Raw genomic sequence first — 71,343 nt, forward strand, 5'->3', positions numbered from 1 at the left:
GACAAGTCTTGGCAAGGCTAGAGACGAGAGAAAGAAGTGTGCTCCGCGAACATTAGACCCGAGACCTGCCAGGGCAGGAAGCACCGTATTCCCAAGGATGGCAGGAGTCCCAGGTAAGCAAACCACAGTTTCATCAGAACCCTGCCATTCTGGAGGGTGAGAGCAACTTCAGAGATTGGGGTGGGAAAAAAAACAATTGAATTAGGGACGCCTGGGTGGCTCAGTTGGTTGGACGACTGCCTTCGGCTCAGGTCATGATCCCGGAGTCCCGGGATCGAGTCCCACATTGGGCTCCCAGCTACATGGGGAGTCTGCTTCGTTCTCTGACCTTCTCCTGGCTCATGCTCTCTCTCACTGTCTCTCTCTCAAATAAATAAATAAAATCTTAAAAAAAAAAAAAATTAAATTAAACCCCACAAAGCCAAACCTGAACACTTGGGAACTGTAAGTTGCGAGAACAATCTCTCATTGGTGATCCCTAGCGCGGAGGAAGGCCAGCCCTCCTGCTGCTGACAGGTATGAACAGGTGCACTTCCGCTGATGCCAGGACCGCCCACTGCCTCCCACCTGTGTGGACGGATGCTTTGAGGAGGATGCTTCACATCTGCATGTGTACAATTCACACATTCGTGTGGCGGAATACAGTTGTGTGTATTATACTGACCTGAAGTTGCTACAGTGGACTTAAATGCTCGCATTCTTACCTTTAAAAAATAAAGACCAAAAATAAATAAATAAACAAATAAAATAAAATAAATTAAAAACCAATAGTTTTTTTAAAAAGATTTTATTTATTTGACAGAGAAAGATCACAAGTAGGCAGAGAGGCAGCCAGAGAGAGAGAGAAACGGGGTCTCCGCTGAGTAAAGAGCCTGATGTGGCTCCATCCCAGGACCCTGAGATCATGACTCCAGCCAAAGGCAGTGGCTTAACCCACTGAGCCATCCAGGTGCCCCAAAACAGGTAGTTATTTTTGACATAACAATAATAAAGCCTGTTTAGTCCAGAACATTATTGATTATAGTATATAGTCTTAAATTAGGTAGACTACATGGTCCCACCTTTTTTTTTAAATTCTGCTATAAACAAAATAGTGACTATTTTGTATGTGACCTGGACCATTTTATGGCACAGTAACTCCTTCCCATTCCTCGATGATTACTAATGTAGCAGTTCTTGGGCTTTATAAATTTAATTATGATCTTCATAAATAATAAAATCAAAATATTGCCTTAAGGGCCTGTTAACACCTGTATCCATTAAGGGCTTTGTAATAAGTTCCCACTTTATAGAGTTGATGTGGATAATGTGGTAAGGTCATTAGTAAGTTCCCTGACATTTATATAAAAGTCAGTGATGGCGGGGACAAAAATAATACATCAGGCTTAATTTAGAATGTTAGGAGGTACACTAAAGATGATGGGACCCACCAATCTGTCTCAGGTTAAAACAAAAAAAAAATTTTTTTAAGAATGGACTATTTGACTGAAGTAATAGAAATTGTTCAATCCAGGAGTATCTCACAGAACAGTCGCTTCTTTCCCAAGTTTGCCAGTTAATAAATTGAGGTGGATACCATGGAGTGTGTGGTGGTGACCAGAGAGACATCCCCTAAAGTTTTCAGTTCTCATTCTTGTGTCGAACACTAGGATTAGACTTCCATGCCCTCTCAAAAGCAGGCAAGCTGTATGACCCGCTTTGATCAATAAAATGTCAGCAGAAGTGACATGTGTCCCTCCAGGCAGAGCTGCTCTAAGAACCTCCGTGTCGCTGACCTTCCACGGCGACCAGGGTGTTCTTGGATAAAGGGTCCAACAGCCCGAGCGAGGAAAGCCTGGAGCAGTACCAGAGCCGGCAATCGGTGATTAGTGAAGAAGCTACTGGAAGCTGGGTAAGGGGCATCCCATGAAATGCTGTGCTGTGCTGTACAACACTGGTCCATGGTCCCCCCAGAGACAGAGTAGGGTGAGGCAGTACCTCAAATCCACCCCATCAAGTCAACCAGAAACCCAGGGCCATAGCAAATTCCCCCCACAAAACCAAGGAGCAGGCCCAGAGACTTCTATCCACATCCCAATGGCTCCCCACAAAGACCCAGGAGCAAGTGAAGAGCTCAGTATTATTAAGACAGTGTCCTCGTTCCCAAAAGAGCACAGTCTTGCCTTCACATTAAGTCCAATGACCCTGCTCACCTCTTTTCCTCAACCCAGCCCTTTTCCCCAAACACTGTTCAGGAGTTTATCCTAAAATTCTAGTCAGTTCCATGGAGTTTACTGGGTCTCAGAAGATCCTCTGTGCATGGCAAATCTTCCACATCAAGTGGGAATGAAGAGGTCAAGGCCTTGGTGGGCTTATCCCACCAAGGTCCATGTCCTCAAGTCCAACAGAATCTGTTCGTGCCACTGTTGTTAAGACCTATCAAGTGATCCTTCTTGAAATCATTGACATTGCAGCTGGGCCCACAGGCCACTTCTCCCAGCGAAATGAACTTACAGACACAAAACACTGGAGATCCTGGGGACGTGGCTAGAATAAGAACCTGCCTGTACCAGGCATCAAGCAAAGGGGCTCAATGCATAATTAGGTGTGGTGACTGCCTCTCTGACTTCTGGTATTGATTCTTTACCACAGTGTCCAGGTGACTCTGGGCAAATCATGTTCCCACCTTGTGCCTCAGTGCACACATCTGTAAATGAGACATTTGGGCTATAACCTAATGGCTCCTGAACTGACTATGACTAAAAATCACTCTGAGTATTTCACTAACAGGATTCTAGACCTCATCTCCAAAGATTCCAAGTCATTATATTGAAGTGGTGAAGACACATCTTATTAACACTTGTCCAGAGAATCCTGATACTACAGGCAGACCGGGGGACCGGAACATTGCATGGTCCCTGGGCCTTCTGGGCCCCTCTCTGCAGGTCTCTGCCTGCTCCTTGACTTCTAACTTTGAATTGCATAATGGCTGACATCCAGATGTGCTGTACTCACTGGTCTTGGCTTGTCATGTAGCTGTACGACCCATGACAAATCATTTCAGTTTTATAATCCTTTGTCTCATGGTAAGGACTCCATGTAACTGGACTACATTCGATGCAAATGTCTCTTCCAATGTATCCCGTAATTTTATGACCACTGGGGACACTTGGGACTGAGCTGGAAAAGGGAGGCAGCAATCCTGATTCCCAGGATGCTCTCTCATCCCATCGCGTCCCTTGAGAACTGCCCAAGAATTTAGATCTCTTTTCCATGGTGCTCATTTCCCCCCTGCTAGTCACAGGTAGAGGCTCCCCCTTCACAGACACCGAGCTGTAAGTGGGTTTCCAAAACTGCTTTAACACTATGTTTACCGGGAAAGCACGATGGGGAAAAGAAAGACTAGAGGCAGAATGACCACTTCCTCGAACCATACAGCCAAGCTGCTGAATAGAACTGTTGCTGAGCTTGCATGGTCTAAAGTTTCGTTTTAACTGTTTATGTTGGGATTTCTCGAATTCGGTTTTAAAAAAAGAAAGGGAAATTGCATAATCGACATGACTTACTGGCTAAGATCTCTAAATTCCCTGTAGAATTAAGACCTCGGGGCCCTTTGCCATATCAACCCTGGGATGTGACCCCCAGCTCCTCCAAGGCCTCCACAACATTCCTTTCTCCTGGTTCATGCTGGGACCCTAGAACCCCACTTCTTTTCTGTATCCAGGAGACTCCTTTATTTCTTCATCTATAGCACAGGCATTCCCGGAGGCCTGTCCCAACACATAGCTTTGTTCGGAAGCAATTTAAGGGAGAACTTGTGCAAGAGACCAAGAACCACACTCTGAGTCTCTTCTTAGCTTGTTCCAGATACAATACTCATCTTATTTGACTACTGCTAACAGCTTGTTTATTGAGCACTTACTATATATTAACTCTGCTGAGTAAGTTTTTGGTGTCGGATGATTCAAAATTCTCAGTAATCTCAATTTCCACACAAGAAAAACACAGCATAGGTGAGGAATTTAAACTATAAAGAAATTAGATTACTTGATTCTTCTCTGACACAGATATTAGCGATCCTAGTATCCAAATCCAGATTTTAACTACCAGGCTACTCTGCCTCTCCTAGGACTGAAAGTTGAAAACCCCGCCCTGCCAGTTCCTGTCATACTAGCCACCCTCGTCTCTGATTGGATCCTTTGCATATAATCACAGACAAAATAAGTTACTGAAAAGCTGAAGTATTATTTAACCCAGGAATAGAAATTGTGCTACATAGGAAGTACCACTTCCTACAGCTGACATCAGTAATCAATTATGGCATTATATTCAGTAACCCAAATTAAGGCCTCATGGTTGGTTGGTTGGTTGGTTGGTTTTTCCAGAAAACCTTTCTGATTATCCATCATAACTCTATCAAGATAATACATGATTGAAAACTATTTGCCATCCCTGATCTTGTCAAAACCCCATATTTTATAGATGAGGACAGTGACTCTCAGAGTCAGTTTGCCCATGGTCACATTGAACAAGTCATTGGCTAGTTATTGACTAATCAGGGGTAGACTGAGGATATGACACTGAATTCCCTTCATTTGATGGATCCTTTTTGATTTCCAAGAACTGTGACTTTGGGTTTGGTGAGGACTTCATAGATACAACATGAAAAGCCCGATCCATGAAATTAATAATTGATAAATTGGACTTTTGATGAAAAACTACCATGTGAAAGACAACATTAAAAGAGTGAGAGGACAGGCCACACACTGGAAGAGAATCTTTGTGAAACACATATCCATTAAAGCACTTGTGTCCAAAATATACAAAAAATCAAAATTCAATAAGAAACTCAAAAATGAGTAAACAAACAGCATGATTTAAAAATAGGTAAAAGACCTCATCAAGGCACCTCCCTAAAGAAGATATGCAAATGGAAGATTAACATATAAAAATATGTTCAACATCCTATGTCTTTAGAGAATTGCAAATTAAAACACTAAGATATGACTAACCCAGTAAAGTGGCTAAAATCCAAAATACTGACAAAAACAAATGCTGATGAAGATGTTGAACAACAGAAACTCTCATTCACTGCAGGTGGGAATGCACAAGGGTACAGGCACTTTGAAAGACCCTTTGGCGGCTTCTTATAAAGCTAGCCATAGTCTTATCATACAATCTAGCCATCACATTCCCAAATGAGTTGAAAATTTATGTCCACACAAAAGTCTACACAAAAACGTTTATAGCAGACTTTATTCAGAATTACCCCAAACTGGAAGCAACCAAGACGTCCCTCAATAGAGGAACAGATAAGCAAAATAATACATACATACAGTGGAATATTACTCAGCAATAAAAAGAAATGAGCTACCAAACCATGAAAAGACACCAAGAACCTTAAATGCATATTTCTAAGTGAAAGCAGCCAATTTGAAAGGGCTACATACTGTATGATTCCGGCTACTTGATACTCTGGAAAGCAAACGTATAGAGAGAGTAAAAAAAGATTTGAGGGAAGAGCACAGGGGAGCGCCAGGGCAGTGTAATTTCTGCAGGATACTTTAATGGCAGACACAGGAGGGGAAGAGAGAGAGCGCAGGAGGTCAGTGGTTTGCAAGTCTAGCTCCTTCCCTTCCCTCCCCACCCCTGCTCGCACTGTGTGTCAACAAAGGGAACTGAAGGCCTTTCTCAAACAGACTCATTCTACCTAAATCTGCATGAACTATCAGGCTTCTCCAAATGAATTCACCTGGAAAGAAACTTTAGCATCTAAAGAAAACATTTGGAAACCACCACCCTACAAGGTCAGTACATGCTGTCCAGTCCTCATGCTCTGTAATATAAGATTGCAAAGCATCAAGACGAAGATTTTTCTGGATTCCAACGTTCCACCAGGGTTCTATCAGGCTGTGTGGCATTCTAAATGAGCCTGACTAGTTTAGGATGCCTGAGCCCTGAGTCTGATACAAAGTTCAGACAAAGACTTAAGGCCCCATCCTAGGCCTCCTGTGCCCCAGAGAGGGCCAGGCCTTTGACTGTCTTCACTCCACTCTGACCTCAGCTGTCATTCTTCCTTTCCAAAGGATCATTTTCCATTTCACAGAACTCATAGCCCTTCTCCGTCCCATGAGGTCACTTCCTATGTTTTGCTAGACACAACACACTCCCTTTCTCCTCTGCTCCACAGAGTCTAAGCGAACAACTGAAACTGTTCAGCTTCCTTCTTCCAGCGTTCGGAAATCACCCCCAGGAGCTGGTGCCTAGTCAGCTCATTCCAAGTCCTATGTCAAGGCCCCGCCCATGCTCTCTGCTCTCAATAAAAGGCAGTCAGGGTGGCCCAAGGAACTAGAGGAGCAGACAGGCTGAGACCAATCCAGAAACCTCCAGCGCTCACAACGCAAGCTCCCTGCTCCCCACCGACATGAAGGTCTCCGCCACCCTTCTGTGCCTGTTGCTCACGGCCGCCGCCTTCAGCATCCAGGTGCTCGCCCAGCCAGGTAAGGCCCTCTCGTCCTCAGGCTTACCTTATAACTGTCATTACTCTCATCTCAGCATGAGTCATCCCGTGCTTGCTGCCTAGCCCACACTACAGAAATGGAGAAAGTGAGACCAACAAGGGGGAGGAGAAGAGCTGTCATGGCACAGTTAGTCAGAGCCAGAACCAGATGCCTGGGTCACTGAGGCCAGTCCCCATGGTCCTTCCTGACACCAGCCTGGAGAAGAAACACTCAACGCAACCGCTACCTCAATGACCCTTACATTGTTTGGGGATGTGGGGACCATTTCTGATTGAGGATGTGAAGGACATTTCAGGCAGTAGTGGAGGGAAAGGAAAAAAAAGATCTATAGTTCGGGGCTTCAAAATTTGGATTATAGCCCATGTACCAGTGGCTACGTAAGGAGGAAAAGGCCCCAGAGGCCTCTCAGCCTGTGACACTGGTTGGCTTTAGAGCCCGTGGGGACAGAACGCTGGGAAACAAGGTCTTAGAACTTATCTATTTGGCGTCAGAGGTTTGGGGTCAGTAGACCCTCCTAATGACACTAGAGGGTTATTGTCGTTTCTTCATCCCCAGTCAACAGTGAAGACCCAGCAGTTCCATAGCGAAAATGGACTCCTCGCTACCAATTTATCCATGCAATGTGGATTAAGGCACTGGACGTAGGACCATTCGGTCCTGGTTGGAAATTGTGTGTTTGCTTTGTCTTCTCCTACCTTCACCTGTACTTGCAAATGCATGTTTATGATGCCCTATAACTCTCATTCTTCGCAAAATGTTTTTCAGGTTCAGTTTCCATCCCGATTACCTGCTGCTTCAATGTGGTCAAAAGGAAGGTCCCCCTGCAGAAACTGGAGAGCTACACGAGGGTCACCAACAGCCAGTGTCCCCAGGAAGCTGTGATGTAAGTGGACCATGCTCTAGCACCCTCTGCCGAAAGTTCTGAGTTCTGTACAAGAGAAAGAGATCAGGATTCATGCCCAAACAAGTCAGATAAATATATCGTCTGATCCAAAGGGATTTTTACCCCAGGGAGAAACTGAGCCCACAGGAGGGATATTCATACTCCCTCCAGGCTCCCCTTCTAGGAGCTTGGTCAGATCATCCAAGTTCCTTCAGCCAGCAGCCTGAGGGTCTCCCCTGGGATAGCATGAGCAATTTTCTTTTGAGCCCTTCCTCCCATCCTTCTGCTCCCACCTGTCCCTATCTAGCCCCCTCACCCAAGAACTCCTCAAGTTTAGGAGCCAACAGGCACCTCAAGGGGCTCCATCTAACTGCCCTCTCTCCCCACAACAGCTTCAAGACCAAAGCTTCCAAGGAGATCTGTGCTGACCCCCAGCTGAAATGGGTCCAGGATAACATGAAGCACCTGGACCAAAAGTTCTCAACCCAGAAGCCTTGAACCTTTGCACCTGGACCAAGAGACAGAGCCTGAAGAAAATCTTATTTATTTTCCCCCAACCCTCCCCAAGGGCAGAGCGATCTTATTTTATTACAATGTACAACAAGAGGCATTTTGTATAATAATTTAAAGCACATTTCTCAAGTTATATTTAATGATATTTAAGTTATTAACATTTTGACTTTATCTGCCATAAATCCTGGCGAACATAAAGCACAGAATCTGTGGCATGTTTTCTTTTCTGTGAGCTCAGTCAAGTTCATGGCAGGATGTCGATGTTCTCCCTCCAATGTGTCCACAGTATTGTGAGGTGTCCTTTTGGGGATCATCAGAGTGAAACATTTCTGTATTTTTGTGAATCATCGCTCCTGTATGTCAAAGGTCTGCTGTGTAGTGTGGTTGAAGTTAATGTTATTTAATGACTATGGAATTTTCAAAAAAAAAGAAATATAGGACTCTAAGCTACTTGGTCTTATTTTTCATGGGGTCACATTTAGCCAGGCAGCAGAAAATGGCTGGCAATTTGGGGTCGAGGGGCCATCCTCTAAGAAGTGTTTCAGATACAACTGAGAATTCAGGTGCTCCTGCCCTTTGGCTCCAGTCCCCAATGTCACCTGCCCATTTCTTTTCTTGTCACACCTCCCTTTGTCCAGTCTTCCTCTTGTCTCAAATTTTCTCTAATGCCACAAGTGTTATCCATCTAATTAATCCTCAAATTCAGACTCTTAGCTTAAAACTAGAGGAACCTAGATGTCTACCACCTAGGAACTCTTTTAAGGATTTTCCCTGAAGCATCCTTAAAAGGACTGGTCTTGAAGGATGACATGCCATGGGAAATGACAAGGTTCTTCCTAGCTGGTCCAGGAGGGGAAGCAAGAGCTGGGACAGAGGGAGGAGTTCCCATCTAGCTGGACACTGGAAAAAATAAGATGCATTAAAAGTTTTGAAATAGGGGCGCCTGGGTGGCTCAGTGGGTTAAGCCGCTGCCTTCGGCTCAGGTCATGATCTCAGGGTCCTGGGATCGAGTCCCACGTCGGGTTCTCTGCTCAGCAGGGAGTCTGCTTCCTCCTCTCTCTCTCTGCCTGCCTCTCTGCCTACTTGTGATCTCTCTCTGTCAAATAAATAAATAAAATCTTTAAAAAAAAAAAAAGTTTTGAAATAGGAGAGAAGGAAAGTGTCATGCAAGGTGCACATGAGGAAAGATAACCTGGTTTCCAAGGACGGGGAGGAGTGTGGGAGGGAGAGCCTGAGGGCACGTCACTGTTAACGGTGCAGGGGAGGTGAAACAGGATGGTCATGGGGGTGATGTTGGGTTGAATGGGCAAGACGGAGTGCTGTGTCAAAGGTTGGAGAGGGAAAGCATTTGGCCCGGGACATAGGCCTTCTCTTACAATCTCACAAAGCAACTATTTAGAGGGCTGGTGTCCTTAAGACCCAGAATGAAGGTATCTCCTGCCCCAATCTCCCAAATCTGCAAGCATCTGTTTGAAGGCATGGGACCTCCTTTCCTTACTGGTCTCTTAAGGTCGAGATTCCCTTGGACTGCATGAACATAGCTGGCTCCATTTTCAGATATGAGGCCCACCATAGTAAAGCACCAACACCAGATCCCTCACAGAGGGAAAGAGGATAGTTTTCTCGATGGCGCAGCTCTGTAGAGCCTGGCATGGTTGATCATGTGGAGAGATGCCACAAGTTCAGTGCACCAGGAAGCATGACCCTTGGATTCTGGTCCCAGAACTGACCCTGACTCTGTGTCACTTAGGTCAAGTCAATGTTAATCTCTCTCTCTGGCATTAAGATGCCCCATATGAAAGGGAAGCCTATACTGTGTCACAGGCAGAAAGCGAGGGGACCTGGCAGGTGACCTCACAAGCTCTCTCCAGTTCTAGGAGCCACGTCTCTTGGAAACTTGGCTGTGCCTGTTGGCTATGGTAGAATGGGGAAGGAAGGGACCTGGATTAAAATCATCGCACCAGCCAGGAGCCCAGCCTACTGGCAAACACCAGTCAGATATATCACCTGTCTGAAGACAAGCTTTCCACTAAAGTCCAAGGTAGCACACCCATGCCGCAGTAGCAATAAGGCAGCTGGGAGTCAGCTGGCCACAAGGGCCACATCCAGTTCCAATCTCTCTTCCACAGCCTCAAGGACAAGCTGGCTAATGAGGCCTGGACCCCTGGTTTCATGAAAGAGCTGCACCACGAATCCCCAACTAAGGGATGGAGACCCACCCTAAACTGACCCCCCAGGCCACAGTCAAGACACAGCCCGCTTGTTCTCCCCAAGCTTTGCCCAGCTAACTGTACTCTGCGACTGTGTCATTATATTTAACTCACAACAAACTTTGTTCACAACATTGAACATAATTATCCTAAATCATGCGTCATCTCATTTAAGTTGCTGATGCTTTCCATGGCCTGACTTGGACAGCAGTGCTTTGAAAAATCCACTTCCTCATGTTGAGTGTTTCATTTCTGTGAACCCATTTATTCCCCTGTCAAATGGGGGTGAAGACCGGGGAAGTCGCGGGAAGCTGGCATGCCTCCTCTTGGGCACACCTCTGATCTCACCCTCAGCTCAGGTCATGATTCACTTTGCTCTCTCGGCATCCGCTGCCAGTGTCCTCCTCATGCCTTGCTTTCCACCCACAGGTTCCTCTTTGGGGTGTCTTCTCAGGTCAAGAGTTGGCTCAGCCTGCACATTTGCCTAAGGTTCAGAAGTGTGGGAGAGGAAACACTTTGGGTGACAACCTTCCACCAATGCAGGATGGAGGCAGATGTCCAAACACTTCTGCTACCCTTCTTCCCAGAGGTTGATTCTGGGAGCCATTCCATGGGCTTTTCAGGTAATCTCAGGAGAATCAGTCCCCATTGCCCTCTAAGCTGACCTGAATTATGCATACTTGGGTTGGCTTCTCCTCCTTCTTCATCTATGGTGCCTACTCAGTCCTGATGCCTGGGATCACTTCCAAAAGAACCATCGGCACACAGGTCCTTCTCTCAGGCTTTGCTTAATTAAGTCATGGTATCATAGAGTCAATATTTGTTCTCCTTCCCTTGGGTCGAAATTGGATCTCAACAGACAAGTTCACTGGGTCTGGGCCAGGAAATGAGCTAGGCATTTGGTTGGTGTGTTCACAAGGGCTGGGGCAAGACCATGGACTCAACTACATATTTTATAGGACTGGGTTCAAGAGGGTGACTCCCACATCAGGGCCAACAAGACTGGGACTAAGTTAGCTACATAATTACGAGAATGTTGACATAGGGATTTAGTAAATAAGTAAATGTATTGAAGATAATGGAAGTCAAGTCACTTACTACTGGAGAAGTTTCCATAGACTAAACATAAGAATGTCAGAAGGTTAGAGGAAAAAACCACAGAAAACACATGTTGTGTTGAACTTCAAATTGGAGGTACTGGTACAAACTCAAGAATTTACAGGTAGATGATAGAGAAATGATAGATCGATAGATAATAGATCAACAGAGAGTAAATGATAGATAGACGATAGGTGATTGGTAGAAATACACACACGGGTCATAGGATGTGTATCTTTTCAATCACCAAACCCGTTTTTCAAATACTACTAAATATTTTTCAAACCCATCACCTCAATTTACTTCCACACCCACCAGCAATGTTTGAGGGCTAGAGTTTTTTCACATTTGGCATTGCAACACTTCTTTCTATCAATTGTTTTTAAGTTAGCCATTCTGCATGAGCATAATTCCCCATAATCCACATAGCTGTGGTTTAAATTTTCGCTTTACTGGTGACTAAGGAGGCTGAGCATCTATTCAAGTGTCTGTCAGATATCTTCTATCATGAAGTTTCAGGCCATGTCTTTTGTCCATTCTTCAGATTTTTAAGTTTAGACTTTGTCCATTTGTAGATTTTCTGTCTTTTTATTATGAATTAGTGGAGGTATTTTCTGTATTCTGAATAGGAAGTGTCAGGTGTGCAAACTTAAATGCCTTTTCATAACCTGTGGTTCTCCTTTCCACTCCCTTAAAGATGCCTTTGCATGAAGAGCCTCCTGATTTTTAATATGGTCCATTTATCAGTATGTTCCTTTACAGTTTGTCCTTCGGTTTTCTGTTTAAGAAAACTTCTTTAAACCATCCATTTCAGAGCAATCTGAAATGTGAAGTCTGTGTGGGCTGGAAGCCTTCACAACCAGACACAGGTTTTTTTTTTAAGAGTTTATTTATTTAGTTATTTGTCAGAGAAAAAGAGAGAGAGTGAGCACAAATGGGGAAACAGTGGGCAGAGGGAGAAGCAGGATCCCCACCAAGCAGGAAGCCTAATGCAGGACTCGATCCCAGAACCCTGGGATCATGACCTGAACCAGCTGAAGGCAGCCGCTTAACTGACTGAGGCACTCAGGCATCCCACAACCAGACATAATTTAAGGCCTCCAGTGATTCCTGTTGAGGCCAGATGGGAAGAAGAACATCGTAGGTGGATGGGACGCTCTATTTGAATACAGAGATAAGAGAGCAGGTGGTGTGAAGGAAGGAGTAAAGAAGCAGTCTTGCACTGTTTCCAGGGGTGACAGAGGGACCTCCCTCCTTCAGTGCCAGGAAGGTGGTATTCTCTTCCTCTGCAGGCTTGCCTTTCTCTGGAGAGAGCCAGCCTGGTGGGCAGAAAATGCTAGTCACTCCCTTCTCCGCAGCCACTCCAGCAGTAGGAGCTCTGTTCTGTAAAGTGGCAAGGTTGTACTATCTGAAAATTCCTTAGAGCTTTAAAAGAATGAAATGAGACTGACAGGGAGAAAAGTAAGTCCAGGGTGCCCCAGCCCTGCTTTCCTGAGCAGTTTTAGTTTTAAGCTGTGGCAGAGGATGGTTTGCCAATAAGTAATTCCATGAGAATAGACCTCAGTGGGTAAACAAACCTCTGAAAACCACAACATTGCGTAGTGAAGGCAATTCCAGGATGTTCTGATCTAAGAGGGCAGGGCGCTAAGACTTCCCAGAGCTCCTGGAGGCAGCTTGTAGGATGCTTGGAGGCCAGGATGCTGCCGCAACAAAAATGATCCTAAAATCACAGATTCTATAGTTCTGGGAGACTTCTATTGTGTAAAGATCATTGAGCTGGAAAAGAGCTAGCTGCAGGTCCACTCTTAACATAACCGACTCGAGTCCGATCTCCACGAGGTCCCACTGTGAGCAGAGGATACCATCATCCACCTGGAGGCCTCATCACATAATCCCAGAAGGGCTCAGGATTCCTTTCCCCACTGTGGAGTGGCCCTGGTTATATGATGTCCAGCTCCTCTGGGGAAGACTTAGCGAAGCCTCTGAGCTTCCAGATTTAGCAAAAATATTGCCAAGGGCTAAGTTATGCTACAAAAATTACTCATTGTTTATCTGAAACTCAAATTTAACCAACTATCCTGTATTTCACCTGGCAACCTGGCATTGCGGGGCCCCTTCCTGGTCTTCCTGGTCAGGGGATTCCAAGTCTCGGCGCCAGTTTGGATCTGGTAACTAGGCAACAGGCCATGCATTGAATCTCTCCTATAAGAACTTATGCTAGGTTTCTGCCCATGAAATCTAGAATTTTCTGCCTGAAGTCAAGCAGCATCTTGTAAGCATCCCATCCATTTCATGCTTAGAGATCCCATAATCACTAAGGCGGATCCCTGCTGTTTACCCCTCCAGCCCTGTGGCTCTTTGGGGGTAATTGTACCCACCTTTTCTCTACTGCTCATTAAGCAGCACTGCCCTGCTTCTCCCACCCTGGATCCCACTCTTCCCACCGAGATCCAAACCTAGATGATGGCATGGCTTCCCTAGCATGGGCCCCTTCCTGGTTAGAAATGGAGATTATTGCCATTGTGCTGAGCACTTTCCCTGCATTACCTTCCACTCCGACATCACAACGAGGTAACAGTTAACCATCAGCTTCCTCCTAGAGGCTCAGAGAGGTAAGCAATGTGCCCCAAGTCACATATATCCACCAGTACCATGGTGGATATAGGATTTGAAGCCTTCCTGGCTGACTTCAGATCCCAGGCTCCTAAACAGTCTCCTAATGAGATATACCAGGTCCTTAAGCAGAGGGAAGGACAGACAGACGTCCTGATAGCCAGGAGGGTTTGGATGTCCCTTCACCCACTCAGTTTGGAGGAAAGTTCAGGGTGCATGTATAGGACTGGCTACAAGTGAGAATAACACTCAAGGCTAAGGTGGTCCCATTCATCAATCGAGGCGTCCTTGCTGAAAATTCGGGATTCGGTGCATTGGTACAAGTACCCATAAGCGAAGTTAACACTCGGTTAGATGGGCTGATCAGAGGCTAGGCATAAAAGGAAGACTGCAGCTAACAAGGGTCTAATGCTGAGACTTCCTAGGATGTTAGGAAGGAGTCCAAAGGCTCAAGCAGTTCAGCCATCCACTAACTGCACTGCCCAGGGAGTTCCGGCAGACACATCCCTTGTCAGGTTCTCTGGTGGCTTTGCTAGAGATCAGAGATGGCCATGGGTATGCTGTAACTCTGTGATTCTCAAACTTGGGTGCACAGCAGAATCACCAGCGGGCTTGTTAGAACATGGTCTGCCACACCCTTGATGATTTAAGTCACCACGCTGCCAACAGATGCTTTTATGATGCTTCCAAAATGTATGAGCAACCCAGTCCCAGAATCCCATGTGGAAGGACCATTTCCCTGAACCGGTTCTGGTCCTCGGTCCAAACCTATGCCAGTCAGGGTCCTAGTAAGGAACAGGTTACACTTAAATTTGTATGACCTGGGAATGGACTGATAAAGAGGTCATTTAGCAAGATGCAGGCTGAGTGTGGAGAAACCAAAGCGGTGTTTTAGTACCCTGAGGCTAGAAACAGCGGGGGCACTGCCCCTAGAACCAAGGACCAAAGTTCAGGCAATGCCCCCCAGGAGAGAAATGAAAGCCATTGGATGAAGGCTGCATCCAAGCTGATGGCCCAGGAGAGGCAGCAAAGAGATCGACTCCTCACCTTACTCTTCCCTCTCTCCCACACCCCGAGGGGCTCCCTAGTGCCCAAGCCCAAGCCGGACCCAAAAGACCTGCAGTCCCACTGGGATGTAATCCACACAGGTCGGCTTCCTGGGCCAGAGAAGAGGATGGACAAGAATGGAATGTATGTTCGGAGGGAAAGTCTTCCTTTCTCATGTCGCTCTTACCAAGTGTTTGTGTCAAAGTTACGTAAGACTCGTAACATGTGTTGGAGTGCACACTCTTTTGATTTTCTCGGGAACAAATTGTGTAAGACTGGAATTATTAGTTTTTGGAATGCTTGAAGGAACTAGCTATTAAAGCCTTTGGAGCTGGAGGATGTTTTATGAGAGGATTTTCAATGACTGATTCCATTTTTCAGTAGTTTTAGAATTACTCTTTTTATTTTTTTTTCCATTTTTCTTTGGCAGTCTGGTAAGTTATATTTTTTTAGGAAACCTTCCATTTCATCTAAATTAAATTTATTGGCCTAAGGGTCTGATTTTCCCTCTGGCGTGTAGGGGATCTGTGGTAACACCTTCTTCCTTTGTCCTGCTGTGGCGACCTGTGCTTTTTGCATTTTTCCAAGGTCAGTCTCTGGAGAGCATTGTCCTAGCTCTTTATTCCTGTGCTTTTACCCTCACTGGACTTGTTTTGTTAGAGGGGGAAAGGCCTCTAGACTAGAAAGCCAAGGGGAAAGTATTCCAGGCAGGTGCAGAATGTAAGCAGAGTCTGGGAGCCAGGAGGAAGCATGGGGAAAGGACACTCAGGCCAAGTGGCTTTCCAGGCAGTGTCCTGTAGTCCAAGGCCTTTCCCCCTCCCACTGGGGCCATGGGGGATCCCCTCACCAAGCTCCAGCTCAGCTACACGTTCCTTGCAGGGGGAGAGCAGGAGGCAGGCAGAGAAGCAAAGAGCCCGCTCTGCTCTACCCTGCGATTCCCTTCCCGGAAACAGCTCTAGAAACCCCATGGTCCTTCCAGAAAACAAGGAGCCTGGACACATCAGTGGGCTTCAAACCATAGCCCCCTGGGCCTGAGTGGCAGAAGGGGGACACTAAGCCCTTGTCCTCAGAAGTTGGCTTTGATTCACCTCAAGTATGAGACCTCCACATAAAACCCCTCGGACAAAGCCTTCTGCGCTCAAGACAGCAGGGGAGGCCATGGTGATCGTATGTGAACAGAGCAGCTTTCTCTTCTGGCACCATCACTCACTTCCCACAAAGCTCTGGGCTGGTGACTTCGGGTCCCCGCGCCTCAGCTTTTTTACTCGCGAATGGCCATGTGGGTAACGGGTTGCACCAGGTCCGGGTCGAACACATCACCTGTGTAAAACCCTCACGCCACACTTGCTCTCTGGTTGTGCAGAAAGCAAGGCCACAGAACGACTCCTCGGATCACACCCGCGGCGAGTGGTGGCCCATCTGTGCTCCTGCTTCCGCTCTGTGGCCGGGGCAGCTGGAAGGAAACAGGGCCTACACGGCTGCAGCCCACAGCTTCCTTCTTAAAATTCCTGGAAAACTCGGGTAGCCAACCTCCAGCTCAGCACATTCAGGAGCGCCCTGCATCTTAACTACACCATGACCCTGCCCAGGCAGACATCCCTCTGGGAGCTCCTACCCTCTCTGCTCCCTATAAAAGGCATGCAGAGCCTCCCGTGCTGCAAAGAGGCCGAGACCGGCCCAGACACTCCCAGCTCTCATTCCCTGCTTCCCGCCGACATGAAGGTCTCTGCTACGCTTCTGTGCCTGCTGCTCATGGCCGCCGCCTTCAGTCCCCAGGTGCCTGCCCAGCCAGGTAAGCCCCCTTTTTTTTTGTTTGTTTTCTTCTCCTTCTAGCAAGCCCAAAGCTGAAATGCCCTCCTTCTGAGCCTATCCGAGCAGTGGGAGTCGTCGGAACGTCACGTGAATGTCTAATTTTAAAAGATGGGAAGCCGAAGGCCAAGTTGAGGGCAGGAGAGACCCCACCCACCCACCTCCAGCCATTACAGAGCCAGAGGGAAACCTAAACTGCACACTCCAAACCCAGGGCCTTTTCTCTGAGCCTGGCTGAGCTGCCCAAACTCTGTACCTAGAGCACTAGAGCCTGGACCTGTCCCACCGGCCTGCCCCGGTCAGCAACGATGCGTTGCTACGATATTCCTGCTCTCCCCCTGTCTCAGCGCTCCGGGCAGGCACGATGGACCTGAGGTGGACCAGATCCATGTCGACCCCTTTCCCTTCCTTTCTTCCCTTCCCTTCCCTTCTCTCTCTCCTCCTTTCCTCTCCTCTCCTTTTCTTTCCTTTCCCTAGAGGCGCTTCCTGCTGCATTCAAGCTGATAAAAAACTAGCTTTTTCTCTGTGACCTTATTTCTAGATTCCCTCAGCTCCCTATTCACTTGCTGTTTCACATTTAACAATAAGAAGATCCCCCTGCGGAAGCTGGAGGGCTATCGAATCACCAGCAGCCACTGTCCCCGGGGGGCTGTCATGTAAGTAGAAAAACCCAGCTCACCCCCTCCCTGACCGCACCCCACCCCATGCCCATGCCCCCTGATCTGAAGTTCCACCCCAGAAGACAGTCCCATTTGGGATCCCATACTCAGGGGTTAAGATTTTACCAAACCATGATTGCGTCATGAATGAGCCCAGAGAGGATGGGCTCCCAGTCTCCACGTTGCTTTGGCCGAGGCCAGGCCAGCTTCTCCGGGGCCTCGGAGAAAAGGGATGACCTCCAGGATCCCCTTCTTTGCACACCGCGACTTCCTCCTGGCCCTGGGCGGATCCCTTTCCTGCAGTGGGTGGACCAGATGGGCTCAAGAGTCGAGTGAGGCATCTCTTGGGCAAAATCCTCATTTCCACCTAACTGTGAAGCCCTCCTTCGTCCACAGCTTCAGTACAAAACTGGCCAAGGCTATCTGTGCTGACCCAAAGGAGAAGTGGGTCCAGGATTATGTGAAACATCTCAATCAAAAATCTCATGCCCTGAGGACTTGAACTCTTCCAGTCACACTAAGACGCAGCCAAGTATGAGAAAACAGACGACTGTTTTTCCTCCTCCAGACTCCCCAGCTAGACCCTGGACTAATTTTACTATGGTTTCGAATAGGGTGCTTTCTGTTTTGTGATGCCAAGAAATGTACTATGCCTTAAGTAATATCTAATATTATTTGAATTGTTGCTGGTTGGGGGTTTATTTTGAATATTGGGGATTTTTTTTATATAAGCAAGGCCTTGAGCCATTTGCTTCCTGTCCTAAGGCCTGGTTTTGTCCCTCGTAAGCTGCAGGCAGTGTGGCTGACTCCCGCCCAACTCCCCAGCCATCGCGTGTACCTACAAATCACGGAGATGAAGGGCTACTGCCATCCGGGGCGGGGAGGGCCTTGGGAATGTGAGGTTCAGCTAAATATGTTAGTACAGAAAGGAGAATGCCATTCCAAGGATTGTTGACTTTTTGCAGAAAATACATGGTGTTTAAAATCTCTTGCAGTGGTGTTTTCTTGGGGGGGGGGGGTAGCTTCCAACCAGTAGGGGGCGCTCCAAGGCGGGGTAGCAGGTGGCTGGCAGAGGGCGCTGGAGGAACAGGCTGTGGGACGGACCTTTTTGGTGGTTGGTGGCTGACCTGGGCTCATTTGCCTGCTGCAGAGGACCCAACCCTGCCTCCCAGCATGTTCTAGAACAATGACTCCAGCCCCTAACATCAGCTTCTAACTGGTCTCTGCCACCGTGTCTCCCCGCTCCAAGAGGTCCTTGAAGTCATCCAGACACCACACGCACCTGACCTTCAGGGGGAAAGTGAGATGACCCGGTCCTAGTTAGCATCCACCCGGGAGGATGCCAGGGCACGGTCATAACAGAGATTCTTCTAGAAAAGGCCCAGGATGGAAAGGCAGGAAAGAGGGCCTGGAGTGAATATGCCCTATGGTCAGAGTTTGGCTTCCAGAGCAGAAAAGGTAGAGTCCTTTAGAGAGGAAACTGGAGGTGTGTTTGTAGAGGAATTGCAGCAGCAAGGTGCGGAGTTTGGAGTCAGTCCTGAGACCGTCGGAGGGTGGAGGGCAGCGGCAGGCCAGGCAGAGTGGTCTGGGGCCACGGGTCGGATGGAGTTAGCTAGGGGGAGCAGAGCACAGCTCACTGCTCTACAGTGGTCCCAGCGAGAGGGAAGAGGAGGAAGCAGGGCGGTCGTGGGGCGGCGCAGAAGGCAAGAGGCAGCTGAAAAACAGACCAGACCTGTGACACGTGCAATGTGGGGAAAGGAGAGACACCTCTCCCAGTACAGTACATGGCAACTTCTCCTGCCGAAGCCACCAAGCTGGTCTTTTAAAGGGGGCCAATCCTGAGATTCTAGGCAATCAGCAAATCACATCTCCCGCTAGCTGTTCTCCCTGGGGGCACGTCGGAGTTTTTGGTTACCCCTTCATGAGGGAGGGGCCTCTGCTTCCCAGATGTTGGCAAACGGTTCTCCAGGTCTCCCTCGGGCTGCCTCCCTCCTGCATGTGAGCTGGGCTGGCATTTCTGTAAGACCTAGGATCCACTCAGGCCTGGACAAGAAGAGGTCAGCTGAACAACTTTGCAGGATCTGCCTGGTGGACAGAGTGTCCCCACCCCAGCCCTTGCACCCCTGATGCTGTGTCAGGCCATCACTGGGCAACTTGGGACACAAGAGAGCTTTCCGGTCCCAGAGACAGGAGTCCTGGGCTCTAACACCAGATCTGACTAGCTCTGTATCCTCAGGCCCATCTTTGTCCCTCACCAACTGTCAGGCACCTCATCTATGAAATAGGGCCAGCAACATCTTACAGATGGTTGACCTCACAAGGTCCCCTCCAGCTACAGCAGCTGTGGCTTCTGGAACCCCAGCCCTGAGTTCCCACTTTCTGATTCACCGTGCCCTCTGCTGCTGTCAGGGGAAGCCGAGAATCTTTATCATGGCCCTGACCAAGCGTTCATTCCCACCCAGCCCGCAAAAGACAAAGCCAGTCAGCTGAGACATGTAAGCCATTTATTGGTTCTCGGGAACAAGAAGTCAGGGTTTTTTTTTTTTTTTTTGGCATCAGTACCAACATATCTCCCATCCCCCCCGGGGCCACCAGCCCCTTGGCCCCATCTTCTCACTGACAGTCAAGTTTATACCCTGAAATCCCTGTGGGATCCAAAAAGCCCAGGGAAACAGGGATTGAAGATTCTGGCATTTAAATATATAAAGTGCAACAACATAGCTTATCAGGACTGAGCAGACCCCCCGTGACCCGGCAAAGCTGGGCAGAAGAACCGGGGTGGGGTGTGGGGCTGGGGAGACAGGGGAAGTCATGCCATCTTCAGAGTCCAGGGTGGAAAGAAACCCTCTCACGTTCGCTTCACCCAGCACGATTTTGCAGTTTTTAAATAACGCTTAACCCATGCGGCTGAGTCTGAGACACACGTCTCTCGGCCGCCCTTCAGCTTGATTCTGTGGGCAAAGAACAGAGGGGGAGCCGGGTCACATGATTTGCCCCTGGGCTGCCACACACATTCCCAACCCCGCCCCCGCCCCCCCCCGCCCCCCCCCGGCCCTGAGGATGCCCCCAAGCTGCTTGTTCTGGGTCTGTAAAATGAAGGCACTGCAGGAGACTTGGGGGGCGCATGGGAGGGATAGGCTGGGAGGAACACCCAAGCTTCAGGGAGAGTTTATTAAATTGAATTTCTCCCTTTTCTGGAGAGTGTGATTCATTGTATTCGGGTAGGGTAAAGGCTGCAGACACTCAGGATTAGCTAGTATGGAAATTTCCCTCCTAGAATATCTCCGAAGGCCCTCCATCCATCTTTCCATGTGTCTGTGTCCATCTGGAACCCTCACTCGTTGCTTTAGATTCACTGTGAGTGTGCGTGCGCGCGTGTGTGTATTTATTTTCTGACCTGCCCACCCCTTTAACTTGGCGACTGTCCAACCAAACTATAGACCAATTCTAACTTTAATTATCTGGGTGACCGAAGACAAATCTATTTCCCTGAACTTCGGTGTTCATGATAATGTAAAAGGGTGCCCCCCGAGGGCTAACCAAGGTAATACACACGAATGCTTTATGGATACGGAACAGCAGGGGTAAGCCACCTCCCTCTAACTTTGTAATGACCCTGTGACCCAGCTTTCATCTTTACTCCACTTCACAGATAAGGAGTGTAGAGGAGTACCCAGATAATGAGGTGCTGAAGAATCACCTGCCCAAGGTCACCCAACACTCGGGGTTGGCAAATCCGGAAGCAGAAACTAATTGTGACCCCCTTCGTTTTCCCACTGCACAGTAATTCCTAGACCCTTTAAGCCATTTCTTCTTCTGGGCATGAAATATTAAGATATAATACTCAGCTCCCTGGGGTTCCGAGAAACTAAAGTTATTGCAGTAGCATGGGGCAGGGAAGACGGTAGGTATCTTTCCTGGCACCTGCTACGAGGCGCGGCGCCCCCGCTAGCGCCCATGCTCTGCACCCAGATTTTGGCGGCTTCTCTCCAGGTTTAGAAACCTGAACCTGGTGGAACAGCGCCATCTAGCGTCTGCCTTTCTAATTCCAGGAGGGTTTGCTCTCTGGAGGGGGGAGTCACGCTGACAAGGTAGGAGCACTCACATTAGACCCTTGTGGAAGCAGGAGGAGCTGGTGGGTTTGTAACACTGGATTATATGCTGGGGAATCCTTTTCTCCACAAAGACGAAGCAACAGGTGGAGGATGACACATGCACTGGAAGAGAAGCACAAAAATGGTTTGCGTCTGTTTCTTAATGTGGACTTCATCCTCTCATCCCAGTGATTTAAAAAAAAAAAAAAATCCCTTTCAGGGACAGACCCAGGCTTGGGGACCACGCACCACCCAGTGGCTGTGTTATCCATAACCTAGTTCTGTATGTAGGCAGAGGGTCAGAACACGGGTTCAGATCCTAGCTCCCCACAAACCAGTTGTGTGGTCTTCAACAGGATGAGCCCTCGCCCGGGCCCCAGACTTCCCGCCTGTCAAACAAGACTCTTTAAACTGATTTCTAAAGGTGCTTCCAGTTCTGATGTCCCACTATGAGTGCATGGTTCTAGTCCGATATTTGGGTTCGAGAGCTCTGGACTCCACACTCTGCGGGGCCCAGTGAGTGTGGTGCATGTGGGAGCAACTGTGGTTGGTGGCTTTGGGTCCAGATTAGGAACTGCTCAAGGAGTTCCAACTGATGGAGGGACAAGGAAAGAGCTTCCAGGAACTAACAGGCTTCCTGCCCTCTCTAGAATGGTCTCTACCCAGGCCTGTAGCTCTGTTCGGGTCTCCAACCCCCACTGTGCGGGTTTGCACTCTCTCCCCCACACCCCACCCCCAAGAGACTCGAATTTCAATCCTGATTCCTTCCTCCTAGTTTTATTGTTTGCACAATGTCTTACAGGTGCCTGGAATTAGGTCCGTCTTCTCTAGAGCGTCCTGAGGTCCAGCATTGTCAGTCCCATTTTACCAACAAGGAATGCCCAGTTGGAGAGGTAGTCACTGGCCCAACACTTGCCCGACAGTGATGAGCACACTGTTCCAGTCCCAGTCCTGACATGAGGCTCTCCTTGTTACATGCCACCAGGTAGAGGCAAGACCTAGTCCTTCCTGTGCACCTCTAGCCTCCCAAGTTGTCCTAAAGGGCCTCAGAGTTCCCTGGACGAGGCAGGACCTCCTTTTGCTCCTGAGCTGAGTCAGCAGCTGAGTCAGACGTTATGCTCACCAGACACCTGCTCCCACCGGCCTCTGTCTGCACCCCATCCACATTCTCCATTCACCCTCTTTAGGAGAAATTCTTCCCAGAGGAGGAGAGACAAAGGCACTGAGTTCAGGGCAACCCCTGCTCGCAAGCCCAGAGTGCCTGCCTGGGTGTCTGTCCCCACCCCCCACCCCCCTCACCCCCAGGAGGAGCAAAGTGACTCCATCCACACTCACTGCTCCTGCCGTCCGCATCCGGAAGCCACAGCCCAGCCAGCAGCAGGCACGCCAGGGCCATGGTGACCAGCTTCATCCTGCAGAGTGTGGGTCAGACCTCTTTGCAGTGGTCCCGATGTGTCTAGAGAAGCTAATACCGATCCCGTAGGGCCCGGAGCTTTTATTAGAAGACCTGAGTGGGGTTTCCCAGGCCCTGGTGCAGAGGTGGGGAAGTCACAGAGAGGAGAGATACTTACTCACGCCCAATGACCACATGGAACACTCCTTCCCCCACCTTTCCTGGGTGGTGTGAGAGAGATGGGGAAACTTCTCCGAGTGCGGGAGCAGATAAGGATCTTGAGAAAATGAGTAGGAGTTGTCCCAGCTGAGTGGGAAGCGGAGAGAGGTGAGGGACAGGAAGTCGCCTGTGGCTTCTCTGACCCCACGTGTTTCCCTCCTGGACTGGAGCTGCTGGCCCCGAGAGGAGAGGAAGGCAGGGCTGAGGCATACCTGTGTTGAATCCCAGGTCAGCCGATCGGCTGTTGTCCAAACTCACATATCCGCAGTCACACATACCCCGCAAGGTGGAAAGAGGGACACGTGTCCCAAGGAGATGCTGAAATGAGTTCACTGAGATTCGCGACGTCCAGGGCCCAGGCCAGATCATTGCTTTTTCTATTTGTTCAAGCAGTCAACGCCCCTGGGCACCGTGCCCCGGGAAAGACAGCCACCATTCAGAGGCAGCACCTGACCTTGGGCCGCTGCCTTTGGATTCACAGAGTCACAAGTAAAAGCCACCCCGTGTAAGGTGAGTGGCGGATACGCCATCTGGAGGGGCCGGGGGAGGAGAGGGAGCGGCCTAGGAGCACCAGAGAGGCCTCCCAGGGGAACACACCCCCTCCCCGAGCAGAGCCTCCTGTGTTGGTTGGGTCGGGTCGGCCGGAGGAAGGATAAACATGGTGGCGGGCCGTCATCTTCCAGGCCGCCCTCTTCCTTTGCCCATGACTCTCCCGCCGGAAGGACGTATGCGGAGGACACGTCGCCCTAAGTCAACCAATACCTGTGTAGGAAACCGGAACATCAGGTCTCCCCCTATCCTTCAATCACAAAAACCTCACCTTAGATGGCTGTGAACCTATGCCCTGTCTTAACCCAAATAAAAGACCCACTCGACCCCCTCCCAGGTACCACTTCCCCGACTCTCCTCTCTTGAGTCCGGGAACCTCGCCAGAGGGCACCTTTAATAAACCTTGCCTTGGGCCCATCTCGCCTGGTGTCCTGTGTATCTCGCCTGTAAAACCTTACATCCTGCAGGTGGGCTGAAGGGGAAAGGGGCCTGCCACCAGAGGAGGGGGCTTGTGTACAGGCGGGCAGGCACGGAGGGAGCCCACTCCCTCGGAGATGCCAGGCAGAGCCGGATCCTGGGGTCAGGAGAGTGAGTTGAGTGGGGAGATGGCAGGAAAGGCCTGTGCCTCTCTATAGCTGTGAAGTGGGCAGGTCACCGAGACACTGTGAGCTGGGCTTGGCATGAAGATACGTCAGCAGGTGCTTCAGAAGGGGTGGCTGGGGCGAACGCAAGTATGAAATCATGAGGCGGGATGTAAACAGAGGGTTGGCGAGGCTGATCTCCTCCGATCATGCACTCCCCAGCTCAAGGGTGTGCATGGCTCCCCATTGCCAACGGGAGGGCACCCAAGTCCCTCACCTGGACGTTGGTGGCTCCTCATGCTCTGTCTGTCTCCATGTTGGAGTATTTCCGTCGCGCCCAACAGGCCGCTGGTTTTCCTACTGCTGGGATGCAGGGGGATGTGACCTCCCCCTGCAAGGCCCTCCTCACTGTCTCCCTCCCAGGGCTCTCTTCTACCCTTTCCAAATGCCACGGTGTCCATAGAGAGCCTCCTGCTATCTCCAGCAGACGCACACTCAGCCTCCTCTGAAGCCCCCTGTGCCGAGACCTCCCACCGAAAGGTCTAATATCCCTGCCACCAGCCCACGCCGGCCCCAGAGTATTCTCCAAACTAACACCTGGGTGGGGTGAGGGGGCATCCCAACGTGTCAGAGCTGAACGGGTCCTCGGAGACCATAGGCAGCAGGGGCTTTTGAAGCTTCCTGGGAGAGCCTTTGAACAAACGCAAATGTCCTGGCCCCATTTCAGAATCAGAATCAAATCTTATGTGCCTATACATGTTCAGAGTTTAAAAAAAAGAAAAACACCTCCAGGAAATTCAAGCACAAGAAGAATCATGTATCCAGTATGGTCTCTCCATTTTACAGATGCAGAAAAAAGGAGACTTGGTAAGAAGCAACGCGCCTGCCCAAGGGCACACAGAGAATTTGTAGTGGAGAAGGGACAGCGGACGCTGAAGCCATCTGACCATGTGAGCGCCACACGTGGCCGCCTCTGAGAACACACGTCCAGCAAGGGCCACAGATATGGGTTGCTCCAGGCCAGGTCCCACGCATCCCGCCAGCTGCTGCCCACCCCCATAAGGTACCTCAGTTCCTAGAAATCACTGACCCGCTGTTGTGGCTCCGTGAGTCTGCTTGTTCTTGCAAATGGGCGCATTTGAATTCCTTTACCCTCGTTTTCTGCGGGTCTCCGGGGAGACGGGAGATACGCACCGACTGTGACTACATAAACCAAGGGTTTTCAGACTCACTTGGGACACCGAGAGAAGCAGCTAGTGCCCCAGGAAATTCCTCTCTCTTCCCTTCCTCGCAGGCATGCTGCCTGGTCCACTCACGAAGGGGACGGGGCTGCCCCTCCAGAAACTTACTTTTCTTCCTCTCCCTCACTGGGGCCACTGTGAGCCCAGGGGAACAGAGGAACAGACACAGTTAATCATTTCCTCCCCTTCCCCGCAGCCCTGGGAGGACAGGCTGGAGGCCCCAAAGGCATAGACACCTGGCACTCCACGGGGCCATCATCCATACCCCAGCTGGATATCTGCTGTAGGCCTGCACCAAGGCAAGCACCAAGGAATAACTCAATAAAGCATGCTTGTCCCTGCCTGGGATGGGGACCAGGGGTCAAGGGGGCTTTAATAGACAAGAAATACTGAGCACAAACACTGAACCAGTTACTCTAAGCCATGTGTAAACATTTTTAGAGAGAGGTTTGAAAACCATTGGAAGTGCCTGTAGGAAGGTTTTCTTATTAGTTATCATTTTTTTTAATTAATTACCTATTTATTTGACAGAGAGAGATCACAAGTAGGCAGAGAGAGAGGGGGAAGCAGGCTCCCCACTGAGCAGAGAGCCTGATGCAGGGCTCGATCCCAGGACCCTGGGATCATGACCTGAGCCAAAGGCAGAGGTTTTAACCCACTGAGCCACCCAAGCACCCCTCTTATTAGTTATCTTTTATGAATCAGCTGCCTGCTGACTGAGGACACTTAGAGACCAGACAGAGCTCAGCCGGTGTGGATCATTTCCGCCAGGCCGTCCAGGAGTGGCCTTGACCGGACTGGAGCCTGGCCCTGCCTGCTTGTACACTTCAGCCTCATCCCCACCGACCAGGACACAGAAGCCCACGAGGACAAGTCCTTTGTCCAGCCCCGCGGCTGCAGAGATCCTGGCTCAGCATTGTCCCTCTTTGGGGCCAAGTCTACTCCGTTTCCTCACTTAGGAAGAAGCACGTTATGGATTCTAAGATAACTGGGTCAGATCTCAGCCCTGCCTTTTATTAGCTGTGTGACCTTGGGCAAGGAACTTAATGCTCCTGAGCCTTATTTCCATGATTATGAAATGTGCTACCAGCTGGACGGGTACAAACCGCCCCCATTATTTTGAAGACGAGCTCCCAACACCTTAACCTAACTTTGAACTATTTGAAGGGTTACATGAGATTTCTCCCCTGGTCTTGGAACAGGGGAGGAAGAAAGGAAGGGAGGGAGAAAAAGAAGGAAAGGGGAAGGAAGAGAGAGGAAAAGAAACGGAATCTGAATCATTCGAAATCATTGCGAGACACCTGCTGTGCGCGAGCTCCTGGCGATACGCGGACACAAGGCAGAGGCCGGCTCTGCCCTCGTGGGGCTTCCAGCTCGCTTGGGGAGACAGACACTGGAATTATGGTAGGTTGTAAATCCTGCAAAGGAGACATAGTGTCTGAGGCTTCATCCCATGTCCCTGGTGCTACCAACACCTCCCTGCCCCAAGCAGCTTCCTGGTCCCTTTCCCTTCCATCTGGTGCTGCCCGACACCCAGCCAAACTTTCTGGGGTCACCCACCTGAGCAGAACACCCTCTCTGGCCCCCAGCCCTGCACCAGCCCTAACTTGTCCTGCAAGCAGGAGGCCAGCCCACAGCATGGCCCCACAGGACCCAAATGGAGTCCAAATGCTTTGTCCAAAGCATTGTCTGGTATTTTCTTTCCTTAAGATTTTATTTATTTAATTGACAGAAGAGAGAGAGCACAAGCAGGGAGAGCAGCAGGCAGAGGGAGAGAAGAGGAAGCAGTCACCCCACTGAGCAGGGAGCCCGATATGGAGCCTGATCCTGGGACCCTGAGATCATGACCTGAGCCGAAGGCAGACACCTAACTGACTGAGCCACCCAGGCGCCTTCTTGTCTGGTGTTTTCCAGGACTTCTCTCCCTCTGTCAAGGTTCCCTCAACCCCTATTTCTCTCCAACATTCAACACTTCTGTTCTTTTCAGGGGGCCGTCTTCTGGCTCTAGGGGACCACATGAAGGAGACATCAAACTTCTCTCACAGCTGCAGGCAAACCCAGGGTGCCCGAAGAATGTCACCACAGGGACCGTCACTGGCTTTTCAAGTGAGTCCACGTTGGCTGAGCTACAGAGCTGACAAGAGCTCGCCCTGCTGTGCCAGGGTGAGGTGCAGGTGTCTCGGCATGGCTTACAAAGTCTTGCCTGATGTGGCCCCCAGAGTTCTAGCCACGGGACATGGCTACGGTTCTGCACATGTACCGGGACTTCACTGCCCTGCTGCCTGGGCCCCCCTGTTCCAGCCCACGGCAGTCCCAACCAAGCTCCCAGGGCCAGCCGAGCTCATTCCTCGTGGGGGGCAGCTTGCACTCCCATCACTGCTTGTGGTCCCCACACTTGCCTGGTCTGGAAGCTCCCAGAGGGCAGGCGTCCCTCCGTTGTGGTCTCTGCATTTCATGCCCCAGTGCCCGAACCCAGGTTTGCTGAAGGAGGAAGGAGGGGTCTTATCACTGGGGTCATCCCCGTGCCACAGATGAGGCATGGAAGCCCTGGGCCTTACAAGGAGTCAGGCTGGTAGGGAGTGACATAGTGAGGATGGGGAGCTCTGACCCAAATCCTGTGCTCGTTGGTACAGCCCTGTGCTCGCTCTCCTGCCTCCTGCACGTGGACATCAGGCTGTGTGCAGTTTCTGAGTGTGGTCCTGGGCACCCCTCCTGGTACTGGGTCTGAGTTCCTTATGCATGCATTCATTCATTCACTCATTCACTTGGCAAGCATCTTCCGAGGGCCCGCGCTGTCAGTTCTCATGCAGACAGTCAGGTCTGAGAGATCTGACTGCAACAGCCAGAGTCCAGAGAGAGGGAAAGAGACACAAAACCCAGCAAGGGGCACAGACACACCAGGACCGTCACCACGTGCAGCCCAGAGGCTGTGCACACCCAGTCTGGGGAGCGGGGGTGCAGGATGGTATTTGGACTGACCGGAGAGGGGAGGGCGAAAGCGGTATTTGCTGGGCGGGGGTGGACAGGGTGGAGTGAGCTCTGGAGAGACGCCTGGCTTCCAGCCTCCCCAGCTCCACTCTGTGCGCTGCTGGAATGGCTGACGTCTCCTGGTGGCCCCACCTAGAACCGGAATAATAATGACACCTGTGAGAGGCTTGTGTGAAAAGAAACACGACATACTTCTTCAGGACAAAGGAACAGTTGCTTCACAGCACGCTGGTAGCCAGTGTGGGCTGCTGGCTCCGGAGCGTGGGGGCAAGCGTGTAGGCTGCAGGAAATGGCCGGAAGTGAAGGCGGAAGGATCACGGGCCAGGGTTTCCCAAGACCCTGTGTTTGGGGCTCTACTGGCAGGAGAGTATCACAGGCCATCTTACGCTCAGGACAGGGCTACAGTCAGATTCCTGGTTTGGCCAGAGGGCTTTTTTAGACACTGAAGGACAGAATGAGTGGGAAAAGGCAGGAGGACTAGGAGGTTCGACCAGGTCCGGAAGGGGTGACAGGTGAGGAGTGGGCTTCCGTGTGAGAATCAGGATACGAGGTCTCGGGGCTCTTCTGCTCATTTTCTGTGGGACCTTGGGCAGGTCACTTCCTCTCTCTGGACCTCAGTTTCCTCACCTAGCAAGTGAGAGGGTGGACCTACCTCAGGGACTCTTTCCTCAGAGATGGGCTTCGTAATGGATCATTTGGGAAGTTTTTATCAAAAGACGCATGCTAGAGGGGCGCCTGGGTGGCTCAGCGGGTTAAAGCCTCTGCCTTCAGCTCGGGTCATGATCTCAGGGTCCTGGGATCCAGCCCCATGTCAGGCTCTCTGCTCAGTGGGGAGCCTGCTTCCCCCCTCTCTCTGCCTGTCTCTCTGCCTACTTGTGATCATTCTCTCTGTCAAATAAATAAATAAAATCTTAAAAAAAAAAAAAAAGACACAGGCTAGAATCCCACTCTGGGGGTTGGTGGAGGCTACTCTGAACCCAGGGAAGTTGGAGGGTCTTCAGATAATCCGGGCCCACCACATCACTCCATCCAAAGCCCGTAGCCTGGATGCCCACTGAGACCCTCTCTGGCTTGACAGTTAATGACTCTGAGTCTCCAAGTTCAGTCAAAGTCCTGCCCATGCCCCAAGGAGCCCCCTCACCCATCCCCAGTGGAACTCGTCCTTGGATCAGATCTATTATGCTGAAGGGGAGGGCTGGGGGGCCATCCTTCCCCTTCTGGTGTGGATCAAGGACCACAGAGCCTCAAAGGGCCAATGCTAGCCCCTGAGCCATTCCAGCCCCTCCTCCCATACTAGGAGACATGGGCCACATTTAAAACTTAGAAAGCACCCAGAAGGCAGAAACTCAAAGAAGCCTTGAAGGCGAGACCTGGGCTCAGACTCAGAACGTGTTGTAGACTCGGTGTTGTGCTTCCTGAGCTGTTTGGCCCTGAATCAGAAATACTCACCTTGCAAAGTTCTGTTGAGCATTCAAGGAATTGGCAGGGGTCAGACATGCTCCACAGACAGCTAGCACCCAGCACAACACCAGCCCTTTCGTCCTCCTCCCTTTGGTCCCCAACCCCCACAGATCAGGAAGAGCCTCTAAGAAGAATTGGGGCGGGTCATCTCCCATTATGGACAAGGATCTGGAGGTCCCTAAAGGAAGAGTGAGTCGTCACATGGGGACCCCAGTGACAGAGCCCTGAAGACAGTCCCTCCTTTTAACTCCCAGGTCAGGCTCTTGCTCTGTGCTCTTCTGGCTTTGTGCTCATGTTCAGGGAGCTGTGCTGTGGCCAGAGAGAGAAGGTGGGCATGATTGGGGCCCCTCAGATGCTGGAAAGCCCACGGCTCACCTGGAGACCAGGGCATGGTGCCAACTTTGCAGGGAGTGGTGGAAAAAAAAAATGCCCCAACCTTTCCACCCTGAAGAGGAAGGATGCAGGGACAGGAAGTGGCAGCAATATGACCCTCCAGTATGCCCACCAAAATCATCAATGGCACTGTGATTCAAGTGACACGTCCACAGACTGCTGGGAAAGCCCCCTGGAGAGCCCTTCCCTTCCCTTGGTGGCCTGTGGACAGCCTGGGCCCCCGCCCAGCCCACAGCCCAATTCCCAGGGCATCCTGTTCCCGCAGCCCTGTGAGGCCAGGTCGTCCTAGGTAAAGATGCTCTTTTCTCTGTGTCCCTCCAGCCTGGCTCCAGATATCCACTTGGACCTGGTCCTCCCCCAGGGATGTTTCCATCACCGGGGTTGGCCCCCCGGGCTCCGGAGGACTCCGAACCCACTACATACTGTGCCCCGAGCTCAGACCCCTCATCCCGCAGAACAGAAACCCTGCCTCAGATACACTAGCCAACACAACTAGGACATCCAGGCCTCCCAGCCTCCAACTCAGTCCTCCAGTGTAGTGGAAGGAGCATAGGACACGGGGTCCAGACCTCTGCCTTTTGTTCAAGTTGCCATTTACTAACACCAGGTCAATTCTAATCCTCTTCCTGAAGCTCTCAGTCATCATCACTGAAACTGGTTTCGCGGTGCCTCTGTCTTAGGATGTTAATACAAACGCGTGTGCAAAGGCCCCCAGCTCAGAGCCCGACTCATCTCTCATGGTTTCTGAGAACGCACAGGGTTTCCTCCCTCCCCCACTTGCTTTGTCTTGGATGCCTTCACAGCTGCTCTGAAAAGTGCGTCTAAACTGGCCAAGTCCTATTTCTCAGCTCCCGCTGGCTCGCTAAGCTTTGTCAGGGGCCGGTGAATTTCAGGAGCCAAGTTCACATGGGGAGCATTTAAAGTCAGGGCTGCCGTCTGCCGGAGCCTGCCACAGTCTGCAGTCTCTGCGTGTCCCACCCACTGCCTATGCCCGTGGCCAGGATAGGTCACATCATTTGCAGGAACCAGTGCAAAATAAGGGATCCTTGTTCAAAAACTAAGCATGGCAAGATGGCCACAGCGAGAGGGCACAGGAAGGGTGCCATGAAGGCCGCCCTGCCCCTGCCCGCCCTCTGAGCGTGTTTCTGCTTCATGCTGGTTGGACATCTGTTGGTTTACTCCCTGGCATCTCCTCTAGCCCACTCTGGGTCTCCTCTACCCTGGCTTGCAAGGTGACTTTCCAAAACCACATTGTTATGGTTTTATTGTTCCAAAGTTCTCAACATAAAGACATTTCCTAAATGAGCCGGAAGCATCTACCTCAGTTTCCACCAGCATGCTCCAAGTGACATATCACCTTCAAGTCATGCCCCTCACCTCGCAGCAGGGCCAAAGACCAGAGCTGGGGCTGGCCTGCCTGATCTACCAGGGCAGAGAAGGGATTGTGGAGAAGGGGCCAATGGGAGAAATCGACCATGTTCCTTCTGCCCGTCTGAGGTCCACGCTGCCCGTCCTTTCCAGCTGGAACTGGAAATCTCAACAAAGACTTCTCCTACCCAGATAGGAAGTGATTCAGTCAGATGGAACACGTTGGGCGCCCAGCATATATTAGGTGCTCATTAAAGGAAACTGTCAGCACCGTCCTCTGCCCACCATCAGCAGATGGGCCCACTTGGAGCTCCAGGGTGAGAAAGCAGGTAGAGGACACTAAGTCGCCCCTGCCCTCTGGCCTGCTCTCTTGCATGCAATCTCACCAGCATCTCGAAAAGGAAGAGGAAAGGAGTAGCCTGGCTCTTGTCCCAGCTCTGCCGCTCTTGATCTCTGCCGACATAAGTGTCTTTATTTAGAAGCTGTGAGTCCTAATCTTCCCCCTGCTTCGCTGACCAGAGGTTCATGAGCCTCACAGCAGACAACAGTGGGGTAGAATGGGGGTTTGGCAAAACAGAGGGCTACCGACCCTCCCGTGCTTTCACCACTGCTGCCTGTCTTCTGCACCCCTCCCCAGCCAAAGGGTTGAAATGCTTCATCCACCCCCTCCCCCCAGCTCGGCTTCCTCCCCACCTACATTTTCTTACACTGCACATTGGGCTCTGACCGTATGACATCACCAAAACCAAAGTGGCCAGAGACACCAGTAACCCACTTGTTGCTAAGTCCAAGGCACCCTTGGCTTTGCCTTGCCTGACCCATCGATACCCTTGAACCTGTTGACCCTTCTGGAAACTTCCTCTTGCCCTGGCTTCTAAGGCAGATGGCCCTCCTGGCAATCCTCCAAACTCTGTGGCTCTTACTTCAGAGACTTGGTTAGAAGCTCCTTGCCCTCTGTTCCTGCCTTAATTCTGATGTCCCCTCGCCCTCCAAGGAATGACAGTAGTTGGTAGTTGTCTTCACTGTGTGCCAGGCACTACTCTAAGCACTCTGCTTATGTTAGCCTGTTTAATGTTCGTCAATGCCCTGGAAGTAGGGGGCAATGCCCCATTTCACAGATAAGGAAACTAAGGCATAGAGGAGCTGCCCAGGAATACTCAGCTAGTCATCAGGCAGGTGGGTCCAAACACAGGCAGTGGGGCTCCAATTCTGAACCAATACGTCGCACTGCCTCTTGGCAGAGACTCAGCCCTGCGTGCTACCCAAACAGCTTAGTTTACCCTGTGACATCCCTTCTAATCTGGCCACAACCTACACCGCCTATAGCCCCCTATAATCACTCTATGTCCCCAGCCTGGATTCCACATGCTGGTTTTTGCACCCGAGCCCCTCTCTCCCTGGTCAGTGTCCACTCTTATTCAAAAACACCTGTTCTGAGAGGCCTTCTCCTTTCCTCCCAGACCCCCCATTTCTTTGGATCTCAGGCCCCTTGTGTCCCTCCCTGTGCTTTCATGTACTGCCTGACAGAGTTACTTGTCAGTCCTGAAGCCTGCCTTCTTGTCTAGGCTCTGAGCTCCTGGCTCAACACAGGGCATGTGGTACTGCTGGAACAGTGGTGTAACACTGCTGCAGCAGTGGTACTGCTAGCAAACGTGGAGGTAACCCAGTGTGCTGACCCACGCGTCAACGGAGCCAGAGACTTGAGCCTTATGGAACCGAGCCGGAAACCTCAGTCTTGTCACTCAGGTCCACAGGGCTCTCATAGGCATACAAACATGTGCACACACGCACACTCACTCCCCAGCTCGGAGGCCCTCCCTGCAGCCCTAGTTCTCGTAGGCCGTGGTCCTGCTTCTTCAAGGACCTCCAGGCACCTGAAAACCTGCCTTTTCCACAATGCTTTACCCAGTCCCGAGACACCTGAGTTTTGCATTCTTCCATATTCCGGTCATTTCACGGGGCCAAACAGGGACGGCCTGACCGCTGAAACATGTCTCAGGTACATGGGACTGTCTCTAAGCAGGAAGAAGAGGCTACCAGTCACAAAGTCACAAGAGTCTTGATTTTTTTTCTTGAAGATTTTATTTATTTATTTGACAGAGAGAGACACGGTGAGAGAGGGAACACAAACAGGGAGAGTGTGAGAGGGGGAAGCAGGCTTCCAGCCAAGCAGGGAGCCTGATGCGGGGCTCTATCCCAGGACCCCGGGATCATGACCGGAGCCGAAGGCAGAGGCTTTAATGACTGAGTCACCCGGGTGCCCCCTCACGATAGTCTTTTTATGTTCACAGCAATTTGTGGCTTGCTTGGTGCCTTACACTATGTGTAACTTGGAGCCTCCCAACAAGGTATGGAATCATTACTATATATCTATTTTAAAATTTTTTTTAATTAACATATAACGTATTATTAGCCCCAGGGGTACAGGTCTATGAATCACCATAGCACATACCTTCCCCAATGTACTATATGCATCTATTTTACAAGCAAGGAAATCAAGGCACATAGAGATTAATGACACACATAGGCTTGCCTCCCCCTGAAAGCCTTCAGCCAATAGCGGGGCACTGCGAGGCCCATGTCAAAGCAGCTTCATGCCAAGTGAACATGGGATGGGCCAAGGTACATAAGAAGATGAGTTTTCTCCAAAGGATGGCACACAGAGCATTCTTTGTGGCCCGCCACCTCTGTATGTCCTGGGCCAACCCCTGCTAACATCTGACCTGTGTCGTGAAGCAAAGCAGGTAAGTGTGGGCAGGGCTTTGCCAATTCAGATGCATCCTGGGAGGCAAGTTGGATTTAAGACTTATTAAATAAATGTGGTTTCCTCCTTTGAGGCATACATAATTCCTTCTAACGGTATTATTGGGCTGGAGGTGCTTAGAAGATATGCTTTAATGGAGAGTTTATCGGGATTTGTAATTAGCAGAGCAATTGTGAGCACTTTAAAGTAGCTGGAAGCAGATTAAGCCCACAAAAGAGAACCAGCCACTCACAAACACAATCGCAATATCCATTTACATGCCAGCAAGTGCTGGGTCAATTATAAATGCATACACTCAAAGGGCTACTATAAATCTTATTCCTGAGACAGTAATTGGCATCCCTCCCAGCAAAAAACACTCATTAACCAAGTCAACAAATCTTTAAAGGAGGCCTACTATGTGCCAGATGCTCTCCTGTGTCCTGGGAACCAGGAGACACAACCAGGACACACAAGGCCCTTGTCCCTGTAGAGCCAAAATCCTGCGACAGAGACATCACGTTCGAGGCTCATTATAGAAACAAGATAACTTCAAAAAGGGTAAGTCACCAAAGAAACGTAGCAAAGGCACATCACTAGAGGGGGATTAAAGGATTGGCACTTGGGCTGAGACCTGAATGACAGGAAGAATTGAAGATGGATGGGGGGCATGTTCTAGGCAGGGAGCCTAGGGGGCTAAGACCCCATGCGGTGTCTTAGCCTACACGGGCCTCTGCATAAGACCCGAGACAAGGATTGAAGAGATGGTAATTTATTTGGGAAGTGCCGGAGAGATGAGTAAGGGAGTGGGGTTTAAAACAAGAATGGGGGAACACTAAATAAAGAATATCAGGACAGCTCCACTGTGGGTGATTGGAACTCAACCTCCCGGGGACACTGTGGGAGACAGTACAAAGCAAGCCATGGGTTATGAGTTCATGATGTGAGCAGGGATTGGCTCCATCTGCTCGGTGCAGAGACCAGCCTGGACTGTTCCAGAAAGAAATTCAGGGAGGGTGGCATATAAAACTTGTGGGGAGACAATGGTAGGAGATAAAGACAGAGGGAGGCAGAAAGCAGCCCATGTTTGGAGCCTGGTAGGCCGTGATGAGTCTGAATTGTATTCAAAGTACATTGGGAAGGCCGCTGAGAAATTTAGTCAGGGAGAAGAACTAACTTTAAGAAAAAATAATAAGATTTTTCTCTTAGTTATGTGGGAAACATTTTTCCAGAGAGCAAAAGAGAATGGAGGAGGACCAATAAAGAAACAATGGCTGAAGTCTGGGCAAGAGGTGCTGTTGGCTTCTGAGGATAGGGGTCAGTGCTAAGTGGATGAACCTCGGTGTGTCTCAGTGGATGGACCTCAGTGTGTCTCAGTGGATGGGCCCAGGTGTGTCTCAATGGATGGGCCCAGGTGTGTCTCAGTGGATGGACCTCATTGTGTCTAAGTGGATGGATACAGGTGTGTATAAATGGGTAGACCCAGGTGTGTCTCAGTGGATGGGCCCAGGTGTGTCTCAGTGGATGGACCTCATTGTGTCTAAGTGGATGGATACAGGTGTGTATAAATGGGTAGACCCAGGTGTGTCTCAATGCATGGACCCAGGTGTGTCTCAATGGATGGACCTAGGTGTGTCTCAGTGGATAGACCTCATTGTGTCTAAGTGGATGGAACAGGTGTGTGTCTCAGTGGATGGACCCAGGTGTGTCTCAGTGGATGGACCTCATTTTGTCTAAGTGGATGGATACAGGTGTGTATAAATGGGTAGACCCAGGTGTGTCTCAATGGATGGGCCCAGGTGTGTCTCAGTGGATGGACCTAGATGTGTCTCAGTGGATGGACACAGGTGTGTCTCAGTGGATGGACACCGGTATGTGTAGCAGAGTGGGACTGACGGAGAACTTACTATAGGGAAAGTCAAGAAGGAGGGAGGCTTGGCCAGGCGGTGTGAGACAGGAGGGCTACAGGACAAGTAGGCTGGGCCGAGACACTCAGGAACTGGATGACTTGGGTCATTCATTTTCCCATTCTGTCCTCTGTCTTCTCATCTGGAAAATAAAGGAGTAGAACAAGCCAACTTCTAAGGATGCTTTTAACTCTAATAGTCTATGAATTTAAGAAAGCAATCAGAACAATGTTTTTTTAAAGTTTCACTTCTTTTTTTTTTTCCTTCTGGGATACAAATTCTTCAAATATTTTCTTTTTTTTTTTTTTCATGTTTAGAACCTGATTAATGGATTTTATGAGCCCTGTGTGTTCCTCCTTGACCATGCCTCCCACCCAACCCCAGAATTAACCATTATTCTGGTTTTTAGTTATTCTCTTGTCCTGATTTTCCTTATTGGCTTTACAACTTAAGTATCTTCAAACTCTCTGTCTGTATATGTGTGTGTGTGTGTGTGTATTTATATTTATATATAAAAAGTAAATATATATATAAAGTAAATATATATATAAAGAAAATATATATGTATATATTTACTTTTTCAGTTCTGTACTTTATATAAATGGAATCACACAGTGCGTTCTCTTTTATGATTTGCTTGCCTTTTCTCAACAAGATGTTTTAGAAACTCGCACATCTTATAAATCCAGTAGTTCATTAACTTTCCTCGCAGCTTTAGTACTCTTCTTATGTTGACACAATCCGTGCATTCCACTGTTGATGGACTTTTGTCCGTTTCCAGTTTCACTCTTTTTAAAAATTTTATTTTAATTCCAATTATATACAGTTAATATATGGTGCTGTCTTAGTCTGAGGTGTACAATATAGTGATTCAACACTTCCCTACATTACTCAGTGCTCATCACGGTAAATGTACTCCTAATGCCCCCTACCTCCTTCCCTCACCCTCCCACCCACACCTCCCCTCTGGTCCCCATCAGTCTGTTCTCTGTAGTCAAGAGTCTGCTTTTAACACTTGTTTTTAATAACCCCATAAACCCACGTGAACTACCGCACTAGTAGTTCCAAAGCTGGCAGCTTGGCAATAACCTCCTTCCAACTGTGTCTTCCTTCTACTCTGCCTGAGTCCCTCCAACCCACAGTAACTTACACCCCGAATTTCCTCACTTTCTCTTTTCTACAGTTTCAGTCTAGATGGATTTCTTAGGTGTTTTTTTTTTTTTTAAGATTTTTATTTATTTACTTGACAGAGTGAAATCACAAGTAGGCAGAGGCAGGCAGAGAGAGAGGAGGAAGCAAGCCCCTGTTGAGCAGAAAGCCTGATACAGGGGTCCATCCCAGGACTCTGGGATCATGACCCAAGCCAAAGGCAGAGGCTTTAACCCACTGAGCCATGCAGGTGCCTCTTTTTTAAAGTTTTTTTTTTTTAAGGTTTTATTTATTTATTAGAGAGAGAGAGAGAGAGAGCACAAGCAGGGGAGTGGCAGGCAGAGGGAGAAGCAGGCTCCCTGCTGAGCAAGAAGTCAGATGTAGGACTCAATCCCAGGACCCTGGGATTGTAATCTGAGCCAAAGGCAGACACTTAACCAGTTGAACTACCCAGGTGCCCCTTAATCTAGACAGGTCTCTAAGATGCACAGAGTTTTACTTAGGTTAATTGTACTTTACTACAAAGGTATCATACTGCTTACAATTGTTGGGACTTACTCTTTGCTACGTCGTATTTTGCCAGGATACATTCCTGCTCCTGAGGGCCACTACGGTTCCTTCGTTTTAATCGCTATATGGTACGACATGGGTTAAGTACAGTCCTGTTTATTCACCACTGGGTCTTGATGGGCATTTGGGTTTTTCCAGATTTCTGCCACCGTAAACAACGCAGCTCTGAACATGTTTGTATATGCGAGACTTCTTCTTTTTTTTAAGATTTTATTTATCCACTTGACGGAGAGATCACAAGCAGGCAGAGAGGCAGGCAGAGAGAGAGGAAGGGAAGCAGCAGGCTCCCTGCTGAGCAGGGATCCCGATGCAGGGCTCAATCCCAGGACTCTGAGATCATGACCTGAGCCAAAGGCAGAGGCTCTAACCCACTGAGTCACCCAAGCGTCCCTGTATGTGCAAGACATCTATTAAGCCTATATTAAAAAAAAAAAAAAAAAAAAAAAAAAAGGAGAACTGCTGGTCTAGAATATTTACTGTTACAAGATTGTTCCGGTCATTTTCCAAAGCACCTGCATGAAAATACCAGCAGAATAGACTGTGTAGGTCCATTTTCTCTCTAACACCTGGAACCCAAGTTCTCGGATCTTTGCTAACCGATTCGTTCTCACAGAGATGGCTTTCTGTCTGGACTGGCATTTCTTTGACCAACAGTGAGGTTAAACGTCTATTTGTCTATCAGCCCTAGTGTTTCCTCTTCTGTGAAATGCCTGTTCCTGTTTTTTTGATGTTTTTCTTCTGAGTGTTTATATTTTTCATATCGATACCATCAGCTTGCTTCCTGACTGCAGAATGCTGGGGCTCGAGATCATTTTGTTGTTCTGAAAAGTCAGTGTTATTTTGCCTAGACCAGCAGCACGTTTGATAATATCACTCTCCCAAAACTTTTTTCGGAGCATCAGCAGCCAACCCCGTGGCCACCTTTGATACTTGCCTTTCTTTTTCTCTTTAGCTGTCATGTCAGCTACTTTGACACTATCAGGCTTTGTAAGATCCAGTGTCTTTTCTGCGAGTCATACCCTCAGTTTGGTCCTGACCTCAAGGCTGAGTGTTCATAACGATGTCTTGATTTTCATTGTTCCTCCCAAAGCTGCATCCTATTTGGAGAATATCTTGCAACTGAAGAGGTTGGAATGAGAGAGGATTACACCTCCCAACTCTGGAAGCCCCAGAATTTCTAGACGTTCTATGCTCCCTTTCAGTTCTGCTTGCAAAGAAGCCAGTTCTTCTCTCTCAGGAACCTTATAAGACACAGCTAATGACGCTAACTCATGCAAACAACATTCTGTCTAAACTTCTTCCAAAGCCGTACATTCAGTTGGTATGTTTTCTGCCTTCCAAATTATCATCTGTGATGCTTTACAAGATATTTTACTACCAGCTTACATAGCTGACCATTTTTCCGGTTCCCTATAATAATTTCTTCGCTGCTTGCCACTCAGCCCCGAACCCAAAACCATACGTTTTGTTTTCTGGTGAGTGCGGTACCCTCACTTCTAGGTACTAGTTTCTGTAATGGTCAGCTTTTGCTGCAGTAACAAACAACCCCAAAATATCAGTGACTTATAACAAGAAGCATTTTGTTTTTGCTTTCAAGTCCACAGGTCTGTTGAATGTCTGCTCTGAGCTATAGGTCAGGTGCAGTCCTTGTGCTCTGCCTTCACTGGTCCACACTGAAGGAACATCTCCTGCTTAGGACAAGTCATGCTCCCAGCAGAGTGTCCAGGAAAAAGCGGATTGGCAGAAACTTGCAATGCTTTTAAAGCTTCTGCTAGGATATGGCACACTTCACACTTGCTGACATTCTATTGGCTCAAGAAAGATACATAGTAGAGCCCAAACAAAGCCAATGGTGTAGTGAATATATTCCAAATCATTTTAAACAAGAATGGAGTCTCCCGCAGATAGAAAGGAGTTCTTGACACATTTGACACATTCTTGGACCAATCCTTCATTAGTGTGGGTATTGCAACATACTCTCCAATCTGTAGCTTACTTTCCAGCTATCTTTTTAAGAGAAGCTTCTTTTAAGAGAAGCTTCTTTTAAGAGAGGAAATTTGGGGAGCCTGGGTGGTATAGTCGGTTAAGTGGCCGACTTTTGGTTTCAGCTCAGGTTGTGATCTCAGGGTCATGAGATCAAGCCTCGAGCTGGGCTCTGTGCTGAAAGAGTCTGCTTAAGACTCCCTCTCCCTCTGTCCCTCCCCCTAGCTCCCCCTCAAATAAATAAATCCTTTAAAAAGTTATAGTTTTTTTAAAGGTTTTATGTATTTATTTGACAGACAGAGATCACAAGTAGGCAGAGAGGCAGGCAGAGAGAGAGGAAGGGAAGCAGGCTCCCCGCCGAGCAGAGAGCCCGACACAGGGCTCAATCCCAGGACCCTGGGATCATGACCTGAGCTGAATGCAGAGGCTTTAACCCACTGAGCTACCCAGGTGCCCCCAAAACTCATAGTTTTAATACAGAAACATTTGTCCATCTTTTCTTCTACAGTCAATGTTTTTGTGTCTTATTTAAGAAATCTTTTCCTTCCCCAAAGTTTAAAAAATATTTTTATTCAGTTTTCTATTAAGAATTTTTTAGGTGCGGGGCACCTGGGTGGCTCAGTGGGTTAAAGCCTTTGCCTTCGGCTCAGTTGATGATCCCAGGGTCCTGGGATCGGGACCCACTTGGGGCTCTCTGCTCCACGAGGAGCTTGCTTCCCCCTCCCTCTCTGTCTGCCTCTCTGCCTACTACTTGTGATCTCTGTCTCTCAAATAAATAAATAAAATCTTTTTTAAAAAGTTTTTTTAAAGATTAAAAAAAAATTTTTTTTTAAAGAATTTTTTAGGTGCACCTGGGTGGCTCAGTTGGTTCACTGTCTGCCACTGGCTCAGGTCATGATCTGAGGATCCTAGGATTGAGCCCCACATTGGGCTCTCTGCTTAGCAGGGAGCCTGCTTCCTCCTCTCCCTCTGTCTCTCCCCCTGCTTGTGTGCTTTCTCTCTGTCTGTCAAAAAATAAAATCTTTTTTAAAAAGAATTTTTAAAACGTCTTTAGAACACTGAAGGATTTGGACTTGATCTCTGTATACAGTGTGATGTAATTTAATCTTTCTCCCATATGGATTGCCACTATTCCAGGCCTGATTTTGAACAGTCTCTCCTCTCCCCCTTGATGGAACAAACAAGCAGATCACATGCGATGGCTTCGTACATTGGTGGTTCTGTTTCCAGGCTCTCCTGTTCCATTTCTTTGGTCAACGGATCCGTCGCTGCATTGACTTGTAACTCATAATAGGTCATGGTCTCTGGGAGAGTGACGTCTCCCAAACAAAAAAAATATTTGATTTTTGCTTTTCAACCAAAACAGTGTGGACGATTTTTACCCCTTTACTCTTCCGTATGTATTTTGGAGCCAGATCACCAAGTTCCAGGAAGAATTCTGCCAGACACCAGGCTCTACCTTTCCATGGGCAAGCTCACTGAACCCTTGCTGTTCCCCACGGAAGGTTAGTGTCCCCCCACCCACCCCGGTTACAGATGAGAAAACGGAGAGGCAAGTCACAACTACACACAGCTGCTCCGAAATCAAACCTGGGCCCGTCAGAGTCTGGAGTCCCAGTAGTCCCCACATCACAGAGTTTGGGTGCATATGTGCTGAGCTAGAAGATGCTGAATCAAACGTGCCCTCTGGTTCCCACAAGAAAGGGGAGGTTGCCGAGGCTTCAGCAAACACCTGGCATTTCCTCTTTCGCTCTTCTGCGTGCTTCCAGCTCCTGGCTCACCCAGGCAGCTCGTGGTGGGGGTGGGGTGTGTGTGGGGGGATGTTGCACACTAAGCCTGCAGAGTCCCTAGCAGTGCATGCTGTCGCTTTGCTGAGCACTCCTGGTGACAGCGGGAGCCACACAGGTAGGCTGCCTCTGAGTCGCCTCATTCACCCCCGCCAAGAGAAAGGGCCGGGGCCTGACACCCGCAGGATGTTCCTATTTGGAGAAGGCAGGCAGGGGGTCCCTGCAATAGAGGAGCGTGTGTGCTGGGGGTTGCATGTGTGTATGTGTGCGCATGGTGTGCGTGTGTGTGTGCACGCACGAGGGAGGAGAGATGTGCATATGTGTGGTGGTGTGAGCTGGCACAGGTATCGGAGCAAGTTTGACCAGAATCCGGATTGGCCCTTTCCCACCCATTCTGTCCTTTAGTCCTTGCACGAGGAGATACTCTGATGACTCCTTATCTCAGAGACCGTGAAACAAAGGCCGTTCAGTGACTTGCCGGACATGCATGTTCTCCATCCCCTTAGTTAGCAGGAGTGATAATTAAAGTAAGGTTATTCTGAGGGACGAAATAACAGCTGTAGAGCAGTGACTCTCCCTACAGGGGGCGCCACAGGGTTGGCCGCCCCTGGGAACGTGCAGCAAACGCCAAGTGCTTGGCTCCCAGCCCAGACCTACTGAAAAAATGATGCCACTCTGGGGGTGAGGCCCGACCATCTCTGTAGTAGCATTTCCCCCAGCATGGCTTCTAAACTTTGAGAAGCATTGGCCAAAAAAGTCCTGCACAGCCTGCAGCAGGGTGTACTCTCAGTGGATGTTAACAACTGGGACTAAAAGTTAACAGAACCCATTCACGGAGAGTCGAGGACTTGGTCTCCAGCCCTACGGATTCCGGACACCTTTTACCACCAAGCGTAGAGATGGGCATATCTGGGAAGATCAGTGTAAGGTCAGACATGGGTGTTAAGTAGAGATTAAATACTCAAGTGCAGGGCAAGGGTCCTCTATCCCTCAAGGAATTATTCCTTTCTCACTTTGCATTGCTTCCTCCTCACAGAAAAATCTTCTTATCATCCCAACCACAGCAAACACCCATTCTGTGCCGTCCTTTTTCACTGGCTTTATCAGAAATATTTTCTATGATGCCCCCTGGTCTCCATCATTGGCATTGTGATGACTGAAGATTAGTCCCTCAAACTGAGTGGACATGATTTAATTACAGACATTAGTCGGGCTCCTGACTCACCCAAATAACACTATTTTTGCCCACCTTTCTATGAGTCACAATCTCACAATTTCACCTCGTGATGTTTTTCTTTAGATTAACATCCTAGAAGTGGAATTATAGGAACAGGAGGTATGAATCTGACTACTGAAACATACAGGGAAAATGTTTCCCAAAGAAATGTAACAGTTTACTCTGTCAGCGGGGATCCACCCGTACATCTGTTTTACGAAAAATCTGTTCTCAGCATTGGATATATTATTCCAGGAACCCCCACCCCATTTCTTTGTCAATTTAACGAGAATGTACTTGTATCCTCGTGTGGGTGTCATGGCCCTTTTTGCCAATCTCAGTTTTCTTTCTTTTCCAGGGATAGAGCTGGTCATACTGGCTTCAGAGAAAATTCATTCCGATTAGTGTGTATGTGTGTGCGTGCATGTCATGGGCGTGTGTCTAGAAACACACATACACGTCCGAGAATATTACCACCTCTGCAGGGGGTACCCGCTTCATGTTTATGCCCCAACGAACACACGTGCTATGGTGTATCCACAGCTGCGGGTCTTTTGCAAACATCGTGTTTCTGAGCATGCATTCTTTTGGAATGTGTTTAAGTAGATCTGAGAGTACCTGGCCCTTTGGGACCGTGGATGCAAATAATTAGCATCCATGGACAAAAGATAGTCCAGAGGTCCTCATGGTGCTGGGGGAGTGGGTAGTTGGAAATCATCGGGACAGATCCAAATTTTTTAGAAACCAACAGAACATCTCTCCTCCCTGCACTTTTGTCCATACAACTCTTAAAGGGAACCCCAAACTGTAAAGGGGGGGTTGGGAGACACAGGCGTCCAGTTACGGAATGAAGCAGTCTCGGGGATGAAAGGCACAGCCTAGGGAACAGAGTTAGCGTGGCCATCATAGCGTGGTATGGTGACAGATAGGAGCTACACCTGTGGGGGGCAGAGCATAATGTGTAGATAGGAGTCACTGTGTTGTACCCCTGAAATTAATGTAACAATGTGTGGCAACTATACTTCAATTCAAAAGGGGAATCCTAAACCATGAAACAGTTGGGAGTAGAGGCGGAGGAGGGGTGGGCTGCCCTCCGTGGACTCAGAGAAAGGGGCCCCAGAGCACTGCCACACAGCCCGGAGCTCTCCAGGTGAAAAGCGTGCATCTAAGGTGCCCCCTCGGGGCCCCGTCTACCCTGCCATCCTCAAAAGTTAAGTCACAGCTTCCAAGCAGCAATCACAGAACAAGCTACATTTGTGGAGAGCTTTCTACATGTCGGGTTGTATGCTCAGCTCCTTGCTCCCTTATCTCATTGTATCTCCACATGTCCCCAGTAGGAAGATCCTGATGGCACTGTTAAGAACACCATTCCAGGCGCCTGGGGCAGGGATGGGGTGGGGGGCTCAGTCAGTTAAGTGTCTGACTCTTGGTTTCGGCTCAGATCGTGATCTTAGGGTCATGAGATGGAGCCCTACATTGGGCTCCACATTCAGCCCAGAGTCTCTTTGAGATTCTCTCTCTCCCTCTGCCCTTCCCCCTTTCTAGAATGAATAAGTAAATCTTGGGATCAAAAGAAAAAAAAAAAAAAAAAGAACACCATTCCACAGTTGAGGAATGCGAAGCCTAAAACAAGACTCTAGGCATTATAAAAAATGTGCCCAAGTTCATTCATCTTGTATGTTATGGAGCCTAGAAGCAAACCTGGATGGTCTGGGCCCATCTGTGTTCTTAACCCCTTCTCTCGGAAGCCTCCCTTTTGGAGTTAAATGGCATCTTTTCGTTGTTTAACTTTCCAATTCCCCATCTAACCGATCAATTTTTAAAATTTTTTTTCTTTGCTTTATTTTTAAGTAGAGGTATGAGAGTGGCCCCAAATTATCCTCAATCTTTTCCCTAAAACCCTCTGTGATTAGAATAAAAGAATGCAGCCCACAGATACTGCCTAACCTGAGTATCTAGACAATGACCTTGACAACACCCATGGCTCCTGCTGAAGGCGGTTCCTGCCCCTGTCTGTTTGATGATGGGGCAAGGTGGGCATGGAGGCAGGGAGTGGTATCTGTATTTTACACAAACCGCCTTATTTAATAGCCATAACACTCCAGGGAAATGGATGTGATTCTTTTTAATTCACAGATGGCAAAACTGAGACTCGGAGAAAATTTGCTGGCAATCCCCCAGCTCGGACATGGCCAAGCTCAGATTTGAACCCCACAGCCTTGGGCTTGACATCATGCTGCACTAGATTTGGTGGCCTTTGGAGAGGCCCTTAACCTTCTTCGGAACCCTCTTCGAGGCTTCCAGAGTCCCTTCTTTGCCTGCTTCCATTATAACGCTTGTCACCCAGCCCTGCCAATTCCATGGCCAGGTCTGTCTCTCCTGTTAGCTGGTCCTTGATGGCAAAGTACAGGTGTGCAGATGGTCCTCAGTGAAGGTTTGCTAGGGAACGAGCACCCCTGTCCAAGTCATTGGCCTCCGAGTCATTGGGAAACCCTCCCCACGCACCTCTGGACCCTAGGCTTTGATGCTCTCAGTTCTGAGAACCCCTCAGGCCCCTGAAAATTCATACTTCCTCCCTCCCACACATGGTGGCCCTCTTCACTCTCTGGGAAATTCCAGGGCTACTTTAGGCTCAAAGTGCATGCAAAGGAGCCAAATTTTCCCTGAAAGTTGAATGAGCAAGAGGGCATTCAAACTCTCTCAGCTTTATGGACTCTTGTCTGTTCTTCCCTCTGCTGCAGGACCAAATAGTACATGAGACCATGTGTGTTGGAGCCTGGGAATGTGGAGTCAGCCAGACGGGGGTTCAAGTCCTACCTCTACCACTTACTGGTTCTGTGATTCGGGGGCAAATTCCCTAGCTTGCTTGAGCCTCTAAGAGGAAACAATTACTAACTGATCATGACCGCACAGTGATGTTGTGAGAGTAAGATAGCCCATGGAAAGTGCTTAGCCTAGTGCCTGGCTCTGAGTAATTGCTCGGGGCGGGGGGGGGGGGGGTTGGGGGGCTGAAGGTCACCTCTGCCCTCCCTCAGAGGCTCTGGGCAGCTGGCAAAAGAAGAGGAAGGTGACCAGAGTGGACAGGGAGGAGCTCACTTTGGTAGAGGTTGGGGACAGGAAGGAGACCAGGAGAAGCCCATTGCTGAGTCAGAAGGAGCTGGGGAGGGGACAGTGACTCAGACAGGTGTCCCCACTCAGAGAATCTGCCCAAATATTAACCACAGGAAGCAGATCAGAGTTTAGGCAGAAGAGCTTTTCCACGGTGGAAAAATATAGGCAGTGTGCTAGAAAGAGGGATGAGGAGAGGAACTCCGGGTGGGCAGGGAGAGGAAGGAGACTGAATTCAGGCGGGAAAGCAGGGAGGAAGGCATGAGCCGCAGCCTTTCCCACGGCCCCACAGAGCAAGGTCAAGGAAGCTGAAAGGTCCCAGGAAGGAGGCTGCTTCCCCTCCAGAGGACCGTCCCTTTGCTTTAAGCCAAGACTCTGCCCCAGGGTCTGAGGCCCGAAAGCCCTTGCTGAAGCCAACAAAGAGAAGAAAGGAAGGCAGGTAACTGAGTCCCTACCTGTGCCCAGGGCCGGACTATAACAAGGTTTATCTCTGGATAAACACAAGTCAACACACCTTATGCGCCCAGGGGGTCCCGGGGGATCCCTGCACCCCCACCAGCGGGACAGAGGCAGGGAGCGGATTCAAATCCACGCCTACAGCCTCCTCAGACCGCGCTTTTCTTTCACAGGTTTCTTTTCCCTTCCTTAGACCCTGGGGCTGTCCGAACCAAGGTCAAGTTCATCTTTCTGTCAACTCTGAGATCTGTTAACCACAGATAAGTCCCTCTTCTCTCTGGACTCCAGTATCCCTGGCTACAAGCCAACGACAGCACCTCCTGCTCTGAGTGGCATGACGATTGAGGGAGCTAGAGCCACACCTGGCACAGAGTCCGTGTTAGACTTACGCCAACTGTGGTGCTCACATTCTTAAGAAAAGCAGCTCGTCGGGAGAGTGGAAGAAAGCATGGCTGAGCCCATCCCGTGGAGGCTGCGGTGGGGAGAGCACGGGGCTTGGAGTCTACAGACCTGGGTCTGGAGCTCAGCTCTACAGCTCACCAAGGTTTTGACCTTCAACAAGCCCCGAGACCTCCCTGAGCTTCTGTGTCCTCATCTCTAGAACAAGGAGGACTATACTGCCGGCTGCACAGGGTCATGGTCGGCCATTGTGTGCATGACAGAATGTGGTGCTAGTCAGAGCAGAGCAGAGACCAGGAGGCAAGCTCTGGAATTTCCCCCGTGGTGGAGGGCGCAGACCTGCAGGCAGTGAGAGGGAGAGGGGAAGGTGCGTGGAGGAAGGTTCACACGCCTGGGAAGATCTTGAAATCCCTCCTGCAAAACCGAGGTAGGCATTTCCCCAGCCACACAGAGAGATTCTGACGTGCATGGAGCAAAGATGAATGGGAATGAATGAAAGCCCCTTATGGGGCTGGGGTCTTTACCTTTTTCAGTCACCTTCTGCCCAAGACCGCCACTACAGAGCTGACTGCCCACAGAGACCTTCCTGCTGTGCAACCCAGGGGAGTTGCTCACCCACTCTGTTCCTTCTCTTTTTGGTGTGCATGCTAGGAGAAAGTGACGGTCACAAAGCTCGGGGCGGGGGGGGGGGGGGGGAGGGGGACAGGAGGAAGATAAAGTCCTCGAAAGGAAGGAGATGACAGGCCTGGGCAAAGCCCCGCCCAGTGCCCTATCAGGGATATCTCTGGGCCTTTGGTGCGGCTAGGGGGCGGGGGTGGGAGGACTTCAGAGGAAGGTGTGACTGAGGAGGAACAAGCCGCAGAGACCGAAATTAGCAACACGGTCAGACAGGGAAACCCTTTGTGGGTGCAACTCTGCCTCCACCTAACAGCACGGAGGGGAAGGAAGGCAGAGCAGCTGGCGGGGGGGCGGGGGCGGGGGGGCACTATAGCTCTGGACCCTCTTCTCTCTCCCAGCTCTGGCCAGGTGAAAGTGGAAGCAGCAGGAGCTGGGGGAGGGGCGGCATGAACATTTGGGATGAGATTCCAGCTGTGTCTTCTTCCAGCCTATGGCCATAGCCCAAACCTCACCTTCCTGAGACTTCATTTTCTCATCTCTGAAATGGGACGATAATACCTACCTGCTGAGGGCTTAACAGACGGAAACGCAGCTCTAAGAACAGTACCTACTGGTGTGCACCAGGGTGCATGCTCTCTTGCTGATCACAGTAACAACCCCGGCATGCAGACACCTTTCTGCTCATTTCCAGAGGAAACAGCTCAGAGAGGTAAAGGGACGTGCTCAAGTCACACAGCTGGTAAACAGCAGGCTGGATGTCAGGTCCCAGGTCTGTGGGCCTCTATTCACACCTGAGAGTTCTAGCATGTGGTGATTCATTCTCCCCTCCCCAGGGTCCCTCCCTCGGGCTCTGCTCCATCCCCAGACTCGGGCCCATTGCTGGGCTCACTCCCTGGCCTCTGTCTGGGATCTGGGATTCCTGGTGCAGGCTTCTGTCCCAGAGGTCTACTCACTCTTGCCCCCCACCTGCTTCTGGCTTCTGGGCCCTCAGCCGGGTCCTGCACGCCCCCACCGGTGACAGGTATCAGGGAGTGGATCGAACAGGAGGCAGTAGATGACCCGAAAGGATCTCTGTGGCTGTGAGCTTGAGCCCAGGGCTCCATGCACGCAGCATCATCTGCCTGCTGGTAGGCTGAAGTGTGTGATCACGGCATGGAAAGGGACTCGAAAAGGATAGGACTGAAGGTGCTGAATCCCTAGAGACATCAAGAGAGTTTGTTCTAGGCACCGCTCAGGCTCTCTCCTCTGGAGAAAGCAAGCAGCCACTGGTCTCTGCCCTCCCCCAACAGGATGTGGCAAGGATACTCTGAGGTGTAGGACGGAAGGGAATGGGCTTTCCCCAAGCCCCCCCTGCATACCACAGGCTGCAGTAAGAGCTGACAGGATCACCCCATCAAGGCAGGCAGCTGGAACAGCCGGCACAGTGGTTCCCCAGGAAAAAAGAAAGAACTAAGCCTTAAAGAAATTTGTCAAAGTGCCAAAGGCACCAGCTGGCGAGGGACAGAGTGGCCTGTCTGTCTTCCATGCCCACACGCTTTCCTTTACACAAGGACCCCAGTGAGACCACCTTGTGACCAGGGGAGGCCACTGCTGTCAGACTAGCCGCACGAGGGTAGGCAGAACCCCACATGGTGCCCTTCCTCATTGTCAGAACTTTCTCGACCCCTCTGTCTCCATCCTGCCTACAAGAGCTTCTATTCGACAAACGTGTCGTGAACACCCATTACACTGAGGGCCCTATTCTAGAAGCTCGACGAAGGGTATACCACGAGGAAGACCAAGGGCCTGACCTCGGAGAGCTTAGCCGAGAAGACGCCCACAAAGCTGAGGAGGGAGGCCTCCGTGAAATGTTGTGGGGAGCCACAGGGGCAGAGACAGGAGGGAAGGGGGTCTGGGTCATGTGTCTGATCCAGAGCGAGGATCATTGCAGTCAGAGGGGGTCTGGGAGATTTTCTGACCCAACTTCTCGTTTTCTAGATGAGAAAAGTGAGAGCCCAGGAAAGGGAGTTCTTAGCATCAAGCCACGTACTTACCCAGGTTCTCTGACTTGCCAGGCCCGTCCGTGGCACAATCACGGTTCCGTGGATGCTGCTATCCGAGCAGACAGGGACCCAGCAAAGAGAGCCCAGGCAGCCCAGCACAATTCAGTCATGAGCGTAAGAACTCCGTGCGCTCAACCGTAGGCTTTTTGCATCAGCTAACCTGCCACTCAGCTGTGCAAAAAACCCGGAACGTTCTGGGCATCAGTACAGTAGTTTTTGATCTGGCCAGTAAAAGTCTGGAGGCACAAGGTCCAGGCTGCCAAGCGAGTTCTACTTTGCAAAGTTGGCAGGGACCCAGGCTGCTTCCAGCGCCCCCTCTACCATCCTGAAAGCGTGGCCTTTGTCCTACAACCCAAATTGAAGGCACCTGCCTTCCAGGCAGCAGGGAAGGATAGGGGAGAAGGGAAAAAGAGGGGCGATGGGTGCATACCCTACCTTTTCACAAGGGTTACTGCAAGCTATCATGGATACATCCCTTTAGTCTGGGAGTCCGAGCCTAGTTGAGTGGGATTCTAGAAAGTGTGATTTTTGTGGGTAGCCATGAGGATAGCTAAAAAGTTCTGTTGCAATGCAAAAAGGGAAGAGTCGATATCTGCTTTTGGTTTTCACACCTAAATTCACTCTCTGAGCCCTGCATCCTCTTCCCCAGATCCTAGACACCCCCAGTGGGCCCTTTGCTCAGTGCCCTGCTTATCAACTGTGCCATCCCTGCCCCTTCCCAGAGAGGCCATAGGGATGTGGGCAGGGCCTGTGCTGGACTGGGAGCCCAGGCATCTGACTTCTCATTCTGACTTAGCGAGCTCAACACTCACTGTATGACGTGTGCACCTGATGACACCCTCTCTTCTGGCCGGGAGACAGAGCGTGTTTCAGGTCCACAGAGGAGAAAATGAAAATTACAGGGAAGACCTCCCCCGAATGTACCTTGTGCATAGACCCAAAGAGGTGTATATCGTCTTTTGGACATTCAAGAAAGCTTTAGTAATAGCAGATATGGGAAACACCTAAACACCCATTCACTGGGAACTGGGTAAGCACATACTCCCTCCGTGCGATAGAACATTCTGCAACTATTAAGAGGATTGAGACCACTTGATGTGCGTCTGTGTGTGCTTATACGGAACAACACCCCAAATATATCAGGTATGAAGGATAAGGGACGGACGGTGTGTGTGGCATGAAACCACTGGTGTGAAATCATGGGCGCTCAGCTCTGTTCATTCACCCATCCATGTGTGAAAGTCCTCCAGAAGGCTGTGCAGGAAACCGTCTCTCACGAGAGAAACTAGAGACTGGGCAGACAAAGAGACACTTACCTTCCGCTACTTTTTGCATTTAATCCCGGGAGCACCCGCAGTAAGAGATGAGAAAGGAAACGGAAGCATTGAGTGATAATTCTGGGATCATCTTTTCATCTTGGGCCCGGAGAGTTTTCTTCTCCAGACTCGGGCCATCCCTTTAAAAGGTGAGACACCTGGTCGACAGCATGAGGGAGGCGGCTGACAGTTCCTCTGTCGGGGTGGGAGGATTGGTCAGGAAGCCTGCAGTGTGAGGGGCGGAGGCTCCCTTAAACTGACCTAGCTGATAGGCTCATATAACCCAGGGAAAGAACTGGTTTGGGGGGACATCAGATCAGGAGACTCCCCGACTGTCAGAACACAATGCAGCCTGTCTTCTCTTTGCACGTGTTCTTGGTTCCTTCCTCCCAACAGACAGGACCCTCAGACCCCAATGATGTGGCCACCCAGCAGCTCCAGGCTCACAGCCAAAAGCCCAGCTACCTGGAAGAAAGGGATCACTTTTTCCCACACCCTGTTGGACAACGCCCAGGCATGGTGGGCTGGCAAGAGTCACTGGCCTAATTGGAGTCACATGGCCACTTCTGCACCAATCAGTGTGCTCAGAGGAGTAGATCCCCCCGATCAGTACCAGCTCAACTGTCACCTCCTCCACGAAGCCTTCCCAGATCCTCCTCATTAAACTTTCATTGCACTGATGATCTCTGCCCTGTACCACTTGTCTGAGCTCGACTTGTGCACATATTTGTGCGATTATTTGACTGGCATTTGTCTCCTCCACGAAGTAGAAGCTCCATGAGGGTGAGTACCACTGTGGTATCTGTGGCACTTGGCGCTCAGGCCGGCACACAATGACAGGGAGTAGAAATAGTGGGTTCAGAGCATGACAACAAATATAATGGTGTGGGTGCTTTCAGGCCTGGCTATCTTTCCTTGCTGTCTGTAGAAAATGAGACAGTTCTCTGAGAGCTTGTTGACAACACGCCCTCTCCAACAGATAGCTTGATCCTGGTACCTAGTCACTTATCCAACAAAAATGGGTTGAACATCCTGTTCTGTTCTGGGTGTCGGGATACATGGAGAGAAACCTCCTCTCTGGCAGGGGAGACTGACGAGAGACAAAACAAAAACATCTGCACTTCTGAAATGGGTGGTCAGGAAAGCCTTCATGAAAAAGTGATATTTAAGCAAAACCTGGGAGGAAAAGAGGGAGGGAACCAAATGGCCATCAGGGGAGAAACATTCTGGGTGGAAAAAAACGGCCAGTGCAAAGGCCCTGGGGCAGAAGCACATCTAGAGGAACAACAAGGAGCCAGTGTTCCTGAAGTGGGTGAGAGTGAGAAGTCCAGGGAGGAAATGGCCACTACCTCACTACAGAGACTGGGAGGCCATTGTAAGAATGCTGACTTTCATTCTGAGTAAGTCAGAGTTTCTGAGCAAAGGATCAACATGATGTAAATTTCATTTTCACAGGAGTCCCCAGGATTCTTTAGGAGGCAAGGACCGAAGCAAGGATATTAGGTAGGAAGTTACTGCATAAGCCAGAGAGACATAATAATGGCTCAGTCACCACGTGGTGATGGTCAGTATTTTCAGGGTTGGGTATATTTTGAAGTTAAAGTCAAAAGGATTTACACATGGAGTGGATGTTGGTTGTCAGAGAAATGGAGGATTCAAGAATAACTCCAAGGATTTTTAGCAGAACTCAAAAAAAAAAAAAAAAAAAAAAGGAGTTGCCATTAACTAAAATAAGCAAGAATGCAGGAGGAACAGATTTGGTGGGGGACAAGAAGGTGGCAGGGGATTATGAGGACTTTGGTTTGGGTCAAACCATGCTTGTAATACCTCTTTGACATCCAAGAGAAAAGATCAAGGTCAATATACAGGTAGATGGAGGTATCTGGGGTTCATGGGCAATCCCATTTGGAAATCACCAGGTTTAATCCCACACTTGATCTTAGCCAAAAGGCCGAGAAGCAATCACTGGGTTTAATCCTATGAAAATGCATATATTTGACTATTTTGACTTATAAAATGGTGATTTTTTTTTTATGGTTCAGCCTAGAGATGGTTTTTAAAACCGTAGCATTGGGTTAGATCACCAAGGATTGGGTGTAGGCAAAGAAAGGACAAGGTCCATTGATCAAGCCCTGGCATTCTCCATTGTTAGTGGGCCGGGATGGTGAGGAGAGCCAGGAGAGAACTCAGAAGGAAGAGGGACAGCGGAGGTGAGGGTGGGGTGTGTTCAGGGGCAACAGGAAAAGTAGGGTAATACGGCGCCCTGGAAGTCAAGGGAAGAAAGTATTTTAGGAAGGAAGTGGTGACCAGCCGAGCCAAATGCTTTTGAGAGTTTAAGGGGAGTGAGAACTGAGAATTGACCACTGCATTTGACTTTGGTACCTGGGGACCCTGACAAGAGTTATCAAGATGGATTCAAGAGAGAATGGAAAAAAAGAATTGGAGACCGCGGTTCCAGAGTTTACCTCTTTCTTAACACTCCAAAGGGCTGCCATATTTGAAAATAGGCAAAGGACTGAGAATAGAATCTTTGTCATCATACTACATAGCATGAAATTCAGATAATTGACTTCCAATTCCTCCTCACTAGCAGTTAGTGAATCCCTTAGCTAAGAAAATTATTTCTATGTGCACAGCCCACCCAGATCCTTCTTCTCTTCATCCAGGACTCACTGAAACTTGACCCAGCCTGGTCTGTTCCCGCACCAGTCTGGGCTGAGAAGGTCACTTCTATGTGTCAAAACGTTTAATGTTAATTACAAAGATTTATCAGTCTCAGTGTGCAATTGTTCAAAGTTCCAATTTTAAGCCAAAATCTTACCATTTCTATTTATATTTACATACCAAGAGGGTTGCTGTTCATTAAGCTTGCAAAACATCTATTATCTGGGAAGTCTGCTCTGTCTGACCCCACAGCTCCCTCTGGGAGTTTATTAATGACACCAAGGCATGAACCCAAGCCTTGAGACATCAAGTGCCATGCCCTTTCCACTATGAGGTCCTGGGTTTTGAGCCATTCTCTGAGATCTTGAGGGAGGTCGCATGAGCAATGTAATTGATATGTTCTTCCATAGTTGAATCTGCCTCTCCCCAGAGACGTCAGATAAATCATGACAGCTAGAAGGTTAAACTGGAATTTTTACAACCACAAGAAATGATAATTATTTAGAACCTCTCATCTGGTAAGAACCAAGGACTCAATCACCCCAGACAGATACGTCCATGAGAATCTGTTAGATCCCGAGATCTAATGACCGTCCCCCTCCCACACTGACCATTGGGCTGATGAAGTTCTTTTTGTTAGCGCGTGGACCGTCCAGGCTGATAAAGAACATGCCACTCAGGCTGTTTGTTTGCTTCAGTTTTTTTTTTTTTTTTAAAGGTCATTGTTTAAAGGGTAGCCCCCTATGGGGAAAGAATGCATGAGAATTCTGTTGAATTTTTTAAACCTGTGACATTTAGGCATTAAATGATATTTGAAGACTCTCTCTACTTCTGTCTGTATCTTGGTCCCTTCCTCTCTCTCTCCCTCTCCCTCTTTCTCTGTCTCCCCCAGATACTTTACAGGGGGAAAAAAAAAGAGTATTTAAATAATATATGAATGTTTTATTATATAAGATATTAAACTTTTAAATTATACAATAACACTGAGATTTTTTTAAATTACCCTGTGGCTGTCGTTGAAGGGCATGTTGCCCTGTGGTCCAGGTGGAGGGACAGTTCTAACTCACAACTCATATACAGAGATTCAGTGGTTTGCCTCCCCTAAGACTTACTAGGGATTTCCCTCTGGCTTTGAGCTCTGCTCCGTTCCTCCTTGGGTGTAGACTTTCTTTCTTACTCCCATCCCCAGTGGCAAGCTAGGACCAAGGAAGATGGGAAGACAGCTTTCCCCAGTCGCTGAGACTTTTGATAGCAACAGCATGGTAGTTAAGACCAACTGTGGCTTCCAGAATGAACCCAAGGTGGGCTGAGAGTGTCTGTTGTTTGTTGAAAGACCAGTGACCTCTAGCAAAGATGTCACTGTTACGGTGAGACCCTAAGGATCTGAGTGGGGTCTCTGCCTTGCCTGGAATGTCATACTAATTCCGCTGCACTGGGCTTTGGGACACCTTGCGCCTAGCCCATTACTCTTTTACAAAGTCACCTGGATGCTCTGCAGGGCCCAATCACCTACCAGGCTGGTACTCCCCAGACGTCATCAGCATGGATGGTAGCAAAGGCAACCTTACATGGAGAACATGAAGGTACCCACCATTGACCATTCACCCACCCCAGAGCACACACCATCATCCTCTTCACAGCCATAAATTACAGTCACTAGGAAACTAAGCAGGCTGACTTGTTGAATAAAATTACTTAGTATTAGCCACCTGGGCGCCCATAGTGCACCTGCCAACATGAACAGCTATGCTTTGGTCTCCATCACCATCAACACCATCATCAACAGTGCACTTACTCTAGACCAGGCACATAGAGCTCAGTGTTTAGGTCCATCATCTCAAAGAACCTTTACGACCAACACAAGTATTAGTCATTATAATTATCCTCATTTCACAGAGAAGGACACAGGCTCACAAAGTTAATCAAGTTCATCTACCCATGTTTCCTTGGTCCCCAAAGTCTATTTCTGTCATTACTGGGGTTTACTTCCTTCAAAGTCAGGAGTAGCAGCAAATTCCTCAATCTTACCGAGGAGGTTGGTAGTGCTCCCTTCATGATATAGCGCAGTACACTCACGTACCTTCTGGTCTGAGCAGAATACAGACAAATTATGACAATTCTCCCCCCCACACCCAAGTGAAGTGCTATGGAAAGAGTTCAGACAAGGCTATATTTCCTAGCTCCTCTGATTCTGGCAAAGGGCTCTTAGTTTAGGCTCACCTGTACTCTCCTTGTTCTCCACATTCATATCTGTGAACTAAACATAATACCTGTAAGTGACAGAAACAGAAGCCAATTCTTCATTCAGCACAGTGCTTGGCAAAGAGTTGTTCCATAACTATAGGTTAAATAAATGAATGGGTATCTTGGGTACAGAGGAAGGGTATCAGGAGCAAACTGGGGTGTCTCAGAGCATCAAAGAGAAACTGGGATGTCAAAGCCTCAGAAAGATCAGGAGTCTTGGGCAGCTCTGGTGACCCCAGAAGGGGGAGGGGTTCTGGCAGAGCAAGGGCAAGGACTGGGAATTTTAACCTAGACCTGAGCTCTTGGACAACCAGGTTCAAGTCGCTTCCTGGTTGTGTGAACTTGGCCACGTCAGTTACCCTCTCTGACTTGAGCTCCCTCTTCTGCCAAACAGGGATTAAGAATTATAACTAACTCATCAGGTTGTTGTGGGGACACAACCAGCTTAAAAGAGCCTCTGACACTGACATGTTCCCCGGGGCCGGTCGGTGCCTATTGTCATTGCTTTCAGCGGTACACTCCTTTGAACATTCTGCCTTTACGTAAATGTATTAAATCTCCTCTTTACTTGTGTAAGGAACAGCCAGTGGGATTGTTACTTCTGCTTCTCAAATGGGAAAATTCTCCCCGTGTGGTCTAGAATGGAAAAAATAGCCTGAGTTCCGAAATGAAACCCTAATCTGCTAGCAGGGGCTCAAAATGAGAGAATGAGCCCTCACTTAGGAAAAGAGATCTCTCTCCGTCCCCAGCAGGAGGCAGGCATTATCACTGGAAGGGGCTTAGCCCCAGATCTTATCTTATCCACCAAAGATCACAGGCAAAGACTGAAACGTTCAGCACTGAGGAGGGTTTTCTTAACTAGTCGAGTATCAGTGCAACAGAATGTTATGAAATCCTCAGATCTTCTCTACACAAAGGCATTAAAAGTCTTTCCCTCTCACACACAAACACACACACGGGCACTTGTGAAATGAGTTAAAATGCAAAAAACACAAAACAAAACAGTGGCTAGACAAGGATGCCACCGTGGGAAATGACTGTCTGTGAGTATGTATAGAGAAAGAAAGATACAGTGACATGTGTTCATGTCTAGGGAGTATGGATAATTTTAAGAAAACTTTTCTGATAGTTCTTTTTCTGAAATGTAAAATATTGAAGAATAGAACTACGTTGTACATTTATACAAAGAAAACCACACCAATGCAAATCTCATTCCTTTTCCTTTGCAGAAAATTAATCTAAAACATCCACGGGCACGTGGGTGGCTCAGTCATTAGGCATCTGTCTGCGGCTCGGGTCATGATTCCAGGGTCCTGGGATCAAGTCCCGCATCAGGCTCCCTGCTCAGCAGGAAGCTGGCTTCTCCCTCTCCCACTCCACTTGCTTGTGTTCCCTCTCTCACTGTGTCTGCCTCTGTCAAGTAAGTAAAAAAAATCTTAAAAAAAAAACTATACAAATATATGCATATATATATAGTTTTACATATATTTATCATACCTATATAAAAATATTAAAAGTCGTTTACAAACACATGCATAGAAACTTACAGAGAAGGTCGAGGGGCTTCCAAGCATCACTGAAATGGGAAGCTGTTGCAGATCAAGACCCCCTAAGTGATGGACAGAAGGAGAGGCTCTACCACATGCCAAAAGTTTTGCACCAGTTTCCTGTGGAATCCCCTTATGATTCCTACAGAGCAGGTGTCAGATGGAAAAATGAGGCTCAGAGAGATAAAGTGACCCGCCCACATCAAACAGCCCACGGGTGTGGCTTCCTCCTCGCCACACCAGGATAGGCAACCCCCACAGCACCATAGGATCCCAGCTCAGTAGGTTTGCAAATTTCCTTCATCAGCCTCAGTGCATCATAACCCTCTCTTTGCAAAGCAGCCCCGTCCTTCCCCATGTTAGAGCTGTGGCTCCCTCTCTTCCCCAACCTGAAAGCCCCAGAAACACCGGCACCCCTGCCTTTCTCATCTCTGGCACTGGGCTCGGCAGGAGGAAAAGATGGGCAAAAAGACAAGAATTTCCAAGTCTTCCCTGACTTCTCCCCCATGACGCAGAAACCCTAAGTTAGCACGAAGTTCCCTGCCACACAATGGCAGTCAGCCATCTGTGGCTTTGAGTCGTGGAAATGTCATTCTAGCCACAGACTCTGTCATCAGTGATCGATAACTGGTGATTGGTGTGAGTGGAAATTCTAAAGGATGGAACAAGATACCGGAGAAGGTCTCAGAAATAAACATGTCAATATGAGGGTCTGTTCCTCAGGAGCGGGAGGCTTTAGCCCACAAGTGATGTGGGACCGTCCAGTCCATGTGTGACCAGGGCCTGACCCACAACATTGTCAAATTAAGCACTGAACAAATATTTTTAAATGGATGGATGAATTATGATTCTTTCCTGAAGACACACAAATTTGGCTTGGTGATCTCACAGACATATCAAAGTCAGTAGACCCCAGACTTAATTTATCTTCTCCCTCTCCCTCTGCGAACCACCTTCCCCATCCTTATCTCGTCTTACAGATGAAGGAGGTTGGGTCCATGGGTCACCCACTCAGAACCTAGCTGTCACCTTTGGCTCCTTCCTCTCTCTCACCAACCCCATCTCACCAGCCACCGAATCCTGATAATTCTCCCTCTTGAGTGCCATTAAACCCCTCTGTCTCTTCACCTTGGAGGCCACCATTTTGGTTAAGGAGCGGCACAGTGACTGAGATCATAGGCTCCGGATCCAGACCACCTGGTCCGCCATATGCCAGCTTTGGTAAATTACTCAATTTCTGGAGTCCTTGGCCATCTGTAAAAGGGAGGAAAGAATAGTATCAACCTCAGAGGATAAGTATGAGAACGCAGGGGTTGAGCAAGTCATTGTCCATCTGACTTAATACAAGATCTTATTGATTAATCTTCCTGTTCGGTGTCCTGACCCCTTCTTCTCAGAGCAGACAGAAGACCTAATTTGAAATGAAAGTTCTCTGTCATTCATAGTGTCTAGGAGGAAGAGCCTGCTTTGGGGGGGCACACAATCCCAGATTCAGATTCATGCGTGCCTGTGAAAACCAGCTACTTCGACTCCCTCACCCTCGGCTTCCTTATCCCAAAATGTCACGAAGTATTGGTGTACTTTGAGGATTAAATGAGATAAAGTAAATGGGGCCCTTAACCCGGGACCTGGCCTCTCTTGGGCACTCAGCCAGTCTTGGCTCTTCGTCCTCTGCCTCCTCCCTTGTCAGAAGCAAGGGGAAAGGGCAGAGGGATTTAGGATGAAAGTGATGTCAAGCCCATGGAGGGTCCCCATCCATGGAGAAAGGGAACGTGGCCACTGCTGAGTCAGATCCACAGCCCTGCTAGGGAGCCCATCTGTTTCACTGGGACACTGTGAGGGACCTGGTCCCACTGTAGAGCTGTGTTTCCCAGAGACAGACATTCATCAGAAGCCCTAGCCAAGCAGGTCAAACTACAGCTTCCTCCCGCCCCATCACATACCATTCCAGACATCCCAGTGGGTCCCCCTGGAAATCAGCATTTTAATGCGCATCTTAGATGATCTGAGGGGTTGGCTGGGTTTGGAACACCTGCTCAGAATGTTTGGCTTTGGTTAGGAGGTGTCCCTGTAGCCTCCCCACTGAAGCTACTCCTGGGCCATCTTAGTTGGATCTCAGAAATGGACAATATGGTTTCCACTGGACAGATTTACATTAATTTCAAGACAAAAACTCAAGTCTAGACACTTTAAAAAGCCACAGGGAGAAGGTAACTAAGAATCCCAGCTTTGTGCCTCTGACCTCTTGGCTCTCAGCCCATGATTGAGAGACTGGGACAGAGATGGTCATGGCTGGCCTGGGGCTGGCATGGTTCTGGGGCTGGGGGGACTTTAGTCAGTAGGGAGCCCTTTCTCTGGCCTGGGACAGCATCTTTTGTCAACTGTCTGATGTCCTCTTCTATCTCGGTACCCAGTTAAATGGCATCTGGAGAGATGATTTGGTGCCTGAATTCTAATAGCTAAGCTATGAAAGAATTACTTTTGGAGAATGGTTCAAGACCCCACAGCTAGTATTCTTCAAATCTCATGGAACCTGACATAGCTACCATAGGTCAGCACCCTCCCAGCTGCACAAAGGGTACTAACCACAACTCTGCAGTCGGACCAGGTCCTTCACAGTGTCCCAGTGAAACAGGATGGGCTCCCTCGCAGGGCTGCAGACATGACACCTCAGTGGCCACCTTCCCTTTCTCCACTGATGGGGACCCTCCTGGTTAGCACATCAGGCACCGTGCTAGGCTATGTTTGTGTGTGCGTGTGTATGTTTGTAAATGCACATTTACATATATTTACATAAACATACGTGAATATGTATTTTGCATAAATGTATGTGTATTATGTGTAGATATATATTCATATTTTATATGTATTTATGTGTATTGTCATTTGGATGCATAGACATGCACATACACGTAGCCCCATTTCCAGTCCATTTCAAAGTGAGATAAGCCAAGACCCAGAGAGATTAATTAACCTACCAAAGTCCCAAAGATGGATTTGACTCCAAATGCTCATGACTTTGCTGCCCATGTTCCTTCCATGCTCTCTCCTCTCCTAAAAACAAAGAGTAATTAGACACCTGACAGGTCTAGCTCGCTCGGATACGTCTTCTAAATTCTGCACACACTGTGATGGTAGGTAAGGTGTCCTACCATCTTCAGGTGTGGGGGAGGTAGTCCTGGGGGTCCAGGTGGGAAGACCCAAGAACCAGTTCTCAAATGAGCAGCCTGATGAGCCTCCCCCACACCCACTACCCTCCTAATCCTTCTCTGTCTACCCCATGTTATAGGGCCAAATCATCTGTCATAAAACGTTCAGACTCCCGTGCATGGGCTTAGGAGGAAGTGTTTTGGAGTGAAGAGTCTGGAGCCCAAATTTCCTTTCCGTTTCCATCGTGACTTCAAAAGTTACAAACGGCCTCCTTGTAAACGCTAGATAATGCATGGATCTCCAACGATAACTGAGCAGAAGGGCTTTTTTTTTTCTTCCCTACAACATCCTGTGGTCTATTACCAGTCTCTGACATTTTAATACTCTTAGTCACCGTCGGTTTAGCATCTCCGGGCTGCTGTGCACACTGCAAGGTGGTTTCTGTGCTAACCCCATGCTTACAAGCCCCGGCAGGTGAGTGAATTTCCCACCGTGCGGATGGGGAACCCATATTCGTGTGTGGGTGCCCCTGGACTGTGAGTCCTATGTAGCACACAGTCAGGGTCTCAGGGGCTCAGAGGCACACAGAAGACACTCAGTATTTATTGAGTAAGTGGAAGGTGAAGGAATGGGCAAGCGTGGGGAGGTTATATTGTAAATATTGAAAGCAGAGTCTGAAGGCTCTGTCTGAAGGTGGGTCTGTGACTCTGAAGTCCCTCTTCTCTCACTGTATTCTGCTGTCTTGCCTTTGTATTTTGTTTCTGGTGAGCCTTTTTCTTCAATCACACTTTTCAAAATCCATGCGTGCCATTTATTGGACTGGATCTATGCATTTAGCGGGAAGGAGATTCACATTTTCAAAGTTCATGTGCTTGTTTTTAAGTCAAGGTTTTTCCCTATGTATAATCTCTCCAGACCTTTACTTTCCACTTTTCATCATCATATTCAGAATTTCACACTTCTTCAAAGAGCCACTGGGTGATTGGCACCAAGGGGGTCAAGACTACCAGTCATATGGGCAATGAGATGTGGGTGATACCGCTGGTCAGTCCCTGGGCTGCCCATCTGAGGTACCCTAGGCCTCCATGTCCTCCGCTGGCATGGACAGAGGCCCAGTCTTGTCTGCCACTATCCTCCCACACCACCTCCCAATTTGGGGATGGATGACTCAGCTGCACCAGCCAGGACCTGATCCGTTATGCTGTGGTACAAGGCAACCAGATCTCAGAGCTTAAAAAAGAACAATGGTTTATTGTTTGTTGATACTCCATGTCCAGCAGGGGGCTTCCAAGAGCTCTGTTCCCTCCCCACCCCTGGGACCAGTGGAGCAGTCACCATCTGGATGGAAGACAGTTAACAGGAAAGAGGGGATGAGAACTCTACGGGGTCTTACTCCAGCAACGAGATGCTTGACCCAGAAATAACAGATGTCACTTCGACTCATGTCTCCCTGGCCAAAGTCATTCATGTGATCCCACCCAAGGACAAGGAGGCCCAGAAATGTGGTACCTCCAAGGGCCAAGAAAGAAGAGCCAGAAATAATTGAGAAATAGCACTAGTAACTGCACATCTGCCAAGACCACTCCCTATCTTGAAACCCTTCCCAGCTTTCTCTCACCACCAAGATCAAGTACAAGCCCCAGAGCAGAGCACATAAGACCTTCCAGATGTGGTCTCCTCCTGCCCCACATGCCTCATTCCCACTGCTCCCCAATGGGCCCTCCAGTGACCCAGATGACTGAGTGTCATGTGGTGCCTTTCCACAAGCTCTTTCTGCTGCCTGATCTGCCCCTGAGCTCTCTCATGAAGACCTGGCACAGACGACTCCTCTTCCAGGCAGCCTCCCCTGACTGCGCCAGTGGTTAATAGTTGAGACCCCACCTCCACACTCCTTCCTTTCCTTCACACATACGTCTCCTCTTCCACCTGTCAGACTCCATGGCAAGTGACCTCACACTACTTGTTTCAGAATACCCAGACTTAACACTGTCCTCAGTCTCGATGGGATATGCAGCATATGTTCTTGAATGTGTTTGTGATGACTCCTTTGACAGTGCTACTACCAGGGGTGCCTTCTCCATCTTAAAAAAAAAATTATGAATATAGGTTCTATGATTTATTGCTTATTCCACAGTTTTCCAAAGGATGGGCCTCTTGCTCATTGCTGCTACAAATTGTGCCCAGCTCCATGGCTACTTGGCCGCATAATCAGATTTGACCTTGAGAAGCAGAAAGGCAGGTCACAGAGAAGAAAGTAGAGTCTGAGTCATAGGACTGACTTCTGTCATACAAGGACCCAAAAAAATATTGTCACCAAGGCACAGAAGGTGTGACTCCTGCAACTATGTTCTTACCTCTTTTAGGGTAAGAGTAGATGATGATATTGGGACCCTGTGCCTGGAGCAAGAGGAACTCAGTAAATGTGTGACTTAGCTATTCTTCCTTTGATATGTGGGACAAGAACGCTGCTCAAACCAGCTTACACTTGAAGGGAAAAGTGCATTTCCAAGGGCAGGAAGCTACTGGGTCTTAGGACAAAAAGAAGCAAGGACTTGAATTACACTGGGCTTTCCTCTTCTCTCTGACATCTATGCGTCTCTCTGTATGTTGCCTTCAGCCTTCTCTCTCTAAAGACCAGCTTCTGCCGTTTTTCTACTCCACAGGGTGGGAGACATGGTGGCAGGGGGCATAATGTTTCCTAGATAACAATCCAGACCGTGAGACAACTCTCCAGGCTCCAAATCCAAAAATCCCAGAGAAAAGGAACACGGGCCCAGTACAAATCAAGTGTCCGCTCTTAGACCAATCAGCCGGGTCTAGATGCTGGGATCCCCTTGTGACCTGGCTATTCCTACCACAATGGAGGAAAGAAAGGATGAGGATTACCAAGGGTCATGTTGGCCAAGGAGCCCGTAAGTCTCATGAGAGAATCAGGGTAGACAATGCCTCTCAACATCAGAGGACAGAAAGGTGAATATGGTGAATGTAGAACAGTCATGAAGGGAATTTTTCAGGAATACAGATTCCAGCTCCCTGCCCTGCCATGAGTCTGATTCAGCAGGTCTGAGCTCAAGCTGGAACATTCATGGTTCAAACAAGCATCCCCTAATTCTGATGCATGGCCAGGTTGGGAAGGCACTGTCTTAGTTTGTGCTTCAAGTTCAATTTTATGTCTCTGTTTTATTCATGTCTGTTTGGGGGTTTATTACTCTTTCCACTTTCCCTTCCCTTAATAATTTGTACCCCTTCTGGGTTATTTAGGTAGAAACTTAATTCCTGGCTTTTCTTCTTTCTCACTAAGAGAGGCCATCACAAGCAATACTTCCTCCTCTAAGTAGCAGCCTGGCAGCGTCCCATAAATTTATATGTTATGCTGTGTTTATATCTTTGTTCTTTAAATACTCTATTCTGAATTGCTTCTCTTTCCGTGGCTTTATTTAGGACTGTTAACTTCTCTGTGACTTCTGTGACTGGATAGCCCCTTCTCCTTTGTGAGATTTATTTCTAACTTCATCGAACGGCGATCTTAGGATACGGAAGGCAAAATGTTTCTGTCTTCTCTTACTGAATAAGTGTCTTTGTTTCCTAGTAAGTGATACATTTCTTGAAGAATCCATCCAGGAAGGCTAACTGCTCAAGTTCAGGATTTGGGTGTCGCTCCTCTAGTACCCCCACCAAACTATCAATCTTTAGCACACGCGTGTTTAAAAATGTAGCAGGCCGCAGGATGTGGTGAAAAGAGCAGGTCCTTGGAGTTGACTCCTGGCTGTGCTTCTAATTAGCTCTGTGCAACCGCCTCAAAACAATTCACCTCTTCCGCATCCATTCCCTCATCTGGGGAAATCATGCACTGGACATCAGTACCATCAGTTATAGGCAGAATTTGCCCTGCAGGATCAGCCGGGCTTATTTTAGATGAGTGAAGACATTGAAGGGGTTTTGAGAAAGGGGAGCGGTATTCAGTATCCCGGGGGTGCGGCGCATCTTTCAGTGAAATGGAGCTGATGGGAGGGGTAAAAATTGTCAGTGGAAGTAGACATAAGGATTGTCTCTCCTTAGCTGCTTTTGGGCACTTAGAAGAAAATGAAGTCTCTTTCCTTTCCTCCATTCCCGTCCAGCTCTTCCTTTCAAAAACCCCCAAAAAATAACCCAAAAAACTCAGCTCAGAGGCAATTCTTCCAGGAAGCATTTACCCATCCCCTCCCTGGCCTCCGTTCCGTTATCACTGATTCTCATACACACAAGTCACCTCGCGCTGGCCCACGGTCTTCGCCTGCTTCCTTGTACATCGCCACGGTTAGACTGAGCTGCTTAGCGGCAAGGACTGGGAGTTATTCAGAGGAGAATGAGCAAGACAGAAGGATCCTGCCACTCAGTACCAGGTGTCAGAGGGACGTACTGAAGAGCATGGAGAGAGCGTGCGTATTGTCACAGTATGTGGAATGATATAGTTATTCAGCAAATAGTTATAGAGCACAAATACTGTGGGAAGTACCATATGCCAAGCACTGGACATAACAGGAGTGAACAAAGGTGTCACGATATTTAGGGGAGTGGGGGATATAGTCTTCTGAAAGACCAGTATGAAGGATGGCCCAGTGATGGGTAAAGTACAGGGTGCTACCGGAGCATAAAAGACTAGGCATCTCTTCCCACACTGGGAGATCATAGAAGTTACCAGAAGGATATGGCTTTTAATATGAAGCTTCAAAGATAAATAGTTGGTAATTCAGGAAAAGGGGACCGGGAAAAGACGTTCAGGCAAAGGGAACAGCAGGTGAAAATGCCAGAGGTCAGAGTGGGTGCAAGAAAAGGAGTCCCGGGACGCCTGGGTGGCTCAGCTGGTTAGGCGGCTGCCTTCGGCTCAGGTCATGATCCCGGCGTCCTGGGATCGAGTCCCGCATCGGGCTCCTTGCTCAGCCGGGAGCCTGCTCCTCCCTCTGCCTCTGCCTACCACTCTGTCTGCTTGTGCTTACTCTTGCTCCTCTCTCTCTCTCTGACAAATAAATAAATAAAATCTTAAAAAAAAAAAGAAAGAAAAAAGAAAAGGAGTCCCATTTAGAGTGGCTGGAGGCTAGAGGGTAGGGAAGGCATGGAAAGATAAAGGAGCAGCACCACGCCAGATAGGGACCTGTTAACCACACTAAGGGGTTTGCAAGTTCAGAGCAATGGGCGCTGAAGAGCTCATGCAGCGCGCTCTGGTGAGAGATGGTGGTGGCCAGAGTGATGGTGGGGGTCGCGGAGGTGGGTAATGGGACGAGGAGAGATGTTTAGGAGGTAGACACATGGGTTTGGTGATTGGCTGGCCCCAGGGGAAAGAGTAGGACAGTGATGGAGGAGGTACAGGTGATGGAGGAGGAGGTATACAGGTGGGGGCTTCGCCAGGAGGCTGTAACTGAAAGACACTTAAGCAGAAGAATTGAAAATACTGGTGCTAAAATAGTGGGAGTCCTGTTCCAGGATCCAGACTGATCAGAGGGGCTATGAATCCTCTACTGCCATCCCTACCCCGACCCACCACCCACCCACCAACACCTTCACCATAGGACTCCTAGGGTGTAGTCAAAATTCCCTCTTGGTCTTCTTGCTGTGGATTTATCCAGGTCACCATCCTGGGATGGGGCATGAGAAAAACCACATTACTCAAAATGATCACCCCAACCCTTTGGGACATATTCCAGGTCAGCCCCATGTGAAGGAAACTTGAGTCTTCCTGTTGTCTGAAGCTCTGAGGTGTTTGGGAGAGTTTTCCAGCTGTGGTCTAATTGTAATCCCTAAGTACATATGCTCTGTCCCAGAGTCAATATATAGAGTGAATGCAATACCGGTGTAAATCCCCGTAAGTCCTCTAATAGAATTCGATGGCTCTGAGTGTGGGATGCTTGTTCTTCCAGGTGGAGAACCACCAAAGGATCTGTCTCTTAATGGCAGTGAGATCCGATCCCTCCTGAGCGATTAAGATGGGACTGGTCAGTCGCTGACCCCATCCCGCACTGAGCCGAAAGCAGCAAAGTTGACAAGAGGAGATTCCCCGAGATGAATCCGGACCCTAGTCAAACTAACAGACGACCAGCCAAAGAGCACATTGGGGAAAGAAATTGTTATTTAATAAACATAGCTGGGGTAGTTGGCTAACAGGCCGGGGGAGAGTTCATTGAAATTCATACAGCATGCCTGTCAAGTTCAGTTGTCTCATACCGTTAATCTGTGACAATCCTGGAGACAAGGGACCGGCATCGCCATCCCTGCTGCCGCCGATGAAGAGATAAATTCCTGGCTATTGAAGAAACAGATACCATCAGGGCTCTGATGGATGGGTTCAAATATATAAGAAAGAAAATTTTTGCACCACAATGTAATAAAAATAAATATTAAAAGGAAAGCAGTGGCATCCATTATGTCTGTCACATTCCCCATCCCAGGTCTGCTTACTGCCCAAAACAGATAACGGATGGGCTGCTGTGAGATTCCCCCTGATAAGTGGTCAAAGGAGATGAACAGAATCACGCTGGGAAGCGGAGGTGGTAAATCATGGTGTGGAAACATGTGCGATCTCGCCAGCTATGAAATAAAATTTAGATCCGAGCAACTTTCAGGTCCCATTACATGCCTATTAAAGCCACAAAAAATAAATATGAGGAGAACCGAAGATTGGCAGCCAGCAGAAGCCCATCCTTCAGCACTGCTGTCTAGAAAAACTGGGGACCAATTTACATAAGCAATCAGGCAATGTGAATGAAAGCTGAGCCACCGTTGATACTCTCTGACCCAGTAATTCTCTCTTTGGTAACAAACCCCATGGTATTAGCCCAAAAGAAAGGAAAACACATCTCTAGCGGCATGATCCGTAACAACCAGAAACTGTCAACAACCCAAAGGCCAGAGAAGAGGGGGCTGACCGAGCAAAACAGAATGTATTAACACAGTGCCATTAATAGCATGAATAACATGAGGCCATTATAAATGACAAATAGGGAGGCTTGGTAGATTCTGGAACATTTCTATGAAATATGCATGGTCATCATTAGTGCGCATATCAAATGTCTTCCTGGATATTGATAAAGAAGAGAGTCCGGATGGGATAAAATTCACCAAGAGTTTAATGTTCATTAAGATTTCATGATGAGTTGGACGCTAATTTTACCCATTCATTCAACATTCATTGTGTATTGACCACACGCCAGACGCTAAGGATATGAAGATGCAGAAGCAACGCTTTCTGTCCATGAAAGACCACTGTCAAAAGGGAAGGGAGACTGGCACACACACACACACACACACACACCCACACCACATACATACTACAGTCAAGTGTGGCAAGTGTACAAGAGAGGTACCTCGGGTATAGTGTGCAGAGGGAAAAGGGTGTGGGTGGTAGATCATGGATCTTCATCCTCTGAACTAGGATAGTTTGCAGGTTGGGTAGCAGTAGAAAATGCATTCTACGCAGAGGGAATAAAGCCGTAAAGGCAGTGGCCATACATGAGATAGGGGTGTGTGTGTGTGTGTGTGTGTGTGTGTGTGTGTGTGTGTGTGTCTTTCTCTATTCCACTAGATCTCTAGGGTCTGAAGAGTCTGGCATAATTCTTTCATGAAAGCCAGTTCTGGGTCCCATGAAAGAATGATCCAACGTATCCATCCAATTCCCCAACTCGACCCTGCCATTTCCTATCACTACCTTCTGCCCTCAATCACCCACCTTGCCCCGCCTCCCCACACCACACACCTCCCTCTCTGAATCATTCAGATCCCTTTGCCCTGGGTAAAGATGCTCTCGTTGTGTTGTATGCTGCATGAACAGGATTATTCCTAAAGCCTCTTAAATAGGAGAGGATTCTGACTTTATAGAGTCCACTTCTTACTCACCGTGAAGTGCTCTTCCTTAAAAGGATGCTTGGATAAGATCCAACCATATTAAAAGGAATCACGGAATCCTAAGTGGAATTACCCTGTTGCTGGTTTCCTGAATGTGCTGGATGTGTAAACCATTGTTAATAAATTTAGTAAAGTGGAAAAAGTAATCAGCAATGCAGTCCCCCGGCTCAGATAAATATTAACAGACATGCACGGTATAGAATGTCATCAATGAGAAATCATGGAAGCAAGTAGCCACACGTTAGCATTTGAATGCTGATGTTTTGAAAGCTCGGGGCGTTATTATAATTCAACATATAGTTTGGCTTGACAATGAGCAGCTTGGCATTATTGATTTTCTTTTCAGTATGTATTTATTTTTATAATCTCTTTTCAGTGTTCCAGGATTCATCGTTTATGCACCACACCCAGTGCTCCATGCAATACATGCCCTCCTTAATACCCACCACCAGGCTCACCCAACCCCCCACCCCTCTCCCCTCCAAAACCCTCAGTTTGTTTCTTGGAGTCCACAGTCTCTCATGGTTCGTCACCCTCTCTGATTTCCCCCAACTCCCTTCTCCTTTCCATCTCCCCATGCCCAGCTTGGCATTTAGAAACTTGTGTGTGTGTGAGACGGAGAGTTGGGAGCTTTGCGAAGGAAACCAGAACATAAATCAAGAGATTCTTAGGTGATAATAAGAAAAGAAGGGCTTGGTGAAATGGCGTGACTATGAACACATCAGCATGAACTTGTGACTTTGAACAAAGTCCCCCTGTCTGCTGAGATGACCTCACCTTGCATGCAACCATGTAGGCCCAGAACACCATCCTCCTTTACCGTCGTCCGAGCAGAGCAGGGCTCTCTGAAGGACAGCCCTTTCCAGAGATGGGTTCAGGGAAGAAAGCTGGGTCAGGAGCATCGAGAGGTCGGAGAGTTTGAGGGACCCTGCTGGACTGCTGCACGAGTTGCCTGGGAAGAGGGTCCCTCCTGGGCAAGTTGTCACCCAGCAGCAAGTGGAACTTCAACTTGATCATCAAGGCGATAATTATAGCCGACCGAGCAGGCTGAGAGTCTATGAAAGATACTTGAGTTTGAGAAGATTCTTTGAAAAGGCATTCGAATGTGAAGGGAGCTGATGAGATGGAGTCATGGCAGTTGAAGTGTTGTTAAGAGAAGTCAGGAAATGCTAGACATCTATCACACCACGTTATCAGAAATCCATCCCTGAGTTTCCGCCAGCCTCCAAGTTACAAATCAGTTTCTTTTGCCCGACAGGCTTTCAGACATCCCAAGCGGTTCAGCGGCACCTTCAGTGATGCTATCGTGATGCCTTTAAATCACGCGTCCTGGGTGTGAGAGAAGCAATGAGTGGGAGGTAGTGACTCAAGAAGTCTCTGGGGCTCATGCACAAACCGGGTCTCCTGCCTTTGTCCTGGGAATGGGTCATGGTCAGTCAAGGGTGCTAGAGGGAACCAGCACTCTGGAGACAGCTGGAGGGGAGTCTCAGCGGGACAGAACCAGCAGCAGGGACTGCCCACCCGCCTGCCTGCCCACCACACTTCCTCTGTTGACATGCACCATGTCCTCGGCTTCCTCTTTGAATGGTCCAGGCTTGTAATTTGGATCAGGACTGTGTGCCTCAGACCACTCTCTGCTCACCAAAATCTGGCTCTTGCCCTTTGCCTACAGCTAGACTGTATTTCCAGTCTCTCCTGCAGTCATGTGTGGCCTCGAGATTAAGTTCTGCCCTGGCCAGTGGGAGAGGAGCAGAAACAGGTGTCACATAGAGGACATCTCCTACACAGTTTGCATGGGCGCTCCTCCTGGCTGGGGCTCCTCTCTGCCTGGCTGACATCGAGACATCCCTCGGATCCTGTTGGAAGCCCTGAGTTAAAGGTGCTAGAACATCCAGGAACCTGGAACCCAGAGACCACATGACCTGATCACACACCGGACCTGTGACAGAGGGGAAAAAACAGCTTCCGTCACCTCTGAGCCGCTATACAATGTGGGGTTTACTTGTTACAGCAGCCAGGATTACTTTAACCCACTCCGATGGCAGAGAGAGTTGGAACCATAGCCACACAGCTCTGACTCTGATTGAATCAAGCTACTGGGTGATTTCGCTGACTCCTCACTTGCTTTTGGTGATGGGAGGAATGGTGGTATCATATGCTTGAGGCTGGCCAAGGAACGGTTGGTGGCTATCTGGAATGGCAGCACCCTAGGTCTACCCAAAATTAACAGAGCTGCACAAAACGCTGCAGGGTCCCCAAGACGAGATGATCCATCCATGTGCTACCTGGAGCGTGAGCCACTGGATCCATTATGGGCTGGATGCAGTCCCAGGAACAGAGGCCAGCTCTGAGCACCAGAAACAGGAGTAGCAGAAGAAGGACCTAGCAGGGATGTCCATGCACTTGACCAAACAGTGGGCGCCATTTGCCTGTGGCTACATAAAATGTTCTTCCTAGAAAAAGATCCCTTTAGTTACATGCAATCAATCTCCTTATAATAACACACCCTGGAGCTAGTTACTTTTGCTTTGGGAGCCCTGAAATTGGCTAAAAGAGCAATTTACATGGGCCACAAGGGAAGGGACAACTTGGACAGGAACCAACCCCCTCCACAGCTGTGCAGGTGTTCGAAGAGGAGGCTTGGATATCCTCCTAAAGACTCCCAAGACTTCAACCTCACAGTCAGCTCCTGACTCTGGTCAACAACTCTGATGAAGCCAGCCAATGGCAAAGAGCTAGAAACCAAGCTGCATACAACAAAGTCTAGAGGCTGCTTCTCGGAGTGAAAAAAAGACCGCAGGAGACAGTGATGTCAGTCTTTGCCTATCTGAGAGTCTTCCAGATGGGTCCAGGAGGGCCAGTGCCCATGTATAATTAGATGGACAGACAGATTTGAACACTCAGTGGAGAGAAGAATTAATTCTCTTAAGGCACAGCTATCCCAGGATAG

The 71,343-nt window shown here is 49.0% G+C and overlaps 1 protein-coding gene across 3 annotated transcripts; it reads left to right on the forward strand.

Moving 5' to 3' along the window:
• Positions 1 to 6,167: 6,167 nt before the first annotated feature.
• On the forward strand, positions 6,168 to 18,319 carry LOC309851740 (C-C motif chemokine 13-like). Of its 3 annotated transcripts, none has more exons than XM_082707404.1 (3): positions 6,168 to 6,479; positions 7,266 to 7,383; positions 7,776 to 8,346. In XM_082707404.1, exons 1-3 carry the CDS (start codon positions 6,404 to 6,406, stop codon positions 7,879 to 7,881), a joined length of 300 nt encoding a protein of 99 aa, XP_082563530.1. In that variant the 5' UTR covers positions 6,168 to 6,403; the 3' UTR covers positions 7,882 to 8,346. The 3 variants fall into 3 exon arrangements, with proteins under 3 accessions (XP_082563530.1, XP_082563532.1, XP_082563531.1); XM_082707406.1 differs by lacking the exon at positions 7,776 to 8,346 and adding an exon at positions 17,729 to 18,319 and having other exon boundaries at positions 6,321 to 6,479; XM_082707405.1 differs by lacking the exons at positions 6,168 to 6,479; positions 7,266 to 7,383; positions 7,776 to 8,346 and adding exons at positions 15,440 to 16,656; positions 17,215 to 17,329; positions 17,729 to 18,319.
• Positions 18,320 to 71,343: the final 53,024 nt, after the last annotated feature.

The sequence above is a fragment of the Mustela nivalis genome, assembly GCF_964662115.1.
Source record: "Mustela nivalis genome assembly, chromosome: 17".
Lineage (NCBI taxonomy): Eukaryota > Metazoa > Chordata > Mammalia > Carnivora > Mustelidae > Mustela > Mustela nivalis.

What these genes read in the sequence shown, in the direction of transcription:
- LOC309851740 (XM_082707405.1), top strand. Translation starts at nt 16,440, where the DNA reads ATGACCCTGCCCAGGCAGACATCCCTCTGGGAGCTCCTACCCTCTCTG. An exon ending in CCAGGTGCCTGCCCAGCCAG is followed by an intron (nt 16,657 to 17,214) that starts GTAAGCCCCCTT and finishes CCTTATTTCTAG; the next exon opens with ATTCCCTCAGCTCCCTATTC. An exon ending in TGTCCCCGGGGGGCTGTCAT is followed by an intron (nt 17,330 to 17,728) that starts GTAAGTAGAAAA and finishes CTTCGTCCACAG; the next exon opens with CTTCAGTACAAAACTGGCCA.